Source organism: Hemibagrus wyckioides, linkage group LG24 (assembly GCF_019097595.1).
Source record: "Hemibagrus wyckioides isolate EC202008001 linkage group LG24, SWU_Hwy_1.0, whole genome shotgun sequence".
In the NCBI taxonomy this organism is placed as follows: Eukaryota; Metazoa; Chordata; class Actinopteri; order Siluriformes; family Bagridae; genus Hemibagrus; species Hemibagrus wyckioides.
Window position 1 is genome coordinate 12,620,379 of NC_080733.1, and position 71,668 is coordinate 12,692,046.

At 38.0% G+C, this 71,668-nt stretch overlaps 7 protein-coding genes across 21 annotated transcripts in view; 5 read left to right on the forward strand and 2 right to left on the reverse strand.

The window, feature by feature from the left end:
* The window catches only part of pleca (plectin a), a 110,370-nt gene extending 109,872 nt beyond the window's left edge, over positions 1-498 (forward strand). For all 12 annotated transcript variants that reach the window (XM_058378329.1, XM_058378330.1, XM_058378335.1 and 9 more), the window contains one exon: positions 1-498. This exon is cut by the window's left edge and continues 400 nt beyond it. The gene's annotated coding sequence lies outside the window, so the exon portion shown is untranslated.
* Positions 499-16,119: 15,621 nt separating this feature from the next.
* Positions 16,120-31,467, forward strand: eppk1 (epiplakin 1). Its single transcript, XM_058378342.1, has 2 exons — positions 16,120-16,252; positions 19,850-31,467. The coding sequence occupies exon 2, from the start codon at positions 19,870-19,872 to the stop codon at positions 30,751-30,753; it is 10,884 nt and encodes a 3,627-aa protein (XP_058234325.1). The 5' UTR covers positions 16,120-16,252; positions 19,850-19,869; the 3' UTR covers positions 30,754-31,467.
* fbxl6 (F-box and leucine-rich repeat protein 6) lies at positions 31,268-38,271 on the reverse strand. 2 transcript variants are annotated; one of them, XM_058378346.1, is made up of 10 exons: positions 38,133-38,271; positions 36,150-36,687; positions 35,874-36,032; positions 34,839-34,902; positions 34,607-34,738; positions 34,160-34,267; positions 33,963-34,076; positions 33,173-33,404; positions 32,165-32,405; positions 31,268-31,869 (listed from the first exon to the last, which is right to left on the reverse strand). In XM_058378346.1, the coding sequence occupies exons 2-10, from the start codon at positions 36,668-36,670 to the stop codon at positions 31,740-31,742; spliced, it is 1,701 nt and encodes a 566-aa protein (XP_058234329.1). In that variant the 5' UTR covers positions 36,671-36,687; positions 38,133-38,271; the 3' UTR covers positions 31,268-31,739. The 2 variants fall into 2 exon arrangements, with proteins under 2 accessions (XP_058234329.1, XP_058234328.1); XM_058378345.1 differs by having other exon boundaries at positions 38,119-38,257.
* On the forward strand, positions 38,198-43,498 carry LOC131345444 (uncharacterized). 2 transcript variants are annotated; one of them, XM_058378343.1, is made up of 3 exons: positions 38,198-38,486; positions 39,991-40,056; positions 40,660-43,498. In XM_058378343.1, the coding sequence occupies exons 1-3, from the start codon at positions 38,198-38,200 to the stop codon at positions 43,419-43,421; spliced, it is 3,117 nt and encodes a 1,038-aa protein (XP_058234326.1). In that variant the 3' UTR covers positions 43,422-43,498. The 2 variants fall into 2 exon arrangements, with proteins under 2 accessions (XP_058234326.1, XP_058234327.1); XM_058378344.1 differs by having other exon boundaries at positions 38,379-38,486; positions 39,932-40,056.
* Positions 42,570-47,607, forward strand: slc52a2 (solute carrier family 52 member 2). Its single transcript, XM_058378349.1, has 5 exons — positions 42,570-42,699; positions 45,160-45,303; positions 45,541-46,396; positions 46,904-47,027; positions 47,296-47,607. The coding sequence occupies exons 2-5, from the start codon at positions 45,183-45,185 to the stop codon at positions 47,503-47,505; spliced, it is 1,311 nt and encodes a 436-aa protein (XP_058234332.1). The 5' UTR covers positions 42,570-42,699; positions 45,160-45,182; the 3' UTR covers positions 47,506-47,607.
* Positions 47,608-49,447: 1,840 nt separating this feature from the next.
* On the forward strand, positions 49,448-53,479 carry si:ch73-196l6.5 (riboflavin transporter 2). The gene is made up of 4 exons (XM_058378348.1): positions 49,448-49,469; positions 50,297-51,335; positions 51,497-51,620; positions 52,859-53,479. Exons 2-4 carry the CDS (start codon positions 50,317-50,319, stop codon positions 53,063-53,065), a joined length of 1,350 nt encoding a protein of 449 aa, XP_058234331.1. The 5' UTR covers positions 49,448-49,469; positions 50,297-50,316; the 3' UTR covers positions 53,066-53,479.
* Positions 53,480-55,948: 2,469 nt separating this feature from the next.
* The window catches only part of nfatc1 (nuclear factor of activated T cells 1), a 39,312-nt gene continuing 23,592 nt past the window's right edge, over positions 55,949-71,668 (reverse strand). The window contains exons 8-10 of one of the 2 annotated variants that reach the window (XM_058378086.1): positions 70,797-70,923; positions 65,622-66,227; positions 55,949-57,255 (exon numbers count right to left, since the gene is read on the reverse strand). In XM_058378086.1, coding sequence (XP_058234069.1) covers positions 57,200-57,255; positions 65,622-66,227; positions 70,797-70,923 — 789 coding nt within the window. In that variant the 3' untranslated portion in view covers positions 55,949-57,199. Of the gene's footprint in view, positions 57,256-65,621; positions 66,228-70,790; positions 70,924-71,668 lie in introns of both variants that reach the window. The other variant, XM_058378085.1, reaches the window with a different exon arrangement.

The following is a 71,668-nucleotide window of genomic DNA, read 5'->3' on the forward strand; positions in this document are numbered from 1 at the left end:
TCCAAAAAGAAGCTTCACGTCTACAATCCTGCTATTTCTGTATTATATGGAACAAACTAGAAAATATTAAAACCCTAAATTATCCATGTCATCAGCATACTCTATCACCATGGTAACAATCATAACATTCACAGACTATTTAAATATGTATATTTTTGTTGTTTTGCATTTGTGTTGCTTTTCTGTCCAGTGATTTCATTTGCCATTATGAATGTTATCTCTGCTCCATACAAAAACAGATCACTGTAATTACACGACATTAATATCACATATGCTCCTATATTATAGTTTTGCTTTGCATGGTTTTCCTTTGCTAACATTGATCAAAGAATTCTGTATAAAGAACTGAATTCAAAAAAGCCAGTTGTGAGGAAAAAAACTTTGAAGTGATGTAAGGATTTAGTTGAACTAAGCATGCCATGTTTTGGGGCAAGTTTAAGAAGGTTGTATTTATAGAATGGGATTGTATTCTAATGTAAATAAACTATATCAACTGTATTCAAACTGTATCATTTCATTTATTTCATAGTTTGAGAGTTTTGGTGATGCCACAAAGCTCAAAGACATATTTTTAAAAGCAGAAGTCAATATATATTATCCTCAATATATATTCATCAGGCCAGGCCACGTTCTTCCATTGTACCATGGTCCAGTTCTGATGCTCACATGCCGATTGTTTGCGCTTTCGGTGGTGCACAGGGTTCAGCATGGGCATCCTGACTGGTCTGCGGCTATGCAGCCCTATACACAGGAAACTGCAATGCACTGTGTATTCTGACACCTTTCTGTCAGAACCAGCATTAACTTCTTCAGCAGTTTGAGCAACAGTAGCTCGTCTGTTGGCTCGGACTAGCCTTTGTTCCCCACATGCATAAATGAGCTTTTGCCCGCCCATGACCCTGTCGCCGGTTCACCACTGTTCATTCCTTGGACCACTTTCGATAGATACTGACCACTGTTGACCGGGAACACTGCACAAGAGCTACAGTTTTGGAGATGCTGTGATCAAATTGTCTAGCCATCACAATTTGGCCCTTGTCAGACTCGCTCTAATCCTTATGCTTGCATATTTTTCCTTCTTCTAACACAACAAACAATTCACTTGCTGCCTAATATATCCCACCCACTAACAGGTGCCATGATGAGGAGATAATCAGTGTTATTCACTTCACCTGCCACTGCTCATAATGTTATGCCTAATCGCTATATATAATCCACATAACAGCACCTGAACGGGCAAAATCTGCCAAATTATGGGTGAATCAAATGCAAATTAAGTGAGGCGTAAACCAAACGGTTTGACGGGAAAACAGACGGTATTACTAATATGCTACTTATTTTCTATGCTTATATTATTAATTCCAGCCGCATTGGCACTGGTGGCTCAGTGGTAGGTTTCTCACCTGCCATGCGGAAGACCCAGGTTCGATTGCCAGCCTGTGCCCAAACCCAAGCCGCTGGATGCAGTGCTGATCCCAAGCCCGGATAAAGCAGGAGGGTTGCATCAGGAAGGGCATCTGGTATAAAACCTGTGCCAAGTTGTTGTGCGTCCAGTTGGTCCACTGTGGTGACCCCTCACACACGTAGGGAGCAGCTGAAAGATCAACAACAACAATATTAAGTCCAGCCGCGTAACTCCCGCGCGAGCCAGCAGAGGGTGATGCAGAGCCTTAGATGATAACAGTGCCATGTCTATGAGTGAGTTAATGGCTCTTAAGTAGATTTGCGGAGTCGCATAAAAATACACCCGTCCCTATTTAAAGCGTCCAGACCGGTTGGTAGACTAATCTAGCCGCCTCGCTCTCCTTTTCTTTCTGTTGCTAATACTAGCTTAGCGTGTTAGTGCACGCGCCAGTTTTAATTAGTGCACGCGCAAGTTAAATTAGCGACCGAAAATTTGATTAAATGTTATTTTTTAATGCCTAAAAAATGTGCTTGTAGAACAGAAGTATACAGTCTTATCCAGAAAGAGCTGGTGTGGTGTGGGTGCAGGTTTTCATTCCAGCCAAGCAGAAGCCACACCTTTATATATACTGAAAACAAAGATCAGTTGATTAAGCAGGTGGAATCCTATGCGGCTCCTGATTGATCGGAATGAAAACCTGTATCCCCATCGTCCCTTTGCAGATAAGATAAGACACTCCTGAAGATAAACCAGGTTTATGCCAGATGTTTTTAAACACATCATTTAAAGTGATTGCTCTTATGATCAGTGTGGAAGAAGTTATTTAATCAGTTATTTAAGACTAGTGGTAGTATATTGTTTTGTGGTAGGGCTGATATGCACGCGCACACACACACATATCTGTGTGTGTGTGTGTGTGTGTGTGTGAGTGTGCGCGTGCATATCAGCCCTACCACAAAACAATATACTACCACTAGTCTTGAATATATATATATATATATATATATATATATATATCTGTGTTAGTGTGTGTGTGAGTGTGCGCGTGCATATCAGCCCTACCACAAAACAATACACACACACACACACACACACACACACACATATATATATATATATATATATATATATATATATATATTAGATTCACATATATATATTATATTAGATTATACTTGGTCACACACCACACAACTTTAATTGAAGGAAACCTAGTATGACAGGTTTGTTGTACGCTGTCGGAAGGTCAAAAAAGTTTACACTTTAGCACACATAATCTTGGAGGTTTTTATTTTATTTTTATTTTTATGTTGTTGTTTTTTTTTAAGAAATAGTGAGAGTAACTGTTGTCAATACTGCCACGACAGCTACTAAATGATGAGGGTGGGGACAAGACCTCCTTCCTTATTTACTCTTCTGTAAGTGCTTTATCCGGAGAGTCTGTCCTGGGGGATACTGGTCACATGGACACATAAACTCTGGATGATCCCTCCATTGCAATTCAGTTGAATTCAATTCTAATCTCAGATTGCTATCTGTATTAGGGGTGTAATACAATGCCACTATCTATCTGCAGAGAGCTTTAAATATACAGATCTGTAGTTGCAGATATATAGTGTGTGGTTTGTGTGGGCTACCCAGAGCAGCATATATAGCGGCATATATATAGTTCTTAAACTTCTTCACCCTTCTGTGCTCACGAGTTTCCTCTGGGTTCTCTAAATTCCTCTCAGCTACTATAAATTGTACCTAGGTGTGAATGAGTCTATGTGCATGGGTCCTGCCAATGATTTGGCCTCCCATCCAGGGTGTATTCCCACACCTTCCACAGTGTGCATAGGATCAGTCCTGGATCTGCCTCAACACTGACCAGGATAAGTTAGTTACCAAACATGGCTCAGCAAATTCTTCATTTGTCTGCTCCTAAGACAAAGGGTAAATGTCTGACCTGAAGGCCTGGTTTGACATGTTTTAATGGGCTAGATATATGTGTGTGTTTCTAAACAGTCACTTTTCTAAATATAACATGCATGGAATTGACAACACCAGAAAGGGTGGGTGAAAAATATTAGGCAGCAAGTGAACATTTTGTCCTCAAAGCTGATGTGTTAGAAGCAGGAAAAATGGGCAAGTGTAAGGATTTGAGCGAGTTTGATGAAGGGCCAAATTGTGATGGCTAGATGACTGGATCAGAGCATCTCCAAAACTGCAGCTCTTGTGGGGTGTTCCCGGTCTGCAGTGGTCAGTATCTATCAAAAGTGGTCCAAGGAAGGAACAGTGGTGAACTGGCGACAGGGTCATGATTGGCCAAGGCTCATTGATGCACGTGGGGAGCAAAGGCTGGCCCGTGTGATCCGATCTAACAGACAAGATACTGTTGCTCAAATTGCTGAAGAAGTTAATGCTGGTTCTGATAGAAAGGTGTCATAATACACAGTGCTTAATGGGTCAGGGATGTTTTGGCAGCAAAAGGGTGACCAACACAATGTTAGGCAGGTGGTCATAATGTTATGCCTGATCAATGTATATAGTGCACTAATACACTAAATGAAGGCTAAATGAAATGCTTTATAAGTGTGCATTGTCTCAGTATCACAAACACTGCTATTCCATATGATATATTCAATTTCTGTCAATTATTTTCTATATGATGTACTATCACACATGAACATGCTCTATTGAGACATAAAGGTCAAAGGTGTGTCTTTTGCCAATGCTGAAGATTTATCCGCCTCAACTCTGCTTATGGTATGGTATGTTTTCCCAGTCTAGAAAATAGCAGGTAGGACCACATTTCTGAAAACATAGTTTATCTGTCTGATCCTATCCTTTCAAGAGAAGTACATACATAATGTCTCAACCTACAAAGAGATAACAGAACATGTCTACAAATGCAGTTTTTCAATACAGATGTTGGCACTGTATTTTAAATGAACCTGTTCACCCTTCAGCTTTATTTTGCTCATAGTTTTGAATTCTTGGCATGAGGCAATGACCAGCCAAATTTTTTAAATGGCAATATATCACCAAGAAACACATCAGTCTGTAATGTCAAAATCAACACTGTCAAGCTGTTATTGATGGGTCCTTCAACAGCTCAGTTATCTCTCATTTATAATTACCTCTCTCAATTACAAGTAGATTTAGCTAGAATAAATATGAAAATGCAAATGTATAAATCAAACCTTTCCTTTGTATTAGTAACATTTGATTCATAGTCAAGTATGAGGGTGGAAAATTCCTTTGAATTTGTTTTGAATCACACAAGGTGTGTTTCAGAAAGTCTTCATGTAGATGAACTACATTGACATCAGAAACAGTGAAAGTAATAGTGTTCACGTGCCAGATTCCCTCCAGGTTTTACCAGATAAAATTCTTTTGCTGAACGTCTGTAGCAGCTCACACATTGACACTTGAGGGCAGGTCTTCTGTATGAATGATGTTACACAACTACCTGATTTTATTTACTGCTACTACATGCCTGAGCGTGTAGATTTAATATATAAATGATTAACAGTGTTGTAATAATGTTACAGAAGAAGTGCTTAAGAAGTGTCTTAAGGATATACAGGAAACAATCATATTGAAATCTAAAATGTCAAAAGGAAAATGATTCCAGAGGGATTATTTAAATACAGTTAAACAAGCACACATTATTGAAGCTACAGGAATATAACAGAAGTCCATCTGATTAGCCACTAATATAATTAGGAAACGGTGGTGAAATCTCAACTACAGTGATTGGCATTATGATTACAATGATTACTTTTGGCATTATATTGTGTGATTTGTTACAAATTGTTTTTAATATGGCATGCTACGAATTATGTTGTGGCCATAAGATGCAAATTGTGTAACTTGAGTCTTAATACACTATATGGCCAAAAGCACCTGACCATTACATCCATATGTGGGCCTTAAACAAATTGTTGTGAAAAAGCTAGAAATACACAATTATATAGGTCATGTCTTTGTATGCCAGGGGTGTCCAATCTTATCTGCAAAGAGCCGGTGTGGGTGCAGGTTTTCATTCTAACTGAGCAGAAGCCACACCTGAGTCTACTGAAAGCCAAGATCAGTTGATTAGCTAGTTGGAATCACGTGTAGCTTCTGCTTGGTTGGAATGAAAACCTGCACCCACACCGGCCCTTTCTGGATAAGATTGGACACCTCTGTTGTATGCTATACAAATTACAATTTTCCTTCACTAGAACTAATGGGCCAAACCTGTTACAGCATGACAATGCCCCAGTGGACAAACCGAAGTCTTCAAAGAACTGACTGCGCCCCAGGCCTTCTCACCCAACATCAGTGCCTGATTTCACTAATGATTTTTTTTACTAAATGGGCAAACTTCCAGAAGAATGTTTTATAATCTAGTGGAAAGCCTTACCAAAAAGTAGAGCTTATTATAACAGCAAATGGGGGATAACAGTTAAATCTGGACTGGGATATTCAGCATGTACACATGTTTGTGATGGTCAGGCCATATAGTGTATGTTGCGGAGAAGTCCTAATTAATACATGGTGTCCAGTTATCATTTGGCAAGGGCAGGTTCAGAAATATTTTCACGTTAGGTAATGCATGTTAATGGTATATCCATGTCAAAACTCCACTGATTCCAGAAGGTGTTTATGCATCATTTCAAGGATAGTGTAATATTATCAATCATCCCTGTAGCTCAAATGATCTAATGTAATTTCTGCAATTTACTCATTTAAAATACTATAGTTGGCATGATTATGATGAAGTGTTTTGTGAACCCAAAATGAGATCTTCTTAATCTTAAAACGTGGCCACATATAATCACCACATCACCTCAATAGCTTTTAAGTCAGTGAAAATGTAAAATGATTTCATTTTAGCTCAATGGTGGAATCATAGTGTAAAATACAAAGTCCAAATTTGCTTTGGACCCCCTTTTCTATAAGGAATGCAACGATTCTGCATTATGACTGATTCCAAAATCAAAACAGATCCCCCTTTTACTTATCTCACTTGTGTTGAAAAAAAGTTTATGTTTGCCTGGTATCTATTAGAAAATCTACAATACTGTCATACACTTTAGTATAACTCAGGCATGCAGAGCCACATGGACTGTCAAGTAGGCAAACAACAGGTTTGTATTAGATAATTACCAGGGGTTGTATAACAAGTTGTTTAGCTCATTCCAGTCTGTAAATAAATGAACTCTTATATTTCAATTTCTTCTTTCAACTGTAGAAGACAGAGGTGTGAAGAACTCTTCCCACCCATGATGAAACTAGATGATGCATCATGAGAAGGTGGACACTGCCATAAAGTTCCTCAGAGAAGTTAAGACTTGATATGGTAGCCTTGTAGTTTCTGTGTAGCAGATCCTTGTTTGTGCTCGCTTGGCACTTAACGTATACTTACTTTTGTTTAATCTTTCTCTCTCTGCTGTTTGCAGTAAGCCTAGTTATAATGACTGCTTGTTTAAACTTTGAAGTGAGGTGTGATCAGTGTGTCAGCATTGGCTATGTTACTGCAGCATGCTTACTCAGACATCTTTAAGCAAAGACTCTTATGGCACTTCTGGTACACTCATTAGCTGTTGTTCTGACTTCACTGAACTTTGTCAGGAACTTCCTGGGTTTCCCATTGTTGTTACAGTTTCCTTTTCCTTTCCTGGACCTTTAACTTGCTGCCCATTTGGATATTCTTTGTTTCAGTAGACTCAAACTCTCACAAAGACTCAGAAAACGATCTGTAACACTGCTTAGTTACAGACTGATAAACCTCGTGACGTTTTCACTCATTTCACTCAACTCACTTTTAGTAACAGTGTAATTAGAATTAGAAAGGGCAGCATATATACTCTTTAGTGTCAGCAGCAGATGGTGAAAGCTGTGTAATGGTGTTGTTCTGGACCAACCAGTTATCCTCCTCTCCTTACAATGCTAATATGACTCTGTCTTGTGGGTTTTTCCTTTAAAGCATTAGGAGGATTTAGCCATTTCTTTCCATAGAAAGCATCAGAGCTTTGTCATCTTGAGAGAATGCAGCTACACAATCTCTGTTTCCTCCACTGCCTTCCTATAGTTGCCCAGATCTGATTTAAAACACAGATGCACACCAACAATACTAAAAATGGACTGGCATCTACCTAAAGCTATTGAGCAGAGTTCTGGCATTCTTGCACTACTCCAACAAGGTGGAGATAGATCTTGACTGATTTGAAATGTAACATAATTAAGGTTTCTGTGTTAATAATTGTAGCTAGTTTTGTGGGACATTTAAGCAAGTGTGTTTTTGAAGACAATTTAGATTTACAAAAAAAAAAGTGAAAACAGGAAAGCCAAAGCTTGCATCTAGCTACAGTGCTAGCATTAATGCATAAACAAGTGCAGCCTGACACCAAAAAACAGCAAAAGGTCAGTTGAGGATTCAGACCGAGGGGTGGTATACAGCAGTGGTCAAAAGGGAGCTATGGGCTTATTGCACAATCACTACTGCATTCTTAAGTACTACTCCTCTGTTTACAGTTCACTACTCTTGAAATAGTGGATATTTTGAAATCTTAAAAATCTACAGTCAGTATCTGCAAGAACTCCCAAAAATTAATGCCAAGAATGCTTACAAAGGCCAAGCTCCTTTAGCTGAGGAAAGGCTTAAAACGGTATGATCCCTAGTGAGTGTTTATTTACAAAACATCTTCAACATGATTTCCATTTCCACAGAGCCCACTCGTAACATAATTAACATATATCTATATATATATATATATATATATATATATATATATATATATATATATATATATATATTCACAGTAAGTCAATGAGTATATATAAGTCAATGAGTTCACACAGAAAACAATGTGCAGATGAAAATGTGCGAGAGTGATAAGAGAGAGCTATTCAGGTTATTCAACTGAATTATCCATCTGGTAGAATGCGTGCAAAACAGGTGTGTCTATTCATGTCTATTCTCAGTTGCAAGATGACAGATGATGCTGTCCTGCCCTTGTTTATACCTGTTCATCTCATCTTATGAGCCCTATGATTTCAGGCCAAGTAATGTGGACTCAGATACTCCTGATTTTTAAATCCTGAAATAATAATAAAATGTACAGTCCCCATCTGAAACTATGGGAATGGCAAGGCCAATTCTGTACACTGAAGGCTTGAGCTCAAACGATGAATATTAGACGAACTGCATTCATTTCATTCAACAATCATTTCCTAATATTTACATTTAGACATTTTAAACAACTTAGAACAAGAAATCTTTGGTGGCAGACCACCTAATCTCTAGGTGTGCAAAAGTATTAGATAGAATTAACATAACTAACACTTGATGTTCAGTGTCCTATCCCTTGACTGCAATAACAGCATCCAGCGAATGACCCAGTAACATCACTAAACTGTTGCTTTTTTCTTTTGTGATGCTTTATTTTGGGGGTTCCTCTTTAGGAGGTGAAATGCATAGTCATTTGGTTTAAGGTCTGGCAATGGCTGCTTAAATCGTGTGTTCCATCATTGATTAAGATTATTGCACTTGCTCCAGGAGCAGTAATGCAAGGTTAAACCATTACACTACCTCCACCATGCTCGATTGAAGAGCTTGTATGTTTTGAATCATGATCAGATTTTTTTCAGTTTTTTTTCCTCCATACTTTGGCCTTTACATCACTTTAGTAGAGGTTCATCTTGTTAGCTGAACTTCTCTGGCTATTCATTGTGAATTTCAATCCGTCGTTCTGATTCTTACTCCTGCTGAGTGTTTTGCATCTTGTGGTTTGGCCTCTGTTTCTGCTCTCAACAACTCCCTTGAACCCTGGATTGTGGAAAAACCCAGACCTCAACCAGGTGTAGACATCCGGAGCAATTAATTTCAATCAAACGTGTCAAGTCATGCAACATCTATATTGCCATATTGATCACTTGAAAAATGCATCAAATAAAGGTGCTGTATTCTAAGTTGTTTACCAGGAAAAGAAAATATATTTTTTATAACTGGTGCATCTCTGATTTTCATACAAATTTGTCAACACATGTTGCTTGAGTAATAATAGAGGATTGTAATAATGGAGGATAACAGAAGATTTAAATAACAGCAAATACAAATAATAGAGGTTTTACAAGACCTACAAAAAGCATTTGCAGTACAATTCTTTTTGGGCCAGCATGACAAAGATCTTATAACATAAATACTAAGACATTAAGAAAATCCTACGTTTCTAAACCTTGTCTTTTTGATAATTATTCTTGCATTTAGTGTTCAACACTTTAACAGTATTTTGGATATTACATTACAGCCGACTCCCATTCCTTTTGACTTTACTTCTGTTGGCAACTCAATCACTATCTGAAGGAAATATTATGAACATGTAAGCCATTGTATAACTAAAACTAAACTTACAGCCTGCTTTGCTGATTTGCAGAAGCTTTTTTGCTGAATAGATGTTGAATTATTGGAGTGTCACATGACCATAGGTCTATATCATAAAGCATGATATTTGCAAAACAGGCCAATGAGAGTGCAGTCTAGTATATTGCTGCTATTGGTACATGTTTACTATATTTATACTTCATGAGGTTTTTAATTTGCAAATTAGTAACCACATATTTCTCTGGTAATGTGTTATTGCAGCACATGGCAATGATGATGTGTCAAAACAAAACAATTCTTGCCTTGTGCAAGACTGAAATGCAATTTGCATAAAGCAAAAAGGCAGACACTCCTATTACTTAGAACATCTTTCTTCTGTTGCCAACTCCATCACATTCTGGAAATCACCTCATGCCTCAAGTCAATCACTGTATATTGCAGAATTAAAACCATAATTACTTGTCTTGGACTAAAACTATATTCAACTATAATGCTTACCAAAGGGAAATGCACTTCTGTAGGTTTATAAATTCCTCATGAGAACAAATAAAGGAACTGGACAGGAAAAAGTGCAGCTGGCAAAATTGTGTGTTGAAACCTATTGGCTTTGGACAGTAATTCTATACCTACACTCAAAAAAGGGTTCTTTTGTTGTCCTTATTGGGGAACAATTAACGGGTCTATGTAGAATAACTGGTACAGCTCTGATTCTCATACCTTGACAAATGAGTCTAGACATGTTGCTTGTTTATGCTTGACAGATGTTGAATTAGGGAGGTGTCACATAACAAAGATCTTATAGCATAGTTCTAATAAAATTTACATGAAAACGTGACAGTTAGAATGTACTCTAACACTAACATGTTTACTGTATTTATACTTTACGAGATGTTTAATTGCCAAAAAGAAAACCACTTACTTCTCCGGTCAGTCACATATGCAAAGGATACACGGATAGCAATGGCATACTTGAATTAAGACAAAATGATTCAGTGTGTAAGACTCTAATTGCAATTACAGTAAAGCAGATACTCCCGTTCCTTAGAACAGTTTATTTGAATTCCTTTTTAAAAACCTTGAGTTTTTAAACCCATTGCACTAATCATGATGGCAGTGGAGAATTGGCGGGTGAAAGACAGACAGAGCCTGTCAGTGTTTTTAATGCATTCTAGCAGTACACACATGGAATGCAAACTGACATAATGTACATTTTCAATCAGTATAAAGAAATGAATAATTTTAACATCAGAACTCTGTTATAATGTTACTCAGGACATTGTTGGGTTCCTGTGTATAGAGTATCATGACATGTGTTTAGCTGCTTGTGAGCAGGGGTGATGGAAAAGGAGAGTGGTGTGAGCCTGCTGGGCAAACAGTTCATACCTTTCTACTATAACACTGGTACAGATATATAAAACGGACAGCACATCTAAAGCTTTTTTGAGAGTAAAACACTTACAAATGCCACAATAAAATTGTACCATCTAAGTCTAGTAAGCTAGATAAAAAGAAATACTTATGAAAAGCTGCAAATTCCTAAAGCCCTGAGTGTTCATAAGAGAGTTAATGATTAGTGGGTAGTGTGACATCACAGCTACATTCAATGCTGAAAACATACACCCTCCGGTACAGGAGGAAATTTTTGGTAAAGAGGTAACATTACTGTGCATGAATTCGCTAAACATTTTACAGTTCGACTTCATGGACAGGGATATTTCACCACCGGCATGCCATCTATTGGATGGTGCTTTCAAATCGTCCAGCTGTGCATAATATACGCAGTGAGTGTGTGAGCAATGCAACACACTGCAATGAATTACCACAGTCTCGGTATGAACTAGGCTGCCTCACATCAGGCCATAACATGCCAACTTGGCATGAATTATTTTCCTATAACAAGACAGGCCTTTCTTCTCTGGTAAGAAGAGAATAATATTGAACACTGCACAAAACTGTTTACATCTGCCATATAATTTGATACCTACTTGCAGAGGGTGATGAGCCTGTTTGATCTGATAAGATAAGGATACATATGAAGGCAAACACATTTTACAACCTCTTTAGCACCATTCCACCAACTCGGTATACTGAGGTCAGATGAGAAACTAGAAAGATTTGAATTTATTATACAATAATTTTTTTCCTAAATAAAGCAAAAAATCTGCTAAATTTATGGCTTAAATACACACATACAATTTAAGCCAGATTTCTGTGGCTGATGGGAGGAAACTATCTATGAAATCCACACAGACCCAGGAACATGCAAAACTCCAAACTAAATTAAATTACATTTTATTTGTATGGCACTTTTAACAATGTACAAAAAAACAATGTTTTCTGTACCTCTCAGTCCCTGCTTGTAATTTATTATACATGTTGGTATAATGTTCCCTATCACCATTAAATCTGTCCAAATAGAATAGAGTGTTAGTAGTAACAAAACTGATTTAAACAAAGAAATCCCCACAAAGAAATCACACCCATCTACCTTATCTAGCTCACCCCCAGCCCTCTCTTTAATGCTCCTAAATGGCACTAGTGAATTTTTTTCTGCATTTAGTTGTCATTTAACAGCTAGGTGTGACTTAGATTTACATAACTGTACAAATAAATGGGCACAGTTTTGATTGATATATTTTTTTTATTGCAACTGATGTGTTAAATTCCGCCCTGTGTTGATGTAGAGAAATTTCATTAGAATGATGGCAGATTCTTGAGAAGAGTTTTGTGAATTTCTCATAACAACTGAACCTTCTGCTATCTCAAGATCTGCAAACTCAGTTTTGTTTTACAGCACCTAAAACCATTACTAAATCTAGAATAAAGCTTTATTTTCTGCATATAATATACATACATACATACATACATACATGCAAATCATGCTTCAGTATGACATAATAATTACAGAAATTTAGTTTTTTTTTTTTTTTTTACTGTCAAGAATATTCTACCAAGAATAGTAGTTAATAGTTAATAATAGATTCTAAATTTTATTTATTTCTCAAATAGAGGTCCTCTAGATGTTTTCGATCTGATTTAGACAATGCAAGAGAATGCAAACATGACTGGTATCATGTCTGGACTGGACTGACTGACTGGAGGGTTTGCTGAGATATTGTCATCTATCAGAGAAAAGTAAACAACTGTGGATTTCCATGGGATTCTGATTTTATCATCAACTGGGCCACCATTAACCCAAACACCTGCAATTACCTCTCCTACTCATCTGGTAGCTATTTTTATAGAATATTCACATATAGAAGCAGAATCAGAACAAATACATAACACTAAGCGATGTGTCATGACAAGTACAAGTATTTCTGGTGGGTGTTGAATAATAGAAATGTCAGTTACCAGACCTACTAGATGCATTTTTGGATTTTTGGCAATCCCTTAAATTAAAGATTAAAGACATAAAAAGATGAAGGGTTAAAGAAAATCAGTTAAAGCATACCATCCGTGGGAGTGACCACCTATAAAGAATAAACTGCTACTGCTAATACTACTAATAATACTCATAATAATACCCTTCAAGCTAGGCATACCTGTAAAACCACTAATTCATCTAATGGCTTAATGTAACAAAGCATATACAGTCATTTATAATTTTCTTTTAACTTCCCCTCAGCCCATTCTGCTCAGCTGGTGTATACATAACCATTATCCGTAATAACGTCATTTGTTTTTGTTTTAACTCAACTGAAGTGTAAAGAAGTAGCCAAATATTACCTTGCAATGTATGGCTTCAAATATGCAACATTTCTACTTTTTAGCACGTAGACCAGGTTTATCATATGTCACTGTGATCTCAAAATGTCATCTCTGTCTCCATCAGGCTGATCAGAATCACAGTGTGTCAATAGGTCTTGTTATCAACCGCTTGAGACTGACATGACCTGAGTAAAATAGTTTCTGTCTGGGTAAGAGAAGATTTTATCCTGGACATTCTAGAGTGTATATGATTGTGTGACAGGACTTTTTTTTATTTATTACGTAACCGAGTCTATATTCATTTAAAGAGATGAATTATTGAATAAAGGGAGTTGTACAAGAGATCTTTACTTTCTTTAAAACCTACATGAACTTTATTTACTTTGAAATTTCTATGTCCATTAAGTGGGTCTTTTTACTGGACACTGTGTCCAGCAGGATCTGAATTGGTCATTCATGCAGAGATGTTACCAGTTAAATACCAGTTTTTACACATTTGTACTGATCATGCATGACATTAAAACCACTGACAGGTGAAGTGAATATCACTGATTATTGTGAATGGGGAGCGAAAGCTAGACTGCCTTGTCTCATCCCACAAAATAGCACAAATTATTGAAATGGTTAATGATAGAAAATTGACAGGAAGTACAGTGCATTGCAGGTTTCTGTGTGTGGAGCAACATAGCTGTAGACCAGTCTGAGTGCCCATGTTGACCCCTATCCACTGTCGTAAGCCTCTACAAGTGGGCATCAGAAAAGCACCATGAAGCAATGAATGAAGGTGGCCTGGTCTGATTAATCACTTTTACAGCTTGTAGATGACTGGGTGCATGTGCATCACTTCCCTGAGGAAGAGCTGGCACCAGGATGCACTATGGCATCCTGCAAGCTGGCCGAGACAGTGCGAGGATCTGTGCAATGTTCTGTGGATTCATGTGGAGGTTACTTTGACATGTACCACCTACCTAAACATTGTTGCAGACCAAATACACCCCTTAATGGCAATTGTATTCCCTTAAGGCAGTGGCCTCTTTCAGCAGGATAATCCCTTCCGACACACAGTAATGCTTGTTCAGGAATGCTTTGAGGTGTTGACACTCCTCCAACTTCTCCCGATCCCAATCTGATCAGGCATCTGGGAAGTGCTAGCCCACCAAACCAGTCTTATCCATGAACGCCCCATTTACAAGAAATAAAAGATCTGCTGTTAAAGTATTGGTTCCAGTTACAGCTGTTATTAAGTTAAGTAGCCTTAATTTGCCACATATGCAATACTGTACAGTGAAGTTCTTTCTTCACATATCTCATCCTTAGAGGGTTGGAGTCAGAGTGCAGGGTCAGCCATAATGCAGCTCCTCTGGACCGCGTGGGTAATTTGCTTTGCTGTTTTAATACGTCTAGAAAGGACTGTACAGAGTTTTATATATAAGTGTTTTTAAATGAGTATACTAACACTAATTAAAATGTTATGACAAAAATATCATCACATATCAAGTTTCTGTATGACACACAAAGCTTTTCCACAGAATATGCCATTTGTTTTGGCATCACTTTGCCTTTACACAGCATGTGGGCGAAAATATTTATTTCAACAGCCAGTACTCTGTGAGAACATGTTCTACTAAAATGGAGACATAAAAAGTAAAAGTTTACACAGGTGTGTTTTAGCCCAGGCTATGGACTCATGATCCTCCACACACCAACATTGCTTATGGTACATTTCCCCTGACCAGAAAGAAGCAGGTAGGACCAGTTGTAAGGTAACTATTTCTTACGAAACAATTTCTTGTTAAAAAGGAAACTCTCATTCACACATAGATAAGAGGACACACCTACATAGCATTACAATAGAAGTGTAGTCATTATTGGCACTATTGCAAATTAGTATTTTTTTCACTAATTCATTTTAACAGTAATTTTCACTTGATAGACATAAAACTGTAACACACAATTTTTCTACATGTAGAACTCAGTGAGACTTTTGTCCATACATTAGCCAGTATCACTGCATCAGAAAGGATTAGGCATGCTGTAATAGAACAATATGACTTATAAATCATTTTTGTTTATTTTTCTGTAACAGCAATCCCCTGAAGTGTTGCATTCCTCTAACACTGCAGCAGTTTGTCAACCATAATACTTTTTTATGAATGCATAACATCATACATTTTATTAATTTATAGTTGCATTTAATGTTGTTACTATAAACAGTCGTTTTTTCACCCGAGTCCCCTTTCTCTCACATTCTTGAAGCTCATAAAAAAAAAAAGATACTTGTCATTTTGCCAGAAATGCCAGAACCAGGAATGTGAAATGTGCTTCCCTGTTTTCACGCATAATGATTACACACACTTTTTTCCATACCATAGAAATGATGAGTTATTAGAACGGACACATTAATAAAAGCTGTGGTATAACAGAATATATGAGGTAAACACATGACCACTCATTATGAAACTGTTAGAATTATAGCAAGAAAATAAAAGGAAATTCACTAAAATCACACCTTGCCACCTTTTTCTTCTCAAACAAAAAAAAAAACAATAGTTAAACATTGTAGTATTGATGACTTTAGCTTTTATTTAAGTGTGTAGGGGCAACATTCTTTCACTTGTTTTTTGTCTCAAACAAAGGGGTGTTTCTGGGGTGGAGTCTCCTTCATGTAGATAAACTCTCACTGTAGAACACTGAAACCACTGCTCTGATCCTGTAGCAGTGAACATTTTCCAAACCTAACACTTTGCAACATTGAGCATTCTGTTCCTGACAGACCTAGGGTAAGTGCCACACTGCAATTTTTTTACACTACTACCACTACTTCTACTTTTGCGACTACTACTACTACTACTACTACTACTACCGAGCTCAAACAGACTTGAACAAAGGTAGCTGTAAGGAAGCAGCTAAACAAGCATAGTTGTGTGAATGAATAACAGTGTAAGTCAGAGCTGAGTCAGTGTGAATTTTACAGTTACTCTGTGTAATAAAAGACACTTCAAACACAGCTCATTATAAAGAGTCTCAAATGAATGAGAAAGATTCCAGCACTGATCATAGTTTAACATAATTTTAGACTCTTCTTTGCTCCTAAGGCAGAGACAAAACATTTTTATTTTGTAGCACAATGACTATATCAATTGTTGATACAGTATGTTCGTTACCAAGTATGCCAGGTTTTTATGTAAAGAGTCAGGTTTGATTATCTCAGTTTATCCTCTTGCATATATACCCTATTATTTAGCACATCGCTTATTATATTGGTGTATATGAAGTTAAGTGGAAGGTATCTGTGTCTAAACAGCATTGCCTTCACTAGATAAAATTTAGTTTTAATTGTCATGCAAGGTAAATGTGCCTAGCATTTCTGTCCCTATTCAGGTAAGGTGTTAAGTAACATATATACATCATCAGGAAAGAATGTGATGCCTCACTAAGTTAGCAAACATAACTGAAACCTGTTTTTACTTGGACAACGTTCAATGTTAAAAAAACATTTCTGACAGAAGTAGTTACATGTTCTCCCCTTTGGAGAAAGTGTTTTTCATCTCTGAATAAAGAGAGTATTGTTAAACTGTGTTTAGATCTCTGTTTCTAAAGAATTTCTATTTTTGTTCTGTTGGGGGGAAATATATGTGTTGTATGGTTGCAGATCCTAGCTTGGGTGCAATATACTGTTGATTTTTGCAAAATGCATGTTGCACTATGTTTACTATTTATATTCTATTGCAAACAGCAGATTTCAGTATTAGCATTACAGAGGCCCATTGTGTAAAATTTAGATCCACAGACAAGTTAGCAGACTGCTAGCTAAGTGAACACAAAACTTCAAAATGGACCTAAGTAAGTCTAATCTATGGACATATGGAGGTTGCACTATATTAGTCTGAATTGTTTGGCACCCATCACACCATCTATTATACTATAATAATATTATATTATAATACAATAATACTATTATACTATATAATATTATAGTCTCACTTTCTATTGTAGGATATATTGTTCTCATAGCTACAGGCTTTCTGGGAATTGAAATACATTTGCTCAATCACAGTAAAGTTGCAACAGTTTAGAATCCAATTACATCCAAAAGTGAAGATTCAGAATCCAAAAAGATTCCTATTCTGACTAATTTTAAAACTTGTGCACACTGATTGATTGCACTTTCTGAAAAGCCTGCTGTTATCAGAACTATATACTATAATGACTTACAGATTTAAATAATATGTTTTATACATAAAATGCTCAGGCACTCCTTTTTTTGCTATTCAGTTAAACTCTCTTTTTTCACTACTGAATGCATAATGATATGTATTTGTAAATGAAAAATGCTGCAATTATTTCACATTTGCACAATTGATAAATAAAACCAGTGCCAAATATTTAGATGCTTGAAACTAAATAACGAAGGCGAATTCCCTGTATTCCCCGAATTAAATGTAACATTCCAACATTATCGCTGGGTTTCTCCATGCAAGGGTTTGTGTGGGAAGTGTCACCAAGTGAATTCTTAGTGAAAACATAGCTAGTTGCAACACAGACTGTAATATACTGTAATATACTGTAATATACTGTATACTCTAAGATTTAAATGTTAAGCCATCTCATCCTGAAGTGGCCAATGACATAGCATTATTTTATGGAATACCTACAATTATACTGTAGCTACTATGGTAGCCTCAGATTCTTGTTCTTGGCTGATAGGAGTAGAACCTGATGTGATCTGCTGTTGTAGCTCATCTACTTCAAGGTTTGATGTGTTTTGCATCCGCTGATGCTTTTCTGCCTACCACAGTTGTAAATAGTGCTTATTTAATTTACTATAGACTTCCTGCCTTGGTCCTTCTCGTCAGATGTCCATCATCGGCACAGTGTTTCACCTTTCACCCTGTGTGTTTAACATATAAGAAATTTGCTTTTACATATAGCCATGGTGAAACGTACTAACCAGCATACTAACTTAACATCTAAACAGGGTTCAAGTTGTGTGATATATGAGGTGATGTAGCTGCCCTAGTAACTGAGAGTTTAAACAATTAATAAATTAAAGCATGTGAACTGTGTTGGCAATGTGCATTGCACTTTGCAGTTGATCATCATACACAGCCAAGTATGAATAAAATCAGTGCTTCTAGAACTGTTGCTTTAATTTGGTTTGGCTTACAAAAATATTTAAACACAACTTTGACAGTAACATGTAATTTTCATCTATTATGAATTGCATTCACTGTCCACTTCATAGGGAACACTCATACACCTGAACATTCATCTAATTATCTGATCAGCTAATTATGTAACCGCAGCACAATGTAAAAAAAAAAATGCATTTACTGGTCAGAGATTCAGTTAATCTTCACATCAAACATCAGAATGAAAAAAGTGTGATTTCCTTGATTTTGATTGTGGCATGGAGGTTAGTACCAGAAGGGCTGTTTTGAATACTTCAGAAACTGATGATCTTCATGGGATTTACACACACAACAGTCTCTAGAGTTGACACATAATGGTGCGAAAGATAAAAAACATTCAGAGTGCAGAAGATGTGCAAGCTGAAACACCTTGTTGATAAGAGAGATCTGAGTGAAATGTCCAGAATGGTATCAACTGACATGTCCATAGTAACTCAAATAAGCACTCATAACAACTGTGGTGAGCAGAAAAGCATCTCAGAACAAATTAAACCTTGATGTAGCTGGGCTACAAGACCAGAAGACCACATTGGGTTTCACTCATATCAGTCAAAAGCAAGATTCTGAGGGTATCATGGTACAGTAGAAGACTATAAAATGTCTTTTTTAAAAAGTGTTCCAGCACTTAATTAGTTTGGATTCCTGAAGAATTTAGTGATTCTGTTGTGAATTATGTCACACTACTGTTCTGATCTTTGTATGTAGAGATATTACATGTCCACTGATAAGAACATCTTCCACCAATAATTAGTGTGCATATAAATGCACCCATGAGGTCTTTATTAAGGTCTTATTGGGGTCTTTATCTTTATTAAGCTGGAAGTGAAAGAATTTTGAACATGAAAATCAAATGAGAAATCTCAAGAGTTTGTGAAGTCATGAATAAAACTCACAAATGAAACGTCAAATAAATTATGTAACTGGCATGAAGTTTATGTGCAGATTATACTGTGAAGTATAAATTACGCAGACATATTGAATGAAAAAAAAAGATTAATTAGTATGACACATAAGCAACAATTTCCTTTTTCCTGTCACAGTTATTTGTTATTATTATTCAAAAAAAAGGAAAGAAAAATCTACAAATAAATGATTCAACAGCATGTTCACTACTGCAGTAGTATATTATTTTCATGTGTTATTAAAGATAAGCAGACAACTCAATGATTTTTTTTAAATTTACAGGTCATAGAAAGATCTTCAAAATGTCACTTCAAGAAAAAGGCCTAACACGAAGAAGTACCTTCCGAGGTATTAAAAAGCAAGTAACAGCTGAAAACTTGCTGAAATCTAAAATTATTGATCAGAAAATTTTTGACGACCTTAGCACTGGAAACATCACAGTAGACCAAGTAAGCAATATGGATTCAGTACGGAAGTACCTGCAGGGAACCGACTGTATTGCAGGGGTGTTTGTGCAGTCCACCAAACAGACCATGAGCATCTATGAAGCCAAATCCAAAGGACTTCTCACACCTGGAACGGCGCTGGTTTTACTGGAAGCTCAAGCTGCTACTGGATTCATGATTGATCCAGTGAATAACAAAAAACTTTCGGTGGAGGAGGCAGTGGCTGAGGGGGTTGTTGGAACTGAGTGCAAAAACAAGCTGATTTCTGCAGAGAGGGCAGTCACTGGTTACACCGACCCTCACACAGGAAACACCATTTCCTTGTTCCAGGCCTTGAAGAAAGACTTAATTGTCAAAGATCATGGCATTCGTCTTCTGGAGGCACAGATCGCTACCGGGGGCATCATTGATCCAGTGTACAGCCACCGTGTGCCTGTGGAGGTGGCTTACCAGAGAGGATATTTTGATGAAGAAATGAACCAGATTCTGTTGGACCCGAGCGATGACACCAAAGGCTTGTTTGACCCCAACACAAAGGAAAACCTCACCTATTTGCAACTACTTGACAGGTGTATAAAAGACCCACACACTGGCCTTAGACTGCTTGTTGTTGTGAAAAGGGGAGAGTTTTACTTCTACATTGATGAACATACAAAGACAATCCTCCAGTCCACTACCACAAACAAGGCAGGGGGTAAATTCCAAGGAAAGGAAGTTTCCCTCTGGGATCTCCTCCATTCTGAATACATCGAAGAGGAAAAGAAAAGAGATCTGGTTCAGCAATTTAAGTCTGGCACTATAACAAGTGAATACTTCTTGAAGCAAGTGCTAACTATTATTCGCCAGAAAACCTCCAGTGTGAGTGTTACTACTACTACCACCACCACCACAACAGATCGCCCTACTTTCCGGGGAATAAAAAAGCAAGTAACAGCTCTGAACTTGCTGGAATCTAAAATCATTGATCAGAAAATTTTTGAAGACCTTAGCGTTGGAAAAGTCACAGTAGATCAAGTAAGCAATATGGATTCGGTACGGAAGTACCTGCAAGGTACCGACTGTATTGCAGGGGTGTTTGTGCAGTCCACCAAACAGACCATGAGCATCTCTGAAGCCAAATCCAAAGGACTTCTAACACCTGGAACGTCGCTTGTTTTACTGGAAGCTCAAGCTGCTACTGGATTCATGGTCGATCCACTGAACAACAAAAAACTTTCGGTGGAGGAGGCAGTGGCTGAGGGGGTTGTTGGAACTGAATGGAAAAACAAGCTACTTTCTGCAGAGAAGGCAGTGACTGGCTACACCGACCCTCACACAGGAAACACCATTTCCTTGTTCCAGGCCTTGAAAAAAGACTTAATTGTCAAAGATCATGGCATTCGTCTTCTGGAGGCACAGATCGCTACCGGGGGCATCATTGATCCAGTGTACAGCCATCGTGTGCCTGTGGAGGTGGCTTACCAGAGAGGATATTTTGATGAAGAAATGAACCAGATACTTTTGGACCCAGGGGATGATACCAAAGGCTTCTTTGACCCCAACACACAGGAAAATCTCACCTACTTGCAACTACTTGACAGGTGTATAAAAGACCCATACACTGGCCTTAGACTGCTTGTTGTCGTGAAAAAGGGAGAGTTTTACTTCTACATTGATGAACGTACAAAGACAATCCTCCAGTCCACTACCACAAACAAGGCAGGGGGTAAATTCCAAGGAAAGGAAGTTTCCCTCTGGGATCTCATCCATTCTGAATACATCGAAGAGGAAAAGAAAAGAGATCTGGTTCAGCAATTTAAGTCTGGCACTATAACAAGTGAATACTTCTTGGAGCATGTGCTAACTATTATTCGCCAGAAAACCTCCAGTGTGACTGTTACTACTACTACCACCACCACCACAACAGATCGCCCTACTTTCCGGGGAATAAAAAAGCAAGTAACAGCTCTGAACTTGCTGGAATCTAAAATCATTGATCAGAAAATTTTTGAAGACCTTAGCGTTGGAAAAGTCACAGTAGATCAAGTGAGCAATATGGATTCGGTACGGAAGTACCTGCAAGGTACCGACTGTATTGCAGGGGTGTTTGTGCAGTCCACCAAACAGACCATGAGCATCTCTGAAGCCAAATCCAAAGGACTTCTCACACCTGGAACGTCGCTGGTTTTACTAGAAGCTCAAGCTGCTACTGGATTCATGGTCGATCCACTGAACAACAAAAAACTTTCGGTGGAGGAGGCAGTGGCTGAGGGGGTTGTGGGAACTGAATGGAAAATCAAGCTACTTTCTGCAGAGAGGGCAGTGACTGGCTACACCGACCCTCACACAGGAAACACCATTTCCTTGTTGCAGGCCTTGAAGAAAGACTTAATTGTCAAAGATCATGGCATTCGTCTTCTGGAGGCACAGATCGCTACCGGGGGCATCATTGATCCAGTGTACAGCCACCGAGTGCCTGTGGAGGTGGCATACCAGAGAGGATATTTTGATGAAGAAATGAACCAGATACTTTCGGACCCGGGCGATGATACCAAAGGCTTCTTTGACCCTAACACACAGGAAAACCTCACCTACTTGCAACTACTTGACAGGTGTATAAAAGACCCTCACACTGGCCTTAGACTGCTTGTTGTCGTGAAAAAGGGAGAGTTTTACTTCTACATTGATGAACGTACAAAGACAATCCTCCAGTCCACTACCACAAACAAGGCAGGGGGTAAATTCCAAGGAAAGGAAGTTTCCCTCTGGGATCTCATCCACTCTGAATACATCGAAGAGGAAAAGAAAAGAGATCTGGTTCAGCAATTTAAGTCTGGCACTATAACAAGTGAATACTTCTTGGAGCAAGTGCTAACTATTATTCTCCAGAAAACCTCCAGTGTGACTGTTACTACTACCACCACCACCACCACAACAGATCGCCCTACTTTCCGGGGAATAAAAAAGCAAGTAACAGCTCTGAACTTGCTGGAATCTAAAATCATTGATCAGAAAATTTTTGAAGACCTTAGCGTTGGAAAAGTCACAGTAGATCAAGTAAGCAATATGGACTCGGTACGGAAGTACCTGCAAGGTACCGACTGTATTGCAGGGGTGTTTGTGCAGTCCACCAAACAGACCATGAGCATCTCTGAAGCCAAATCCAAAGGACTTCTAACACCTGGAACGTCGCTTGTTTTACTGGAAGCTCAAGCTGCTACTGGATTCATGGTCGATCCACTGAACAACAAAAAACTTTCGGTGGAGGAGGCAGTGGCTGAGGGGGTTGTTGGAACTGAATGGAAAAACAAGCTACTTTCTGCAGAGAAGGCAGTGACTGGCTACACCGACCCTCACACAGGAAACACCATTTCCTTGTTCCAGGCCTTGAAAAAAGACTTAATTGTCAAAGATCATGGCATTCGTCTTCTGGAGGCACAGATCGCTACCGGGGGCATCATTGATCCAGTGTACAGCCATCGTGTGCCTGTGGAGGTGGCTTACCAGAGAGGATATTTTGATGAAGAAATGAACCAGATACTTTTGGACCCAGGGGATGATACCAAAGGCTTCTTTGACCCCAACACACAGGAAAATCTCACCTACTTGCAACTACTTGACAGGTGTATAAAAGACCCATACACTGGCCTTAGACTGCTTGTTGTCGTGAAAAAGGGAGAGTTTTACTTCTACATTGATGAACGTACAAAGACAATCCTCCAGTCCACTACCACAAACAAGGCAGGGGGTAAATTCCAAGGAAAGGAAGTTTCCCTCTGGGATCTCATCCATTCTGAATACATCGAAGAGGAAAAGAAAAGAGATCTGGTTCAGCAATTTAAGTCTGGCACTATAACAAGTGAATACTTCTTGGAGCATGTGCTAACTATTATTCGCCAGAAAACCTCCAGTGTGAGTGTTACTACTACTACCACCACCACCACCACAACAGATCGCCCTACTTTCCGGGGAATAAAAAAGCAAGTAACAGCTCTGAACTTGCTGGAATCTAAAATCATTGATCAGAAAATTTTTGAAGACCTTAGCGTTGGAAAAGTCACAGTAGATCAAGTGAGCAATATGGATTCGGTACGGAAGTACCTGCAAGGTACCGACTGTATTGCAGGGGTGTTTGTGCAGTCCACCAAACAGACCATGAGCATCTCTGAAGCCAAATCCAAAGGACTTCTCACACCTGGAACGTCGCTGGTTTTACTAGAAGCTCAAGCTGCTACTGGATTCATGGTCGATCCACTGAACAACAAAAAACTTTCGGTGGAGGAGGCAGTGGCTGAGGGGGTTGTGGGAACTGAATGGAAAAACAAGCTACTTTCTGCAGAGAGGGCAGTGACTGGCTACACCGACCCTCACACAGGAAACACCATTTCCTTGTTCCAGGCCTTGAAGAAAGACTTAATTGTCAAAGATCATGGCATTCGTCTTCTGGAGGCACAGATCGCTACCGGGGGCATCATTGATCCAGTGTACAGCCACCGAGTGCCTGTGGAGGTGGCATACCAGAGAGGATATTTTGATGAAGAAATGAACCAGATACTTTCGGACCCGGGCGATGATACCAAAGGCTTCTTTGACCCTAACACACAGGAAAACCTCACCTACTTGCAACTACTTGACAGGTGTATAAAAGACCCTCACACTGGCCTTAGACTGCTTGTTGTCGTGAAAAAGGGAGAGTTTTACTTCTACATTGATGAACGTACAAAGACAATCCTCCAGTCCACTACCACAAACAAGGCAGGGGGTAAATTCCAAGGAAAGGAAGTTTCCCTCTGGGATCTCATCCACTCTGAATACATCGAAGAGGAAAAGAAAAGAAATCTGGTTCAGCAATTTAAGTCTGGCACTATAACAAGTGAATACTTCTTGGAGCAAGTGCTAACTATTATTCTCCAGAAAACCTCCAGTGTGACTGTTACTACTACCACCACCACCACCACAACAGATCGCCCTACTTTCCGGGGAATAAAAAAGCAAGTAACAGCTCTGAACTTGCTGGAATCTAAAATCATTGATCAGAAAATTTTTGAAGACCTTAGCGTTGGAAAAGTCACAGTAGATCAAGTAAGCAATATGGATTCGGTACGGAAGTACCTGCAAGGTACCGACTGTATTGCAGGGGTGTTTGTGCAGTCCACCAAACAGACCATGAGCATCTCTGAAGCCAAATCCAAAGGACTTCTAACACCTGGAACGTCGCTTGTTTTACTGGAAGCTCAAGCTGCTACTGGATTCATGGTCGATCCACTGAACAACAAAAAACTTTCGGTGGAGGAGGCAGTGGCTGAGGGGGTTGTTGGAACTGAATGGAAAAACAAGCTACTTTCTGCAGAGAAGGCAGTGACTGGCTACACCGACCCTCACACAGGAAACACCATTTCCTTGTTCCAGGCCTTGAAAAAAGACTTAATTGTCAAAGATCATGGCATTCGTCTTCTGGAGGCACAGATCGCTACCGGGGGCATCATTGATCCAGTGTACAGCCACCGTGTGCCTGTGGAGGTGGCTTACCAGAGAGGATATTTTGATGAAGAAATGAACCAGATACTTTTGGACCCAGGGGATGATACCAAAGGCTTCTTTGACCCCAACACACAGGAAAATCTCACCTACTTGCAACTACTTGACAGGTGTATAAAAGACCCATACACTGGCCTTAGACTGCTTGTTGTCGTGAAAAAGGGAGAGTTTTACTTCTACATTGATGAACGTACAAAGACAATCCTCCAGTCCACTACCACAAACAAGGCAGGGGGTAAATTCCAAGGAAAGGAAGTTTCCCTCTGGGATCTCATCCATTCTGAATACATCGAAGAGGAAAAGAAAAGAGATCTGGTTCAGCAATTTAAGTCTGGCACTATAACAAGTGAATACTTCTTGGAGCATGTGCTAACTATTATTCGCCAGAAAACCTCCAGTGTGACTGTTACTACTACCACCACCACCACCACAACAGATCGTCCTACTTTCCGGGGAATAAAAAAGCAAGTAACAGCTCTGAACTTGCTAGAATCTAAAATCATTGATCAGAAAATTTTTGAAGACCTTAGCGTTGGAAAAGTCACAGTAGATCAAGTGAGCAATATGGATTCGGTACGGAAGTACCTGCAAGGTACCGACTGTATTGCAGGGGTGTTTGTGCAGTCCACCAAACAGACCATGAGCATCTCTGAAGCCAAATCCAAAGGACTTCTCACACCTGGAACGTCGCTGGTTTTACTGGAAGCTCAAGCTGCTACTGGATTCATGGTCGATCCACTGAACAACAAAAAACTTTCGGTGGAGGAGGCAGTGGCTGAGGGGGTTGTGGGAACTGAATGGAAAAACAAGCTACTTTCTGCAGAGAGGGCAGTGACTGGCTACACCGACCCTCACACAGGAAACACCATTTCCTTGTTCCAGGCCTTGAAGAAAGACTTAATTGTCAAAGATCATGGCATTCGTCTTCTGGAGGCACAGATCGCTACCGGGGGCATCATTGATCCAGTGTACAGCCACCGTGTGCCTGTGGAGGTGGCATACCAGAGAGGATATTTTGATGAAGAAATGAACCAGATACTTTCGGACCCGGGCGATGATACCAAAGGCTTCTTTGACCCTAACACACAGGAAAACCTCACCTACTTGCAACTACTTGACAGGTGTATAAAAGACCCTCACACTGGCCTTAGACTGCTTGTTGTCGTGAAAAAGGGAGAGTTTTACTTCTACATTGATGAACGTACAAAGACAATCCTCCAGACCACTACCACAAACAAGGCAGGGGGTAAATTCCAAGGAAAGGAAGTTTCCCTCTGGGATCTCATCCATTCTGAATACATCGAAGAGGAAAAGAAAAGAGATCTGGTTCAGCAATTTAAGTCTGGCACTATAACAAGTGAATACTTCTTGGAGCAAGTGCTAACTATTATTCTCCAGAAAACCTCCAGTGTGACTGTTACTACTACCACCACCACCACCACAACAGATCGCCCTACTTTCCGGGGAATAAAAAAGCAAGTAACAGCTCTGAACTTGCTAGAATCTAAAATCATTGATCAGAAAATTTTTGAAGACCTTAGCGTTGGAAAAGTCACAGTAGATCAAGTAAGCAATATGGATTCGGTACGGAAGTACCTGCAAGGTACCGACTGTATTGCAGGGGTGTTTGTGCAGTCCACCAAACAGACCATGAGCATCTCTGAAGCCAAATCCAAAGGACTTCTCACACCCGGAACGTCGCTGGTTTTACTGGAAGCTCAAGCTGCTACTGGATTCATGGTTGATCCACTGAACAACAAAAAACTTTCGGTGGAGGAGGCAGTGGCTGAGGGAGTTGTGGGAACTGAATGGAAAAACAAGCTACTTTCTGCAGAGAGGGCAGTGACTGGCTACACCGACCCTCACACAGGAAACACCATTTCCTTGTTCCAGGCCTTGAAAAAAGACTTAATTGTCAAAGATCATGGCATTCGTCTTCTGGAGGCACAGATCGCTACCGGGGGCATCATTGATCCAGTGTACAGCCACCGTGTGCCTGTGGAGGTGGCATACCAGAGAGGATATTTTGATGAAGAAATGAACCAGATACTTTCGGACCCGGGCGATGATACCAAAGGCTTCTTTGACCCTAACACACAGGAAAACCTCACCTACTTGCAACTACTTGACAGGTGTATAAAAGACCCTCACACTGGCCTTAGACTGCTTGTTGTCGTGAAAAAGGGAGAGTTTTACTTCTACATTGATGAACGTACAAAGACAATCCTCCAGTCCACTACCACAAACAAGGCAGGGGGTAAATTCCAAGGAAAGGAAGTTTCCCTCTGGGATCTCATCCACTCTGAATACATCGAAGAGGAAAAGAAAAGAGATCTGGTTCAGCAATTTAAGTCTGGCACTATAACAAGTGAATACTTCTTGGAGCAAGTGCTAACTATTATTCTCCAGAAAACCTCCAGTGTGACTGTTACTACTACCACCACCACCACCACCACCACAACAGATCGCCCTACTTTCCGGGGAATAAAAAAGCAAGTAACAGCTCTGAACTTGCTAGAATCTAAAATCATTGATCAGAAAATTTTTGAAGACCTTAGCGTTGGAAAAGTCACAGTAGATCAAGTAAGCAATATGGATTCGGTACGGAAGTACCTGCAAGGTACCGACTGTATTGCAGGGGTGTTTGTGCAGTCCACCAAACAGACCATGAGCATCTCTGAAGCCAAATCCAAAGGACTTCTCACACCTGGAACGTCGCTGGTTTTACTGGAAGCTCAAGCTGCTACTGGATTCATGGTTGATCCACTGAACAACAAAAAACTTTCGGTGGAGGAGGCAGTGGCTGAGGGAGTTGTGGGAACTGAATGGAAAAACAAGCTACTTTCTGCAGAGAGGGCAGTGACTGGCTACACCGACCCTCACACAGGAAACACCATTTCCTTGTTCCAGGCCTTGAAGAAAGACTTAATTGTCAAAGATCATGGCATTCGTCTTCTGGAGGCACAGATCGCTACCGGGGGCATCATTGATCCAGTGTACAGCCACCGTGTGCCTGTGGAGGTGGCTTACCAGAGAGGATATTTTGATGAAGAAATGAACCAGATTCTTTCGGACCCGGGCGATGATACCAAAGGCTTCTTTGACCCTAACACACAGGAAAACCTCACCTACTTGCAACTACTTGACAGGTGTATAAAAGACCCACACACTGGCCTTAGACTGCTTGTTGTCGTGAAAAAGGGAGAGTTTTACTTCTACATTGATGAACGTACAAAGACAATCCTCCAGTCCACTACCACAAATGAGGCAGGGGGTAAATTCCAAGGAAAGGAAGTTTCCCTCTGGGATCTCATCCATTCTGAATACATTGAAGAGAAAAAGAAAAGAGATCTGGTTCAACAATTTAAGTCTGGCACTATAACAAGTGAATACTTCCTGGAGCAAGTGCTAACTATTATTCGCCAGAAAACCTCCAGTGTGACTGTTACTACTACCACCACCACCACCACAACAGATCGCCCTACTTTCTGGGGAATAAAAAAGCAAGTAACAGCTCTGAACTTGCTGGAATCTAAAATCATTGATCAGAAAATTTTTGAAGACCTTAGCGTTGGAAACGTCACAGTTGATCAAGTAAGCAATATGGATTCGGTACGGAAGTACCTGCAAGGTACTGATTGTATTGCAGGGGTGTTTGTGCAGTCCACCAAACAGACCATGAGCATCTATGAAGCCAAATCCAAAGGACTTCTCACACCTGGAACGTCGCTGGTTTTACTGGAAGCTCAAGCTGCTACTGGATTCATGGTCGATCCACTGAACAACAAAAAACTTTCCGTGGAGGAGGCAGTGGCTGAAGGGGTTGTTGGAAATGAATGGAAAAACAAGCTACTTTCTGCAGAGAAGGCAGTGACTGGCTACACCGACCCTCACACAGGAAACACCATTTCCTTGTTCCAGGCCTTGAAGAAAGACTTAATTGTCAAAGATCATGGCATTCGTCTTCTGGAGGCACAGATCGCTACCGGGGGCATCATTGATCCAGTGTACAGCCACCGTGTGCCTGTGGAGGTGGCTTACCAGAGAGGATATTTTGATGAAGAAATGAACCAGATTCTTTTGGACCCGGGCGATGATACCAAAGGCTTCTTTGACCCCAACACACAGGAAAATCTCACCTACTTGCAACTACTTGACAGGTGTATAAAAGACCCACACACTGGCCTTAGACTGCTTGTTGTCGTGAAAAAGGGAGAGTTTTACTTCTACATTGATGAACGTACAAAGACAATCCTCCAGTCCACTACCACAAACAAGGCAGGGGGTAAATTCCAAGGAAAGGAAGTTTCCCTCTGGGATCTCATCCATTCTGAATACATCGAAGAGGAAAAGAAAAGAGATCTGGTTCAGCAATTTAAATCTGGCACTATAACAAGTGAATACTTCTTGGAGCAAGTGCTAACTATTATTCGCCAGAAAACCTCCAGTGTGACTGTTACTACTACTATCACCACCACCACAACAAAAAGTCCTACTTTCTGTGGAATAAAAAAGCAAGTAACAGCTCTGAACTTGCTGGAATCTAAAATTATTGATAAGAAAATTTTTGATGACCTTAGTACTGGAAAAGTTACCGTAGATCAAGTAAGCAATATGGAGTCAGTACGCAAGTACCTGCAGGGAACCGACTGTATTGCAGGGGTGTTTGTGCAGTCCACCAAACAGACCATGAGCATCTATGAAGCCAAATCCAAAGGACTTCTCACACCTGGAACGTCGCTGGTTTTACTGGAAGCTCAAGCTGCTACTGGATTCATGGTCGATCCACTGAACAACAAAAAACTTTCCGTGGAGGAGGCAGTGGCTGAAGGGGTTGTTGGAAATGAATGGAAAAACAAGCTACTTTCTGCAGAGAAGGCAGTGACTGGCTACACCGACCCTCACACAGGAAACACCATTTCCTTGTTCCAGGCCTTGAAAAAAGACTTAATTGTCAAAGATCATGGCATTCGTCTTCTGGAGGCACAGATTGCTACAGGGGGCATCATTGATCCAGTGTACAGCCACCGTGTGCCTGTGGAGGTGGCTTACCAGAGAGGATATTTTGATGAAGAAATGAACCAGATTCTTTCTGACCCGGGTGATGACACCAAAGGCTTCTTTGACCCTAACACACAGGAAAACCTCACCTATTTGCAGTTGCTCAACAGATGTGTCAAAGATCCACACAATGGATTGACTTTACTGATTTTAAGAAAATGAGAAATATATCTTAAGGTTTTGTTAGCTTAAGAAATAACATGAATACAACAAAACATGGATTTTAACAGCAAATGCTAATCACAATTAACATTTTATTTTTTATCATCCATCAGGCATTGCCTACTTCCTCATCTTTTTACTTCAGACTTTGAGACATCATCTTATTCTTCTCCATCATCATTCTAATTTTGCCATACTAAGTTTCTGCTTCATCTCTGTATTTGTCCCTGTATTTGCATGTTTCTCATTGGAGAATTTTCCACCCAACAGCAACATTAAGCTGTTTAAACAACACAGCAATACTCCTGCCTTAGTGCACTACTAACAGTGCAACACCACAAAGTTTCTGTTTGAGAATGCTCCAGCCGCCAAATAATATCAGGTCTCTAAATACAGGAGTGGAGTGGGTATAAATAAAGTGACAAAATGTGTATGGTCATAACCATATTATATTATAACCCACAAAATGCACCTGATTAAACAATGATTGTAAATATTAGATACATACACATGATAAAGTCGGTGTTTCCTTTTTTATTGCAAACTTTATAATTCCTTATAAAATACGGCATTTGCAGAGGTTTATGTAATTATAAGTGCAAGACATTTTAAGGAATGAATGCAAAGGAATTTCTTCAAAACTGAATACTACAGAGTGGAATCTATTTTAATGCAATGCTTTCATTTAATACACTAATAAACCTTCCATTTTAACCCAGTTGTTAAATGTATTTTGATTTCCATTACATGATATTTTGACATATACTTTATCATTGCTGTTTCAATATCCAAATGAAGCTTTGTATATATTCTCATCTATTCATTTTTGGATATTAGACAGAGAGCAGGTTAGAGACCATCTTGATCAATCATAATTTATTTACAAACTTAAGCTGTTATATGTAGCCTCTTTTGAATACACATTGTAATACAAATACATAATACAAATACATGAATAAACAAAACTAACGTTACTTAACTAACTTTTAATTTAACTTGTCCAGAAGCTGTTGTATGTCTTCTTGTCCACGATAAACTCGTTTGAGTCCTCTTGGAAGGTAACGGCAAGATGACAGATTCAAGTAGTTAAGAGTTGTTGACTGACCCACTAGTAACCTGTGAAACATAAATCAAATGTTAACTCTCAGTCCTATAAGAAAATTTCATTTTTTCAAAGGATACACCAGTGGCATACATATAATTTTAAGTGAATGGTTCTTCTATTCGAGCGAAAAATAGGAAAGTATCTGCTACAAGATATTTACAAAGCTGAAAATGGTTAGAAATACATCAAGGTCATACATGGATTGTTCTGCCTTGATACTTTTTTCAGAGGCTGCTCATTTGTACTTCCACTTGATATATAAGTGACAAAAATCCATTTGTTCATTCATTACTATTGTAATGGTACCTGACTGCATCTGATGTGATCTTGGTCCCACTGAGATTCAGAGAATGAAACAAATCCGCTCCAGTCCCATGAGCAAGATTCCCCATTGCAATCTCCATGTCCTCCTCTGAGAAAGGCTGGTTGGTGAGATCCAGCTCCCGAAGGCTATGGCTCCATTTCTGTGTCAGCATGTGGATGCCTTTGTTTGATGCCACCATGGCATTGCTATTGAAATATAGCCCCCAGTATAAACACTCCAGACCTAAAACCATTAAGACATCATGTGAATACATGGTGCATTCTTGGGCACAGTTTGTTTTAATTTATCTTATGTTTAAAAAATGTGATCCTACATAGTATTTAACCAATCAGCATGTAAAAACGTACATTTAATCAAGAGTTATAAAAGTGTAGTGCTTGCTCATTGACACACATATTATATTATATTTATATATATATTATTATATATATATTATATATTATTATATATGTAATATATATATTATATATTATTATATATGTAATATATATATTATATATTATTATATATGTAATATATATATATATATATATATATATATATATATATATATATATATATATATATATATATATATATATATATACACACACAGTTCAATGCAATTTTTATTTTTTTTTAATTTAAACTATTAAGACAAACTGTTAACTACTAAAAAATTAATAATTCCTTCTATATCAAACAGTAGATGCATTACTTACACGCATTAGAGTGTTATTACATATTAAGATATCTCTCTTTCAGTCCTCTAGCTTGCAAAGTGTTCAGTAATCAAAGTCATGTGTTAAATTGTTATGGAGGCAATAGTGGAGTTCCTTGATAATGCTGTTCTCCAACTTTACCCCTGGCCCCTGTTTTAAGTGCATACTGACACCTAGTGTACAAATGGCCTTGAACATTTAAAAATTACAAATCCAATTATCAGTGCTTTTTTAGTTAACATTTATAATGGTAAACGTGCATAATTAGCAGGGACAATAACATTTTACCTTCACAAGGCAGAGCATATAGACCAGCAGCTGTGATGCGAGAGCATCCCCGCAGGTCCAGTACCCGCAGGTGGGGGGAACCATGCAGAATATTGAGCAGGTCCTGGTCATTCATAAACGAATGAGATGAAGACGCTATACACAACTCCTCCAGAATTGGGAAGCCAGGCGTGGAACTGGGTGTATTCCGTATCATTTTGGGAACAGGGTTAATATTCATCAACCTAAAAGTCTACACAGGGCAAACAAAGGAACTTATTTAGCTTAAATCAATATTTAATTTAATAGCATATCATTTAGGTTATTATTGATATGCAATATCAGGAGTACAAGTATAAAATCAAGGATTCATGATTAGTAATTCAATTGAGTAGTCACTCGGTCATGTTACTATTCAACTTGATTCTGACTAGTTGTCTTTTCCACATTTAACACTAATCTTATTAGATTAGATTCGTTTATTAAATGCTGATACACAACAACAAAGTCATCAAGTCACAATTCGATGAAATAGCCATAAATAGATTAGGCTGAAAATAATAAACTTAGTGCAATGATGTGTAAAATAAGAACTCTTTGTATCATATGGTCATAATAAACCATTAGTGGGAATTTGTTTGATTTGGGAATGATTCATTAAGTTTCATTAACTATCACTGGTAAACCTTATAAGGACTGATGTGCAATGAATCGCAAATGTAACCCTTATATTTTGACTGAAGATTTAGTACAAATTAAAAGCAAAACAGTCAACTGTGAAATTGTTTAATTAAATAATAAAGCACTATACCTGTAGCTTGGGACATCCAAGTTGTAAAGCTTGTATACAGATAGGAAGGGGGCAATATCCACTGTCTAACTTAGTATTGATCTCCAAAAACCTGAGATCGGGACAGCAACCTCTCTGCAAACACACAGCACATGATTCCATATATCCACATTCTACACTATCAGTGTTGTCATAGCAACCAAAGAAAATTAACTTACACACAAAGCATTGAGAAGTTTGTCACTTTTTGAGCTGCGTGTAAAGGAAATCTTTCTTAGTTGACTCCCAGAGACCTCGAGAAAAGATAGCAGACCATCATCCTGAAACTAAATCGCAAATGGGCACAAATGAGTTACGATGAAATAAATACAAGCGTGTTAAATCCAAATATAGATAAATATATAAATACAAATGTTACAATGAAATAAATAATTTTTATGAAGCTTCAGAAGCCTATTACAGAAAATGTAAAATTCAACTGTGCTATAAATGTATATTTCCCCAAAAAATTTCAGTAGGAAGAAAAACAATGCACTAGACATATGAATTTTCGGACAGTTCAGCACTTGAACTAGTTTGCCATGGATTTGTTGTGGTACCAGAGCACCACAACTATTAGATAATACCTATAGGTCTGTTTCAACATGCAGTCATTTCATACATACCTCTGTATGCTGCACATTTATGTTCTCAAGAGACTGACAAGCAACTCCAAGATTTTGAAAGGCCTCTTTTGTCACACCCATGCAGTATGACAACTCTAGGGATTGGAGATTTGAGCAGGCATTTGCTATCGCCTACAATTGACAGTTGTGAAATATTTCATTACTGTACGATTATTTATATCAGGTCAATCTTTTTCAAAAGTAACATTAAGCACAGGGAAGGACAAATTACCTGAACAACGTAGTCAACATGCTTTTTCCAGTGACAAAGCTTGAAATTCCTCAGTAGTGAGAACCTTGAGGAAACAAAATCAAATAAACAATAGCTTGGATTAAAATGTACAATATATTTCCGAAGTTCTCATAAGCTATAGAGTCACATCCAGGGTTACTGGCAGCCTTGGAAAAATGGGTAAAACAGTTATGTAAAATATATTTGTGATCAATTAGATTAATCACACACTGATGACATGAAATTAGTGTTTGTTTTTTTATTATATAACATCACAACGCTATCTCTAAACATATGAGAATGTGCATTCACATTCATATTTGACTTCCTGTTTCACTAGAGTACACATATGAGGTGGCACGGAGAATTAAAAAAAAAAACAGCTACCTGTCTGAAAATGATGAAATGCTACAAATGTTCCCTGCCTTGGCAATAGATCAAATAATAAAGCAGTACTTTGGTGTCAGCAAATTTACAATTAGAAACCATTTGGAAGGTGTGTCTACAAATGTAAAGCACCTGACGTTCATGAAACACTACTGCAATTGAGCCTACAAAAAAAAACTAGTCACCACTGATAAACATGCTGTGATGATTGTGCCAAAACAGGGCACAAAGAATGATGTTAAATCAACATCTGGCTGCATCTTCCAAGAAGCTCAATTTCCAGATCTACACAAGAATGGTTCAATAGTTCATATGGTTCAAAAAACACAGAATCAAACGTTCGACAGGGCCATCACATTCCTCTCACCAAAACCCAACTAGTCAGCTGACAAAGGAACATGTACAAGAGGAAGATCTTGAATTTCTGAAGACCTTGAGGACCAGGAGACACACAGTTTTGAAGAGTGGTCTTAGATCCATTGCTCAATATTTTCATCTCATCAAGATAGGAGATTTTGAGCTAATTAATGACAAAGATATTTTTTCATTACCGTCATACTGATCAATAACTGTGTTAATAATAATATTTTGCTTCTCACTCTACAATTTTGAAGACCTGGCTTAAGATTGAATACTGATATCACTGACCTGTTCTGTGTTAGCCAGTCTACAGTGTTCTTAATCTTCTGTGCAGTTCCAGGTAACTGACTCTTACCAGGTTCAATCCAGCAGTAGCCAATGGACACACTGCGCCAAAGAGCTGGTGAAGAAGCAGCGGTATTCCACAGTCGACAAACTCGACCAACCCTTTCAGAGAATAAATGCTTCATAAAGCGCATATAAAAAGCAAACAGAAAATGACATCCAGACATTTCAACCACCTGTAACACATATTGCCATTTATGTACATAAGCCAGAGCTCACCTGCAGAGGAATGGTATGGCACCATCTTGAAGCACTACCAGTTCAAAAATCTTAACTAACACTTCCACTGGCATTCTCTGACCCCAGTCAAAGCTCAAAGCAGTGTCTGATTCCTCCAAATCGGCATCATTGCCTAAAACCTCTTTAGTGACTTTAGCAACTTTGGATTTTGTAGGTTCTTTTTTCCTCCTCACGGACGTGGTCTTTGTTTTGGCCTTTCTCTTCTTGCAACCTTTTCGCTTAGGTTTCCAAACACTATCAAACTGGCTAACGTTTGATATAATCAGAAGCATATCCTCACCATGCTGTACAGTGTAATTAGGTCTCTGAACTCGTTGGATCTTCTTCTTCTTCTTTTTCCTCTTCTCATCTTTGAGTGAAGTAGCCTTCCTTTTCAGCCTTGCTTTTCTCTTGTCAAGCGCAGTGTTTTTCTGATTTGTCTCTGTGCCTACATGTTGGGAAGATGGACCACCCTCATCTGGCACCTCGGAATTTGATAGATCTTGGTGAGATTCATCCATTCCTGGTGAAAATGAAACTGTAGGAAGGGAAAAACATACAAGGTAGATTTTTAGGGGATAGACGTATAGTAATATTTCATAATAATGCTTTATTTCGAGGGTTTGGGATATTGAAAAGTGCATCAGAAATAAAATAGATTAGTATATTTTATACCACAGTTACCACTCATTCTAATACATACAGGTACTAGGATGGCAGACCCAGGATATAATCTAAGACTAATAATAAATGTATTTTAAAACATGCTATAACATGTATAGTAATGCAATGCTTTTTAAAAGACATTTATGTAACATTTAAGGAAGGAATCTTGGTTGTAATTGTTTTGTAACAGTGGGGAGGGGGGCAGACAGAGAGAGAGAGAGAGGGGCTGCTGAAGGAATATGATTGTTTATCACAGAAGGAACAATTACTAACACATTTTTGACATTCCACATCATTAACTCTAAACTTAAAATGTTTCGTTCATTAATAAACTTTGTAATCACTGGCAACTCTCTGTGGTGTTTTGTCTTGTCTTGGTTAACTAAATAAGCGACATAGCTTTGTAATCCAGCATTTATTATACAAAACATTGAGTGTTACTATACAGTGGCCAGGCATAACATTATGACCACCTGCCTAATATTGTTATTATGACCACCTGCCTAATATTGTATACTCCTTTTGTTGGCAAAAAGCCCTGACCCATCATGCACTGTGTATTCTGGCTAATTTCTGTCAGAACCAGCATTAACTTCTTTAGCAATATGAGTAACAGGTAGCTCGTCTGTTGGATCAAATCACACGGGTCAGCCTTCACTCCCCATGTGCATCAATGAGCCTTGGCTGCCCATGACCCTGTCGCCGGTTCACCACTGTTCCTTCCTTGGACCACTTTTGATAGATACTGACCACTGCAGTTTTGGAGATGCTCTGATCCAGTGGTCTATCCATCACAATTTGTCCCTTGTCAAACTCGCTCAAATCCTTACGCTTGTCCATTTCTCCTGCTTCTAACACATCAGCTTTGAGGACGAAATGTTGACTTGCTGCCTAATATATCCCACCCACTAACAGGTGCCATGATGAGGAGATAACCAGTGTTATTCACTTCAGCTGTCCTTGGTCATAATGTTATGGCTGATCGTTGTTCATTGACGTGCCGTTATTAAATGTCGTGACATGTAACTAATAATAATGTAATAGCTGTCAAATTGATCGGTGTACTATTACTGTGGTATAATGTGTATACAGTAGGCTATTCTGCAGATGTGTATATTTTAATGGATGGGAATAACATTTTATTTGATATTAATATAGAACTATAACCTGCTTCACAAAAAAAAGTCTAAAATCCTTACATGTCAGTTTTAACAATAGACTTGTGATTAGTAAAATCTGAAAATGTGATTAGTAAAATCTGAGCAGGAAGAGTAAAGCGCGGTATTAAGCAGCTATCACATACCTGTTTCTACTAACCTCTGTGTGATCACCGATTACGGCTCTTTATCACAGACTTGACATAACACTTCTTATCACATCAAATGGACCTTGAGCTTCTTTCAGTCTTCTTTAAGAACCGAGTTCTTCTTTCGACAGATCTTCCAAATTCGCGCAAGATTCCTTTGTTGTTCCTATTTCATGCATCCCACAATGCTTTGCAAACCGCGTCTGTTTCCAGCCAATCAGGTGCGTCGCCCCCAGAATCTGGCAGTCAATCAAATGCTGGGACCTGCATACCAAATCCAGTAGATTCCATCCTCGTACTCCTCGCTAGGAAATGCAAGAGAAAAGCAAGTGCTTGTAATTTGCACGAGGGACACAAAACACGAGGTGAGAGCAAATCTATTGTTGTTTATTTCTTTATTTAAATATTACCTACGCCCCCTCCCCCACACACGTTTGTTTTCTCTAGAATGCACGTTCCTTAAAAAATTAGCAGGGCTATAGGTATTAGCTCTCTACAGAGTAAACGTAATCACCGGTTTATTTGAACGTGTGTTTTTCGCGAATCTGTAAAAACAGACATGTAAAGCAGATCGCTAACAGTCGATCCCATAAAGCTGTCTCTATGAGGAAAAAACTAGCCAGTGATCTAGGTGTGCTCCTCGCCCTAGGCACAGGCTTGCATTAGCTATAGCTAACACATACACAGGGGTGAGGGTTTTAACACACTTTGGTTACATATTTTAACTTATTCCACATATACAGACTTCTGTAAATGCTATGGTGAACTTTTCAGTACGGAAAAGTATTTTTTTTGGGGGTGTAAGGGGAGTCTCCAATCGCCAGTCTCAGAGTCCTTTTCTTAAAGCAGCATGGCACTGTTGTGTTTTGTTCCTTGCTTTTCAGTACTCCAGTGCTGTTAAATTCCAGTCTGATTGGTCAGAAAGTGGTGATTTTAAATTTCTATAAACCCTAAATACAATATATTTTTTTGGCTGTAATTCCAATCACAGGTTTATGTTGATTCATATACTATATAAATGACGTCATCGTTTTAATATAAGCATGTCATTCACGTGTATGGAGATTCACTCGCATAATCCAAGCCAGCCTGCTAATAAAATGATTTAAAAAGCAACAACAACCACCCAAGAGACTAAAAAAAAAAAAACCTTTTATGTCATAAGATGTTGCTTTAACGTTTATAAAAAAGGAGTCTCGGCTATCAGCACTTTATAGCAGTTTAGCTAGCAGTCAGTTTTCTGACACAGACTGACCTTCAGGACATAAAATGGCTTTATTCTTGTTTCTCTGCAACATAACAAGCTTCTTTTGTGTCGTCGAGAGAGTGGGGTTTTCTTTAGAAATATAGGTAGAGTATGGAAGTAGTTTATCTGTTACAAGTGTGTGAGACAGCTGACCTTTTGCACACTTTCATCACACGCTGTGTTGAACTGCTGCATTGCTGTTCTGTCTTTGTTGAGTGTACTTTTGACACTTTTGGACTTTATAAATTATACCAACCTCTTTATAATATCCTCTCTTGCATGTTGAGCTCTTGCATGCCATCTCATAGTCAGTAATAACAACAATGCATTAAAGAATAGAGTGGAATGTATTGTTGGTGTTTACACACTGCAGGGCTGGTTTTAGGGTGATCCATTGTGATCCGTTTTTGGGACAGTGATCATTTAAAAAATATATATATTATTGTTATTGTTGTGTGATATCCCTTCTAGGAGGATATCTTAGAGCCGGCCCTTCAGTTAAAAACCCAACTACGTGTTTCTGGCTGTTTGTGCTGAAACACTTATCTGACCTTTATTTGGAAGATTGTTCACCTCCAGATGATTAAATTTTACTACCCAATCCACCACGCTTCTTTGTGCAGCTATGGAGGACCTTCAAGACTCCAGTCTCAGTGTTCCTAGTGCCATGAGTATCGCTGATGAATTGAGTGAGTAATTTTCTTTTTTTCCTTTTTGTAATTTTCCATTTCAGCTAGCGAGTTTGGTAAAACCCATTGGATTTTGCTCTGGCTTGAACAGACAAAATCAGGGTTTCATCCAAAATTGAGTTTTTCTACCTGTTACATACTTTGACACCAAAGTTTATATGTGGAAATGTTATTAACTTTTTTTTTTTTTTTTTTTTTTATTGTAACTTTTTTGACCACATTGGTTGAAAGTTTGTATACATGTCTAATGATGTCTAATCAGATCCTTTAAAAATGTCAGACATGTTCCCATGCAATTTTAAATTCAGTTTTCTCCTGTTTCACTTTTAGACATAACTGGACCTTAAAATGCTTGAATGTGATGCATTCAGAAAATGCTGAATTCATAACTTTATATAGGCTTTTATAAAATGTAAAAACAATTAACCAAGGGTTTTCCCAGACTGTTACACACTCATAGTAAAGTTATTGCATTTTAATGCAACACTAACAGTGTTAACATTTATTTATTTCAATTTTTTTAGTGTCCTTTATCATGATTTAATTTAGAGACATTTTGGTTTTAAATCATTAATTTATTCACTTGTATATGTTCTATTACAGAGGATGATTTCTACTTCAACCTTCTGGATGACTTCCTTGGATCTCAGAACGGTGAATCATTAGAGTTGGATCAAAAGCCCTGCACGAACCGACTTCTGGTGCAAGTCGGTCTATTGAAGGAGGATAATAATGTTTCATGGGTGAATATAACAAAATGGCTTCAGAAGATTTTTCCAGTGTTCCAGTCTGCAGATTTCCGAGGCTTGATTGAAAGGAATACAGAGACAGCTATGAGCTTAACCGGAGACTCCAGAGAAAGCTTTCTCGAGTCAAATGTTAACTTTGAATTTGTGGGACCAATATGTGATAGCATTGGCATCAGCAGAACTGATTTGCTTGAAATGTCTGATTTTTCTGACCGTGCAAAGTTAACAGACGTTACTAATGGTCTGATACTAGAACTGACCAGCTTTATTGAAAGAGAAAAACTTGACCCAGTTGTTCTGGTGTCATGGCTTTATAATTTCGACCATGCATTCTGCAGTGACGGTAAAATCCATAAAGCCAATAAACTCCTTCAGTCGAGTCTGGAAAGGTTCAGGATGCAGTGTCGAAAAAATCAAACAAGAAGAAACCGGAGCAATGGACTGTACGATGAATTTCTTCGGAGTCCATTTCGTCTTACCCCTGATGACTCTGATGATGATGACGACCCTGAATACAGGAGGGTGTCGATAATCAAAGGGCATTTGAAGAGAAAGCGTCTTTTATTTCAAAGGAACCAAAATTTACAGAGGGCCAAGATCAAAGAAGAAAGAGAACCGTTTGATATCTCAAACTCCCACTCAGAATACAATCAAAAGCCACATGACTATAGACAAAACAGACCAAAGCTGGAATGTGACAATGACTCTGACCAGACGTTTCAACTAAGAAAAGTAAAGAAGGAAGACGATAATCATTGTCAGCCTGTTGAGCCCATGTATGACTCGGAAGTCAAGGCACGGGTTGATACCGGCGATTGTTTATCCATCCTCGATATCTCTGTGCTGTCTTTGCAAAAACTTACAGAAATGTACGGAGGGAGAACTGATGGGGCCAATCTGGTGTCTATGGATCTCCTCAAGAATCAGTTTGCTCTAATGCTGAAAGAAGATCTCAAGATGCAGTCCCTGAATGAACAGGTCTTGGCCTATAACTCGGCTGGAAAGGAACCCCTGGTGCCACTGCCTTTGAATTTCCTTCACTGCAACACTCATTTCCTTCTCAACTTTATTGATGCTGTTGAGAAGCAAATGATGTCATTTGAAAGAGAAATTGTGAACACTACAGGGGATAAGCTTGGACGAGACAAAAACCCAAAATTTAAAGGTTTTTTAAACTTCGAAGAGAGTGCTGTCACTCGGTACATCAACATGGCTTGTGAAATCTTGTGTCCAAGAGGAGAAAGCAACAATAATTACAGAAGGCACTGGCTTGCTTTTTGCATTGAGAGGAATAACCCTTCTAGGTTACCTGTCAATCAATCTAATAGGTTCATTAACTATTTTGAGGCAGCAGCCGCACTTGTTCACCATTACAGCGATGTTGCACTGTTTGTGTCTGACCTACAGCTACTAAAAGATGATGCAAATATTTTTCTAGAGAGCATTAATTCTGATGCCAGCGATGAAGCCATACAGGCTCTTGTCTGTGTGGTGGCTGTAGTGTACTGTAAAGTCTTGGGTCCCTTTTGGCAGCTCCTGAAGAGTGATGCCCAGTATGTGTTGTTCAGCAAGTACCTTTTCTGCCTTTATGAAAAGCTTCTAGAGTGGTCCCAGGATGCATCTGTTCTCTTGCAACCCGAGGCTGTAACTAATGTGTTTCTCCAGGTTCCAATGCAGGAGAACAACTTTCCTGGTGTATTTTCCTTCTGCCATGGAAATGCAAACAATCAGTATGGGGCACTAATGAAGGAATGCTTACAGAGGATGATGAAGGTCATTGCAGCTGTAATGGAGGAAAATCTCAAAGACTTCTTACCTGGAGGCATGTACTGCAAAGATCCTTCTGGGGAACTTGTGGAACAGTTTGCTAGCTGCACGTTGTCCCAGTTGATGGGTGAGTACCCGTTTGGTCATGCATACTCCTACAACAAAAACAGGCCAGATAAAGCCCAAGTGCAGGCCGAGGATAATGCGTCAGACTATTCAGATGATTATGATGCTATCTCTATTCCTCGATCTCCTGCTGTCAAGAAACGTTCAATTTCAAAGCCGTACGTCATGTTTGACAGGGCAAATCTGCGACCATTGAGCAAAATAAAAAAGAAAAGAAAATTGAAGAAGTTGGTCAATAAAAGGCCACAAAATTTAAAAACGCAAGACCCAAATTACAGGACAACTATAATTGCTTCAGTCACAAAGAACGGAGGCCCATGCAAAAGCATTCAAGATGTTGATCAGTTGCTTTTGAGAATGGAAGGAGCACACTATTCTCAAAAGCGAGAGGCTGTTCGCTCAGAGTTAAACTACCAAAAGTTCGTCATTGGTTGCCGAGACAAACGGCTACACCGCTTAGGCTTCTCTCTGTCAGACCTGGTCAGCAAACTGAAAGGCATCTTGCCTGGCGAGAACCAGTCCACAAGCTTAATAACCGAGCCGACTGAAAATGTCGCTGGGTGTGAGGCGAGTCCAAGTGTTTCACAATCTACACCACAAGAACAAACCATGAATCAACCACCTCAGCCTTTCAACAATAACATTGATTTAAAGAACAAAGGCAACTGTTCAATCTTTCAGAGTTACAAAGAGAAAGTCTTTGAGTTTTCACCTGATTCATAGTTCATGATTTTCCATCATTATTTTTTTATTAAAAAAAAATAAATAAACGCCTCTGTTTTCTTTTCTTTTTTTTGGGGGGGGGGGGGGGGGGGGGGTAAAACTGTAACCTTTTTGTAATAGGTCTCTGAGTTGTCCTTGTCAAGTATGTGTATAATATGCATTTATTTTTATAGCTTGTTTTTGGCAGTATTGGTTTTAAATAAACAATTATATCCCTGAGATTTAAGGTAGTTTCTGTGTATTATTTCTTATGTACAACATAAATGTGCATTCATCAGATTATTTCTATGCACTTAGTATTATTCCAAGATGTGAAGAGACAATATATTATTAAGAAATATAAATAGGTATTAGGTATAACTTAAGTGTGTGTATGTGTGTGTGTGTGTATGTATGTATGTATGTATGTATGTATATGTATATATATATATAGATATATATATATATATATATATATATATATATAATATATATTCTTTATTGTGTCTCACTTATCTTTATACACCCTTTTATTACCAGGTGTAAAAACATTTGAGCTTGCCAATTAATCTAACTGCCTTCAAAACATATAAATATGATATTTAGGCCACGATGTAAAGTGATTTTGTAAAACATTAAATGAAAATTTAATAAAAGTGTGAGGTTTTTTTCCCTTTAACCAGCCGCATGGGAGATAAATGCATTTATATTAATATTAAACTGTCCGTTTATAATAAAGACTCGTGCTCCAACCCCTGCCATCCTTTGCCGATTCCTAGTCTAATGTACTGAAGGAATGAGCTACCTACCCTCGTCTGCATAGTTCAGCTTTCCTCACCAGTCCCTCTGTTTCCTCTCAAAGTTAAAAAGACAAAAATACAATGCTGCTTTACCTCTGACCAGTACAAAGCACTGACTCTGGGGCGTTAATAAATGTTTCGGTGGATTTCCGAAAACTTTGCTAGCAGTTGTGCACATTTGGTAACATTTATGTGAAGCATCCACCATATAGTTCCCTGTGAATGAGTTGGTACTACACAAACAAAAACACACACAGTGTGTTACTCAGTGATGGTGAAAGATAATACTCCACATATAGCAATAAGAGTTGGAATTTGAACTGAAGTGGCTTGGGTTCAACCCTCTGTGATAGAATATCTTCTAATTCAAAGATCATCATTTGGAATTTCTCATTGTTTAATGACTTCTATAAATCTATACACTGGGAACATTGATCACAATGCTGAAGCTATAAAATGTCTGACTTCATTAAATGATGTCTGTTCCTTTAACCCCATAATATTACCTAAAAATGCTGTGAGATTGTTTTACACAATTGGAAAAATCCAGAAATGAGACAACAATGGAAATTCGCTCTTGAACTGACTGCTGCTGTGATTGATGAAACTTAACTAATTACGATATTGGCACAAAAAAATTGGACTAATTGCATTTGATATTATCTTAGTGGATAATTTGTTATTGTATGTGTGTCCTAGTTATTCTGACAGTTTGGTTTAGTGCTGGGAATGAGTAAATAATTACTTAACAGTTTTATAATAATAATAATAATAATAATAATAATCACAATTCAGCAATATATTAATGTTATGACTGTTAATATTAATATATTATTGGAAACCTGTGTTTCTTCTTGCAGTCAGCAGTATTGTCAGAGACATGTTATAGAAAATTAATCACTGGTCAGCACTGTGATATAAGGAAATGTATTGACCTTTTTTTTTCTTTCTTTAATCAGAGGAATACAGCTAGAAGACAGATATGTGGTGGAATAATGCTGCGGTCACACATGTTTTGGTGGCCTTGTTCGGAATGGGATCATGGATAGCTGTAAACTCGTTTTGGGTTGAACTGCCGGTGGTAGTAAACACTTTGCCAGAAGGTAAATCAATTCTCTGCATTAGAAATAATTAAAATAATGTGCAATGAGTAAAAACAATGAGTAACTTATATAACAAGTAACTTGTCCCCCCATAAACTGACTCTATATTATGCATGCCTTTAAAGAACTGCTTTATTTTTATATTTATGAGTAAATTTCTTTAGTAATTTTATAATAAAAATTTAGACACATAATTATGCATGCATGGTGAAAACTCTTCATATTTTCTGTTTGTAGAATGGAATTTGCCAGCCTATCTTTCAGTGCTTATTGCCTTTGGTAATGTGGGTCCATTGGCTGTCACTATAACCCACCACTTTGCTCCCGGGTGTCTGAATGAGCGTGTGCTTATTCATGCCATACAAGTCCTGGCAGTGGTTGCTTCAGCCTTTCTCGCCCTCTTCTGGTCGGAAGTAGCTACAGTTGCCGGTGAACCAAGATCCGTGGCCTTCCTGCTGCTTTCTGTAGTGCTGTCAACCGTGTGCTGCACCTCGAATGTTACCTTTTTGCCCTTTATGTTCCGTTATCCTCCACAGTACATCAGGACGTTTTTCGTTGGCCAGGGGCTCAGTGCGCTCTTCCCCTGTATCGTGGCACTAGGGCAGGGTGTAGGAAAGGTCGAGTGTGTCGAGACAGAAAATGGCACTCAGCCTCATTATCTTAAAGAGAACTTCCCAGCCCAGGACTTCTTCTGGTTCCTGTTTGTGATGCTGGCTATCTCTTCACTCTCCTTCCTGGCTCTGACATACACATTTTCAACATCTACTGAAGCGGAGGTCCGTCAGGTCCCAGAGCAAGAGACTGAGAAATATCAAGGACCAGAGGCACACCCGTTACAAAATGAAGAATCTCCAGTGTCTGAGGAACAAGTTGAAGTGGAGAAAATGAACCCTGATGTGTCCTTCTGGACTTTATGCAATATCTACCTGCTCATGCTGCTTGGAATCTCCACTGCTTTGACTAATGGGGTGTTGCCATCAGTGCAGAGCTTCTCCTGCCTGCCATATGGCACCATGGCTTTTCACCTCTCTGTTGTCTTGGGAAACCTCGCAAACCCTCTGGCATGCTTTGTGGCCATGGCTGTTCTGCTAAGGTGGGTTCATGAAAATGTTTGAATTCGTTTGCTAACAAAATGGTCAAATACTGTATGCAAAGCTAATTTTATACCACAGAACTATTATACATTTTTGATATTAATGCACTCATTCTAATAAATGATCACTTGTATAATAGCAACCCCTACACAGGGACTTGTTACAGTGAACATGCCACATAATTAAAGCTGAATTATGGAAAGGAAAAAAAGCGTGTAATGGTTGATACGGTGATGTTATCTATAAGGAGACATTTATAACATTTACAGAAGAAGTCTCACTGCTTGGCAACAGGCAGTAGAATTTCTGCCAAGGTAAAATCTTCACGAGAGACTATTTTATCCTTAGTTCTTTCTCTGTTACATGAAACCACCTTTTTATTTTATTTAACAGTTTTGTTTGTTTGTTTGAGTCAGTTTGTTTCACAGATGTTCCAGTGTGAGTATACCTATGGAAAAATTTTGTTTAATTTTGTTTAAGTAATGTTTATCCATTTAATGTTATAGGTCTAGTGTTGGCCTTAGTTTTATGTCTCTTGGAGGAGGGCTGTTTGCTGTCTATCTGCTGTCTCTGGCTGCTCTTAGTCCATGTCCACCCCTATTGGGAACACACACAGGAGTGGCTTTGGTGGTATGTATTGGTAATTTTATATAACATCTCTGTTGAATAGTTCAAGTTTCACTTCTAGTGTAATGTAGAGTTTAACTGCTGCTCATAATAAATATTAGATGGTATGTTTTCCAAAGCCTTCTATATGTGTTCATGATTTAATAGTGAGAACCTTTTAAACCTTGTTTCAGTGTAAACTCAGTGCATTGGATGTTTAATAGAATGTTACAAAGAAACGCACGCAATTTGATGATGTTAAATGGATGCCTGAAGGTTGTTCTCTCCACAGGTGATCTCATGGATCATCTTCACAGGCTTGTTCTCGTATGTGAAGGTGGTGGTTAGCACTCTTCTTCATGAGGCAGGACATACTGCTTTGCTCTGGTGTGGAGTTTTCATCCAGGCTGGCTCTCTCATCGGAGCACTTTCCATTTTCCCGCTAGTGAGTGTGTACCAGGTATTTCAGCGAGCTCAAGACTGTGTGAACACCTGCAGCTAGCACCAGTGTCAACCTTTAATCACATTCACTTATAGTGCCTATATGAAGTGAGTGGAATTACATGTGGAACGTATCAGCCGGAGTGCAGAGCCTTTGCAAATAAATACACATGCACGTTAGAACGAATCAAAGGTTTTGCAACATGACATACATACAAGTATGAATTCATTCCTGAGGTAATAGGGGTATTGACATAACATTTGAATGTGCTGGATATAATATAGTCCAGGGGACATAGTACAAATAATACAAAACAAATAGTTTTGTCCTTCCAAGTTTTGAGAAGTCTGTTAAACATTTTTTAGCTCAAAATCAAATACATGTCTATAGACTAAAACGAATATGCCTATTCCTTACGGTTAGATTTACAGGCCCTAAGCAGTGGACTGCGATCATACATATCTCTGGCTTGCTTAAAATAATAGATATATTTCTACCCTTAAATGAAATCAGAAAATTTTCAGCTGAACATATACTGTCTTTAATCCATTAGATTAAATTTGATTGTTTTATCAGTTAAAGCAATTGGTCATAATTCATCAATCTACACTGCCGCGTTAGATTCATCTCATTTACTACACATTAAACTTGAATATTGACCATTTTGCCTTGTGGTAACTTTTGATTGTAACTGTTTGATCAGATAGCTTAGTTTCAAGTCATGTTTATGAACTGTACTATTGCCATATTTTTTTTTTAACTTAATTTTTGACAGAATTTTTTGCTTATTTAGTTTTTATGAGAGCATTTATTTTAACATGTTCTAACCTAACCACAGGACTGTTATGCAACTCTAATTATAACTGAATTTATGGGTAATTATAAGAATAATTCACTGCAATGTTGAGCACTTTAATTTGTTGAAAAATGACATTAAGATGCAACTAATACATGAAAATTTATACTAATGTACTAATTAAAAAAAAAGTTTAATAAACTAATTATATTTGCATAGTCATTATTGTTTTATTTTCGAGACCAATGACTGAAGTTCAACTGATTAGAAGTTTTATCATTCATAAAAATTGCTCTTTCAACGTGTTATTTGACATGCATTATGACAAGTGGTTACAAAAATGATAGTTAAAAATTGTTTAAAATATTTTCTCTAATATTTAGAGTAAATTTAGAGTATAACACCTTTATTTGTGTATCTGACATAAAGGTTTATTTGTACAAACTATACTCTGATGTCTTCTGATTGTAGTGATTGAATTATCCTTCACACATAATTATTCATGAAACTGGATTACTGTGTACAGTATTAAAGTATGCCATGACAGCTGACGTTTCTTCGCATGAATATTGTAATTTTATTATGGTTTCTTGCAACATTTTCTCTTATCAGAATGTTTAATACACATTTGGAGTGTGTGCATTGTAAAATATAAAGGATGTCTAAGGAAGTAAAGGAAGGGTGGCTGAAAACATAAGGTTACATAATGCAGGCACAATTTAAGGGCTCACTGGTAAAGGGTTAATCTAGTTAAAATTTACTAAAGGTTATTTAAGGTTTCACAATGTTTTGTTGTGCAGGTTGAATTTTTGACAAACCAACACATCCTTACCCCATATATAAGCTATAATATTTTCTTGCAATTGTTGTGTATTATATTTGCATTATGTACTATCAAGCTTAAAGGGTCATTGCATGTAGGGTTTCAGTAAGGTTATCTTTGTAGTAATATGCTGATAGCAATATGTAAGTTCAGAAAAGCACTTATTGTAATCTTTTAGCTTTTCTGAATTGCTTCCTACTCAAACATTTGTGTTTTTGGAGATTCTGTGAATCTGCAAATCCTTTATATTGGTTTTAATCTCGAGTGGAAGTATAATCAAGTGCATGTTTGATAATACATCAACAGGCAGGTCATCATGATTGGTCAGCAGATGTACACCTACAATCTCAAGCAAAAATTTAACAAACACTTCTCAGTCACCAGATGAAACTGACTGACTAACGAGTGAGTATCTAACCTTTAACATTATATATTCAAGCACAATTATTCAGCATTTAAATTTATTTTTAATAGACAAATGTTTACACTGCTATAATTACACTCAAATAATATATATTCTGCTAATGTGTTTCATGGGTCAGTATTGTTCAGGAAACATTTAAAAGGTTTGTTTGTATTGATTACAATGGCTTTTGCAGCTGGGCCGTGTATATATATTTGTTGAGCTGATTGCAGGACTACTGAAACTGTACCGATTGTCTGCAGGCATACTTAAATAAACACGCCTTCCTGGCATTGTTACAGTGTGATCAGGCAAGGACATCCGTAAGAGTGGATTTAAGAATGCTCCATGTTCTAATAAATAGTCTACATTTCTATCCAGTCAACTCTGCATGAGTGTAGATTACAATCTATTTTTGTTTTGTTTTGTTTTGTTTTTTTTTAGATTTATTAGGCATATAAATAATGCAACTAGAATCTAATGTGATAAAAAAAACGGTTCCATAAGTGGAATAAATATATTTTTTGTAAACATTTAATTTAATCTTTTGACTACATTGTAACATAAATGTGTCACTGATGTAATTTATTAAACTGGGTTTCCCGGCTGTAATAGTTTTTTTTTAAGAAGTCCTGAGTTAACCCATAGGGAAATGGACTAATAATTCACCAAGTTTCCTAATAATTTACCAAGTCTATGACTCAGGGCAATTCTATTTGTGTACCTTAATAATTTTAATCTATAATTTGTTCAAGATGGAGGCTTTTTGCTTCTTGCTTTTGGCGTACATATAAACCTTACTTGTTTTTTACTGCTATATTTGTTAGAGACTCCAAACAAACAAAGGACATGTCCCTCCTCACTCGTATCTTAGCCTGCCTGTTTGGAATGGGCTCCTGGGTGACCATTTGTGGGCTCTGGGTTGAGTTGCCCCTCATCGTCCCTCAGGTGCCTGAAGGCTGGTACCTTCCCTCCTATCTGTCCATCCTGACCCAGATTGCTAATGTTGGTCCTCTGTTTGTCACTTTGATGCACCATTTCCAACCGGGAAAGCTCAACGAAACCACTGTGATCTACGTCATTGTCAGTTTTGGGACAATTGCAAGCCTACTCTTAGCTTTCTTCTGGAAGGAGACTGTTATTGTACAAGGAGTCGAGCGCAGCGTTTATCTCCTGATCCTGACCTTTTTTATTTCCACGGTGGACTGCACCTCGTCAGTGACTTTCCTACCGTTCATGATGCAGCTCAAGTCAAAGTATCTCACCACCTATTATATAGGTGAAGGTTTGAGTGGACTGATCCCAGCTGTAGTGGCCCTGATTCAAGGAGTAGGTGCCATGCAGTGTGTCAACGGCACTCAAAACTTCAATCTCAGTGAAACAATCAATGGGTCTATGGACTCGACTGATTACCTAAAACCGCACTACTTACCAGCCAACTTTTCAGCTAAGGCTTTCTTTTTCTTTCTGGCAGCAATGATGTTTGTCTGCTTGGTAGCTTTCTTTCTTTTGAACAACCTTCCAGTAGTGGCTCGAGAGCGCTCAAGCAATCTCAAATACAAAGGTGCTATTAGAAATTCAGACTTTGCGAAGAAAAAGAAAAGTCCTGAACAGAAGCCCATGATGAATTCTCAAAATGGCTTCCAGAGGTTCAGGGGGATGTTTGGAAAGGGAACTTACAGCTGGGCACAAATTTTCTACATCTTCATCATCCTGGCCTGGGTGAATGCTCTGACGAATTCTGTGTTACTATCTGTTCAGTCTTACTCATGTCTGCCTTATGGGAACCATGCATATCATTGGTCTGCTACCTTGGCCTCCTTAGCAAACCCACTGGCCTGCTTCATTGCCATGTTTTATGCTCAGAGGTGAGTGACCAGTTTTAGATGTTAAATGACAGTTATAATGCTTGTTGGTGACAGAAATAATTTGAGACTTAAGAGGATTTTATGAGCCTCCAGAAATAACTACCTACCATACCAGATTCAAACACAGAAACATTAAACCTAGGTTCTTTCCATGTTTAAAGGTCATTGGTGCTGATGGGATTTCTGACTGGTTTTGGCTCTATTCTTGGTGTTTATATCATGGCAATGGCAGTGCTGAGTCCCTGTCCACTGCTGGTCAACCATATTTCTGGAGCTGTACTAATAGTATGTTACATGAAGTATATTTGAAATTAAACCTGCTAGTGAGGCTTATTTTGTTTGTGGTGACCTGGGAAAATCTATCATATAGAGAATATCTTATAGAGTACATCATATATATCTAAGTCATAAAATGCACTATTTTAAAATCTGTCTGGCCCCAAAAGTGAAAAGGGAGAAAAATGACAATAAAAATAATCAGCTAGTGGGTAAACATTATTTTCAAATAAAAAAAATTTGTTCACACTAGGGAATTATTAATTTGATTTTCAAGATCATCCACCTCACTGTATCATCGCTTGAGGTAAAGGTCAATTACAGCTTATGAACATGAGCCTCATTGTCATCTCTTCACTCTTTACTGATCTCTGCTCATGCTAACATCAGTGAGGAAATAATCGCTGATTAATTCAGTCAGTCCTGTTGAAGACATTTCTTGTTAATGACTTAAGTCTCACTTGTGTCTTTCACTATGGTACATAGCTTTTCATCACATTTACTGTGTGAGAAAATCACACTTGGCTAGCAAGGTCTGGACAGACTGACTGGATGCATTACTGTATTTGTTCAACTGGTTTCTTTGCAGACAAGGTTAGAATGTAATCTAAAATAAAAACTTAATTGCTTAGATTAAATTTATATATACACCGATCAGGCATAACATTATGACCTAATATTGTGTTGGTCCCTCTTTTGCTGCCAAAACAGCCCTGACCTGTCAAGGCATGGGCTCCACTGAAGGTGTGCTTTGGTATCTGGCACCAAGATGTTAGCAGCAGATCCTTTAAGTCCTGTAAGTTGGGGCCTCCATGAATCAGACTTGAGATCTGGGGAATTTGGAGGTCAAGTCAACACCTCAAACTCGTTGTTGTGCTCATCAAACCATTCCTGAACCATTTTGGCTTTGTGGCACGGTGTATTATCCTGCTGAAAGAGGCCACAGGGAATACCGTTTCCATGAAAGGGTGTACATGGTCTTTAACAACGCTTAGGTAGGTGGAACGTGTCAAAGTAACATCCACATGGATGACACGACCAAAGGTGTATATATGCTCAAAATAGAAATGCTTAAATATATTTCTGAGAGAAAAAAATACATTTTGGTGAAACCAGAACTCAATGGATGTTCCCAGGCTGTCACACATACATTATTTGTTTAATATAAATACATGATCAGTTTTATATTTATAATGCTCACTGTTTAATGTTCTAAAAAGAAGTTAATTCATTTATTTTTATAACAGGTGGCAGCGTGGACATTTTTTGTTCTCACACTATCCTACGTGAAGGTGATGATTGCAGTGATCTTGCGTGATGAAGGCCACAGCGCCCTCGTGTGGTGCGGTGCAGTAGTGCAGTTGGGCTCCCTGCTGGGAGCTGTGATCATGTTCCCTTTAGTTAATGTGTACGACCTTTTCTCTTCAGGAGACCCATGTAACACCAGGTGCTAATGTCAGAATACACTATACTAGGAATATGGCTCTGTTTTTGCTGAGGAAATTTCAATGATATATAGCACCACATGTTGTAGTATTTTAGTGTTATTGATTTCTGTGGCTGTTTTTTAAATGTTTAATATAGTAATACATTTTAATGCATATTTAATATATTTTTCAACATGTTTATATATAGTAAGTACAACACTATATATATATCATAGTATTTATATAGATTGATTCTATGCCTGTTTCTGGTTATGTTTTTAATTTTTGTAATTTTTACTGCAGGAAACACACACTAGGTAGAAGATTTCTTTAACTAATAATTTATAAATATATATATATAATTTAACTTGTGTATATATAACTGAATACAAATGCAATAAAATGAAAAGGGAAGGAAGTGCTTTAGTTAATGAGTCTGCTTTTTGCTGTGAAATGTGTTAGTGTGACCACTTGGTGGCAATGTCTTCTGTATTTTAAATTTCCTTTAGCATGAACCTTTATGATTCTTTGACCACTGAAATAGATCCAAGAAGAAATAAGAAATTCTGTACCATATGACTGTGTGGTTTCATTATTTAGATAGATAGATAGATAGATAGATAGATAGATAGATAGATAGATAGATAGATAGATAGATAGATAGATAGATAAAGTGGGAAGGGTGTCCACTGCTAAAATGAAATATCAAAACTACCAAAATATATTCACTTTTCCAGTCTGATACCTTCTTTATATACATTCAAGAGTATTGCTTTGGAATATATAATAATAATAATAATAATAATAATAATAATAATAATTAATAATAACCAGCCTAAAATTATACAGAACAGAAGAAGGCCTAACTCAGGAACCTGCTTAAAGCTACTAATAGTGCTGTTATTTCTGGGGCAAGGCTCTGATGATAACACACTCAGGGCGGGTTCTGTCACCATGGCTATGTCAGTGGGGATTCATACCCATGGAAAATATGCCTGCTGTCCTGGCAGGTGTCACAGGGGTCTTGGCACAGGGCCTGAGCTCAACAGCTGTTTTTCTGATGCTGCTCCTGATCTCTCCTTCCTGGTTCTTTAGGGACCAGATATTTCTCGCCACTCCACAATAATAGATAATAGATTTAGTTTGACATGAGATGACACAGTAGTGGTAAAGAGATCTGGCACATAGGCATGGGAGCTGGATATTTTTTCTCCCCACATGTTTGTTGTTGTAACAGTTATTGTGTTATGCATGTGTGTTTGTGTATGTTTGTACCAGCAGCTGTATGTGTGAGAGAAAATTCACTCACAGGTCAACAAAGAGTGCAGATCTTTCTTTAAAAAAGTGTTATGTAGCAAATTAATTGCAAAGCTTCCCAATAGAACCTGTTCACAAACCTTTTTTTAAAGAGTTAATGTAAACTATGTGATATTTTCAACATTCCTATCCATTTCACTTTATGTAATATAATGGCACTGTATTTTGAGCAGCATTATATTTGTATTATATTTGTAATGGCTGGGGTGGATAATAGAGGCTTAAGTGAGCTGCTTTGCAGTTCAATAAGCTAAAATGACTTAGAGGACATTTGGAGAAAAATATATTTATATTTATTTTTATAAATATCATTTGATGCATCAAGCTAATGTATAAATTTAAGAACATGTCTGTTCAGCAAAACAAAGAATGCTTACTTTTAATTGTGTATCATGACTCAAGTAAGAGAAAATACAGTAAGTATAAGTTCTTTTTAGTCAAGCAATGCAATGTAAAATAACAAGAAACGTATGGAATATTTGTACTATCACAGCATTCCGCAGTGCTGTTGGATTCTTGAATCTGATTGGTCAGTAGGTGTTATAGTATAATTTTCTATAACTGCAGCTTAGACAGTATGTCCAGCTCAGGTTCATATTTATATGCTAGTTCTAATATTCTATTGTTTTTATAGTAAGAACTTACGCACAGGCTGATAATGCAGAAATTCTGCATAAATGCATAATAAAAATTCTAAGTGCAGCTATGGTGAAATATTCAGTGCGTTGATGTTTGTTTAACATTGTAGGAGCCTCCAGTTTCAGCGCTTTGTTAGTGTCACAGGTAAAGCTGAAACTTTAAGTTTTCTGACATGGAAAGTCTTCACAGCAGAGGGATTTGTGATTTCACAATAAAATGATAAGCTACAATAAGCTACATTTTATTATTATTATTATTTTATTTATTTATTTCATTTTTTTGCCATATTAACCTTTAGAGAGTAATTTCAGAGAGGCTGCAATAAAATGATAGCAGTAACTAATTTGTTTAGTTTTGTTTACAATACAATAGAGGTATTTGTGATGTATACTATATTGCCAAAGGTTTTGGGACACTCCTCCAAATCATTGAATTCAGGTGTTGTTTTTCAGGGGTTGGGCTTGGCCCCTTAGTTCCAGTGAAAGGAACTCTTAATGCTTCAGCTTACCAAGACATTTTGGACAATTTCATGCTTCCAACTTTGTTGGAACAGTTTGGGGATGACCCCTTCCTGTTCCAACATGAGTGCACACCAGTGCACAAAGCAAGGTCCATAAAGACATGGATGAGCGAGTTTGGTGTGGAGGAACTTGACTGGTTGAGTCCTGAACTCAACCCGATAGCGCACCTTTGGGATGAATTAGAGCGGAGACAAACCAGGCCTTCTTGTCCTCACTTTTAGAGGAATGGTCAACAATTCTAAATTCAACAATCCTAAACCTTGTGGAAAGCTTTCCCAGAAGAGTTGAAGCTGTTATAACTGCAAAGGGTGGGCAAACTACATAATACATTCATGTGCATGTAAAGGCAGATGTCCTAAAACTTTTGGTAATATAGTGTATGTGACACACAATAACGGATTAATGCAGTTTAGAGAAAGTAGATTAAGGATTTATTAGGTTTTTAAGGCACAACAAATATGTCTTTGTGTTTCCTAAACACCACTGAGACTGTATAATGTATTATAAAGGAATGACGTCATAAGCTCTTTGTTAAATGCATTTATTGTGCATATTTTGCTATTGCTAATGCAAAAAAATGTACTAATAATTGTAAATTGAGATACAAGATGCTGGCAAGAAAGACAGTATCCTGGTGTGTTGCTTTCATGAATTCACTGTTTGTCAGGAAAAAAAAAAAAGAAATACAAAAAAATCATTTTTCCTCAAAAATGTCATTAAGGAGAAGTACAAAGTAAAGTGCATACATTAGCTAATAACCTACAAAACAATGGCATCAATGCTATCACAATATTGAGTTTCAGAAAACAAACAAACAAAAGAGATGCGGCAAAAAAGAAAACATTTTCCTGTCATCCGCTAGATAAAACGATTATAAAAAATTCTTCAGCAAAAATCTGACAACATGCAACTAAGCAGAAAAGGAAATCTATGGTCATATTAATGCACATAAGGCACAAAATGCTCACAGAGGCACAGAGAATATACAGGTAGTGCAGAGGCAGTTCGGAAACAGATCACGGCCTAACCTGAATAAAACACTTTGGTTTTGAAATTTTTTGAACTCTTTACTGCTCCTTCTGTTTAGTGTTTCATACGCTAAACGCTATTAATTTTCCTGTGTACATTTCATTCCAGCTCAGATCGAGACAATAAATAGGATTCTTTTGCACTGTATATAAAAAGAAAATGCAATTCCAGTTATATGTTTCATTACAGCTGGACAAAATCCCAATGTAAAGCAAAGGAATGGCTATTCAAACATGATTCATTACCATATTAGACATTCTGTCTAATAACAATAATGTGACCACTGATTTTAAGGTGTATTGACATATATGCATACATTAAACATATAGACATTAAAATCAGAATGGAAAACAAATTGCACTTGGGTAATAATTTAAAGAGCTACACGAGTGCACAAGAGGAAATGTAGAGGGCAAAAACACGGGGCTTGGTCCATCAGTTCACACACATTGTTTTGGTAGTATATTGTTATTCCATACACTTTCTGTCTGCTTTTTTCAGTCTGTCTTTTAGATCTGGCTGCTTTACAATTGCATTCGACTCTGCAGTGCTGATGTTGTTATTGCAATCAGGCTAAATGAAGGCATGTTTTTCTTCTGGTATGAAAGTATCAAAAAATGTCCATTTCTTCTGTGTGAATCACGTCCCGTTGTCGCTATGCGTGGGTATGAACGGAGATGCTGGACAGGTCATTCCTTATGATCTCATTGACTGTAAAAGAACAGGAAAATTGGTGTTACTTGTGTAGCGCCAGAATTCAATGTGACACTGAAACATATCTTATGCCAAAGCAAATCAATTCTCCATTTATGGTTTATATCAAATATTTTCTAAAGATGAACTCATGAAAAAACACATCACACACATGTTATGTGTACAGTGTGTGTGTGAGAAAGTGAGACAAGGAGGATACTGTGCCATGCCCTCTGATCAGAGGATCCAAGTGCTCTGGTGTCTACTGCCTTCCTGCCTGCTGTGTATCTCACGGCATTCCCACAGTTGAGGCTTCTTTCAGACTCGATCGCCTATGTATTTTGGCCCTGACATGGGAAGTGATAGCACATGGCTCTAACCTAAAACAACTCCAGGCCTTCCTAGACCGAATGATAGCGAGGACAAGCGGATAGGCCCGGCTTGTGTAGTCAGTGTGTTAGCATGTTAGCAGCAAACATATAATCTTCCTGTATTCCCACAGGGAGCATTTTGTGACATGGTTTCACTGATATCAGTGTTAAAAGGGGTGATAGACAACTGAACTCAATCACCATATCTAAAACACAGTATCAGTTAGTGCAACTGTTCTAAAACAACACATTCCTTTTCTGTTATGGACAGAGAGAAAGGTCAGCAGCGGCTGCATTCCTCAGATTGCACACCTGCAGACATCTCACACATCTGGTGCTTTCTTTCCTCACTGACAATGAGAAGAATTGTAGCTTGATTTGAAGTGTCTCAACTCTTCTGAAATATACCAAATAAATTAGAAAACTAAGCATGGCTTTGTAAGAAACTTGTAAATTAACTTAGGGGAAAATGAAATTCAAGGAAAAATCAAGCATTGCTCGAAGGATTAGAGCTGGAATCTTTTCTAAAAAAGTAGTGATACACCAAAATCTTTATGGACTTAAAGTGGACTAAATAAACTGCACAACGTTTGGGTTCTTTGTACAGAAAATGAGTTTAACTTTCTAAATGGGCTCTACTAGGAACGATTTGTGAAAAGGAAGCTATTTTTTTATAGGGTGCTTGAAAAACAAGGGATTTCCCCACAGAGAGAGAAAAAAAACATTTATGGTGTCAAGTATCATCATTACAAAATATTTGACTCATGTCAGGGCTTGATTTTTCTTAAATATTTATTTATTTATTTTTTGAATGTAAAAATCCTCTATTTTCTCCCTCTGAAGGATAAACAGGTATATTTTCAGGTTCTAAATGGTTTCATAAGACTTCATTCTGTAGTGAACGGTTCAAACCAAAGAAGGTGCTAAATTTATCTGTTCTATGTAGAAAAATACCCTGTATTACATTACTCACGCTACAGGCTTAGACAAAACAATCTCTTAAGGCTTCATTTTGTGCTGAATGCTTCCATCTTTCTCAAACGGATTCTACATAAAACCTTGCAGAATTTCCATATAGGAACAAACCAAGCATCCAAATAAATCATGTTGCCAAATTTAACTTGCACCAAAAAATGCAGCTTTATGTTTTAAAGCTCAGACTGCAGTAAATGTGTTGTTTTGCACGAAGTGGAGAAAAGGATAACTGGAGCCAGAGAGAGAGAGAGAGAGAGAGAGAGAGAGAGAGAGAGAGAGAGAGAGAGAGAGAGAGAAGCCACGTGAGCTGGAAGCTGTGGGTTTCCTCCCAGCCAAGATCGGGAAGCCTGCTGAGGAATTCCCTCCGAATGACCCGTGGCCTTGGCGCTCCCACCACAAAGCAGCCTCGGGGACCAAGAGGCAGTCCAGATTGCTGACATTCTCCATGAAACAATAGAGCCCAGGCTTCCTTTCATCTCCTGATGTGGTGTTAAGGAGACGCCCTACCTGACCGAGACCTGACCAACGGCTCAGTGCGTCCTAGCGCAAATTTCTTGTCCACTTGCAAACGGATAGGGTGTGTACGACTACAGAACTCCAGGAAGGGTCACAAAAGTGTTTACCTTTAACCAGAAATTAGAGCTTAATTTCAGAAATTGGCATCACAACTGACCACATTAATATAAAACTAACAGAACCTTATGTACTGTATTAAGATAACTAAAAGACACCATTAATCATGAGTAAGGAAAGAAGCATACTGTGTGTTACCACAGATCTGTAAATCAAAAAAATCCTTTCAGAGAATCAAGAGGAGGAGTTTTCTCATGGCGACGGAGTCATAAATATTAAAACCTCACATTTCTTTCGCTCTCCGTCCACGAGCTACTGGATTTAATCGGCTGTTACTAATATTCGTGCAGGAAAAGAATTAGCGTGATGGCTGAATTATGGAGAGCAAATCACATGTGTTCATCTTTGAAACAGCAGACCATGCTGAAACAATTAGACGCCTTTGACAGTTTGGAGTAATTTGCAAGGATATGTCCTTATGACGAATTCTGGCAAACAGTGAGATTCTTCATGGGAGTGGAATCAATATTCAGATCACTTGAAATGCTCCCATCTGTTAAAACACAGGAGGTGTTCAGGAAGAAATACCTGTCTGGGTGTCACTGTGCACTAAACTTTCATTCAGAGAATTTATTACGAGCTGCAGTTCTCCAAAGACATCACTTAGATATTAGTAACGGATGAATGGCCTGCAGGTGTAGGCGCTTGAATCGAAGTAAAGCAGATGTGACAGCGGTCATGGAAGTTTTAATAATGCGTTCAGACCCTACTATTTTAACTATTCATGATGCATCAGCAGGGAAGTGAAGACAAATTAATCTCTATAGGCAAATACAGCAGATTATTTTGATTCTATAATAATGACAAAATATTCATTATTCCATTATTACTGATTATTCTGAAATCTGACCAGTGATTTAGCCGTCTAGCTCTGTGCAGAGGTTCAATGTGACCCCACTTTTCTTTATTTAACGTCTGCCACGTGTGTCCATTGAGCATTAGAATCAGTGAAGCTCGGTCTGCTCGCAACGACGTCTGGCTTTCAACTCACTTGGAGCTGCTTGTGATCAGACGGTCATCCAAATCTCTTGGTGAAAATAATCCATTTCTACTCAAGTTACTCTGTGCATGCACTCATCAGCGTCTGCTCTATGCTTTTGGCTCTATGCTTTTGCAAAGCAGATTTGTGTTATGACCATTCCCCTTCCTTTAACATCTGCCATGTGTGTCCACTGAGTACTAGCAATAGGTTCAGTTCACTCTGCTTGCAACTCGGTGTGGCTTTCCTCCAGCTTTTCATCACAATCAATAGTATCAGCTAGTGTCAATACACAGAACCCAACTGGCTATACATTTAAATGTTGCTTAATCAAGCCAGACATTTGGTCTCAATCTTGTTGTAAAGTTGTGTGCAAATATTTTCATTGGCCAATCCAAATTGGCCTAAACATTGACACCTGATCTTCAAAAGTTTTGGTAATGCTGATTTCCTTCATACTCATTGTTGTATATTGATAAAAAACAAAAAAAGTGACATCATGATATAGCTTGTTTATATTTATATAGCTCCATAAAAGGCTCAGAGAGGTGAGTTAAATGGCAAATTGACAACTAAATAGTGAAAAAGTGCCTTCTGAGTGACATGTGCCCTAAATATTTCTGCAATGCAGCACAAACACAGACTTCCATACAAAGGATAGCTGTTTTTCCAAATTTATCGATTCATTAATTCATGTCATTAATTTGAAACCACAAATGTTTCATTAAATCCATGAGTGCAATTGAAATAAATAAAATTAAATTTCTAAAAGAAATTGCCTCAATTCGTATGATTTAAAGCCTGCCAATTAAAGTTCACATTAGTGAGTCTGCTTGTAGGTAAACTGTTAAGTGGTAGGATAATATTGACTGAAAACTGTTGTGCAACACATTTGTTGTGCAAATAATCTTGCAAAGGATTCACAACTACATTTGTTTGTATGTTGTTTTATAATTGAGGCCAATAAATGACTCCTCTGGTTGGGTTAGAACCCAACATTTCTCCAAAGTTATGGTAATGATTCAATGACTTCCCCTCATCCTGACTGCTCATGCTCAGAGAATGCTGTGTTTTGGGTCAAGAATAATGATATCTGAGTCAGAACTATCCATTGGGTACAATCTTTGGGCACCATACCCAGTGCCTAATAATAAAACTATGTTGTTGGCAGTTACCATGACATATATCTTATTTTGCTGTGAGATTTCATATAAGGGGTCTAATGAAAAGCCTTCAGTGGTAGATTGGTAATCGAAGCCAGATTAAGAAACTGTAACATAGGACAGAGGAAAAACAAAATGAACAAGCTGTATTTCAGGTCAAACTATTAATTAATTTATTCTCTTTGGCCATATTTAATGGTCAAAGATCAGCTTCTGTGTCCACTCACAGAGCAACTAGATGAGAATAACTGAAATTCCACAATTCAGTATCAGGTGTCTGTCTTTACTATCATCTAGAAACAACCACAAGAACCTTATAGATGATGCTTTTCAGCGATAAAGTACTTTGCAACACTAAAAAGATGACTCATCCCATCTGGTATTCATTTTCCCAATTTGGGGTTCAGATAATGTGGAAAAAAAGACAACAAATAAAGACATAAAGTGGGACTAAAAAGCCTTATAGCTAAACATCCTCACAATATCTTCACTGAAGGAACAACAATTTCCTTTCTTATAGTGGAAATAAAAGACAACAGTTTCATTATTTGTTAGTATTAAACTATGTGAGAATGGCACCATATTAGTGATAGGACTGTTGTTACTCAGAGATGGAAGTCAATAACTGGATGTGAGGTAATCCAGGAACCTGTTTCCTGTATGTGGATAAGCAACAGCTGGGGCAGTGTGATAGAGTGCGGACAGCCTGCCTCGTCTCAGCCCCTAGGAAATGGTGAGAGAGAGTGAGGAACTCCCAAACAATCAGCTCGGCACTGCTGCTGGTCTCATTAAACAACCAAGACCATCAATGCTCACCATCTCTGCATCTCCCCAAATCCATGGGTTGGATAAACAACATTCAACTTTCTTCTCAGGAGCTTGTTAAAGACCACAATCAGTGCCACAACAAAAAGCCCATGACACCAACACCATCATCCCATGACAATGTCTCTGTTTCTAAGTTTAATTAAACCACATCTAATACATGGCTTTCAAATTTTGCCTTATTGGACTGAATGGAGGCCTGATGTGCACAGTTATGTTTATTTTATTTTTACTACTATTTGTAGTTCTATTATTCTATTATTTCTTACTGCAAAATACTATTCTTATTGCACAGATTTCACTTTGGGATTAATGAAGTGATCTATCTATCTATCTATCTATCTATCTATCTATCTATCTATCTATCTATCTATCTATAAGGAAATAAAATAGACAGTTTTATTCTTCACATCCTGCAGGATATATTTTTTAATTAATTACAGAAGAGCATGTTGTATTTTCTACTCATTTATAATACAAATTTTCCTTTATTAAGACAACACATTTTTAAATCTGTTTATTATTAGTCTTGTATTATATGTAGTGTCCACCATACAAGCCCTTGCTAATTAATTATTACTATAAAAATGATAAAGATAATTATAACGATCTCTGACAGCTTTGTACGATTTTAAAGGTAAGCTCCCATAAACACTGTCTATATTGCCTACATCACCTACAATAGACGTTTGCTACAGAAATCCGCCTCAGTCCTTCCTTTGGTCTCCTCTTATCGCAGGACATACAGATTTGTAACCAGTAGAAAGAGTTGTATCTATGGCAAGCGTTTGGCCCACAGACCTGCAGCAAGCAGCCAACTCAGTGTGCTGTATAGCAGAGAGCCATCTCAATTTCAGAAACTGGAGAAGACATGCAGCCAGTGCTAGAAAGTTTTTTTTTTTCTCCAGAAAAGATCACTGCAACCTCCAGCCAGCCCAAAGGAACCCCAATGGATCTTATCAGAGAGAAGCTGAAGGCGGACAATGATGATAAATATCATAAAGCATTTTTTTTAAAAGTCAGGGGTATTGCAATAACATACTGTCCATAAAATTTAAGGTATATGACAAACATGATTTAAGGTCAGAACATAATTCATACAAGCTAGAAGCATGCACACCATTGATGTGTGAGAGGATTACTGCCTGATAAGAACTTACATTAAATACAGACTCTCAGAGTGACCAGTGAGTCCAAAACATACATTACCAAAATCTCAAGCTAACATGCTTCTGTTTTTCTAGATGTGATATAATGTGTGTGGATGACAAGATCTTAAAGAAACACTACACCTGGAATGGTTCAAGGAATCAGAAACCTTGCCAAAACTTTTAACAAGCACTAGCTGCATAAAGCCTAATAAGTAGTATTAAATCTAAACGCTTAGAAAAATGTCAGGTAATAACTTGACGAGCCAACGCATAAAAGATCCCACTCAACGTGGCTGCATTATGGCTTGACCACACTTTCTCATCTTGTCTTAGCCACATGCTCAGAACAGCACGGATTAGATTTCAACTGCTTTACTAGCGGTTCCAGTCTGATCATCTGACAAGGCTGAGATGGAGTCCAGGACTGATTAGATGACTTGATCTACTCTGTGAGGCAGGTGGAGCACTGGTTAATATGAATACAAATTCTGCTCAAATAAAGAGTAAAAACTTTAAGTGGGAGTCATACGTCCCAGTTTGTTGAAAAACCAGATGATATAATATGTATCCTCTTTATTGCTAGTCTCCTTTGGACTAAATGGAGTGTTGAAATAAGACCCACTGCCAACAAATTAGTGCCTGATTGCTACAACAGATTGCTCTCTGGCCATTGACAGGAACTTTGGTTTCTGACCTAAAGTTATAATTTCTATCTTTCCACTGAATAACCTTTATATATTTATGAGCTAAACAACAATAGCTCTAATAGTTCAAACTACAAGAGAAAGCACATGCTTATGTTAATGTTCTTTAAAAACTGTGTGTAATTTTTGATATGTTGATTACTGGAAAGTCTTAAAGATGGAGGGATTTGTTCAATAACAGGACAGGTTGATTTTTTTGTTCTAGCAAGACGCTGATGAAGGGATGCTGGTGAGGGGACAACTGCTTATAGCAGCTATAATGTAAGTGTCAAGAGGAACTAAAATGTTTAGCAGACATTGCACATAAATAAATGTAACTATAAATAGATAAAAAAGTGCCACACATCCCTTTGGGTTTAATTCTTAATTATTTACAACACACTTTTTTAGCCACAATCCTTGAGACTGGTTTAGATGTACTAAATAGTACCACTAATATATTAGTGCTAATATTGCAATATCCTGTGGATGCCCAGCTGTAGAAACACACTATGAGATGAAAATTAGGGATATTTATGAAGAAATAAGTAAAGCAAAGATCATTTGCCCCCATGATCTTGTACACAAAATTAAAAATAATAATAATTATTATGTACTGTAATGCAACTGATCTGTTTTGAAAGTAAAAGAGAAACTCAAGTGAAGAGTTACTTGGAAAACAGTTTTTTACTCCATTACCTCACACCTCTGGGTTAAACAGATCAGTGCTTAAATTTTTATCCCCTTGGCATCCTCCAAAAATTTCATCGTAAAAGCTTGTGACAAATGTTTGGTGAAAATTCAAGTGTGAGGCAAATGAAACATGTACATATGGGCAAATTTTTTTTACAAGCAAGTAGGACAAAAGCTGCAAATATTATGATCAAACTTTAACTCTCTGAGCACTCACATGATGCGGTGCATTTTGGCACCAAGTCATAGTGAATTAAACTGCTTGTGTATATTATAGCCTTTGCAGTGAAGTAATGCATGTTAAGCATTTTTTCCAAGACTTAGGTTAACCCATAATAATGTGTTTATTTGTGTCTGTATAATATCTTGACTTTTTATGAACTGCTAAAATTGAACCATATGAAAATGTATTGAATGCTGTTCACAGTGTGTATTACAGACTTTATAGTTTCTGACAGCTCGGTAATTAGAAGCAGATTTGTACTTTCTTCAATGAAGAGGATGGGGCAGTCAACAAAGGTCCTTTGTCTTTGCTTACAAGCATTGCCCTGGTCACAGGTGTCTCTTCTAGCATTACATGATTCAAAATTCACCACAAAATGAACAAAAACTGGCAGAAAAGTGGTAAAATAAATATAATTATACTGAAATATAAACAGATTTAAAACAGATAAATAATGTCAGTTGAAGTGTGTGTGCATTGATTGGAGCACATGCAAAGATTCTGCATGGAGGAAAAATTTTGATTTTGTTTTTTTTTCTGTCTGAATGTATATTTATTTATTTTGTTAATTTATATCCATATATTTTAATATTAGCTTATTTTCTGTCTTTTGTAAGTGGTACAGACTAACCCCTGCATTCGATAGAAATTCACTGACATTGTGCTAGTACACTGCTTTGTGACTTACCATCATCTAGATACATTTGATCCAGTTCTTGTGGTTCCTGTTTGATGCTGATGGCCAGCGTAGCAGATGCTCCCTCTTCTTGTAAAAGAGGAGATGGCCCACTCCTCAGTGGAACTTTAGGCATCTCTGGGGCATCACCTGTGACCGGAGACTGGGTCAAACTGTGACTGGGAGTGAAGATGAGTTCAGGTGCTGAACTCGGAGTGGAGGGATGGGAGCCAGGAGAAGAGGATGCACTGCCTGATGGGTAGAGAACAGACTGCTGGTAGCGGCCAGGCGTGGGCTGGATGGCCGAGACGTGAGGGATGGCAATCGGCTGAAGCCCAGGGTTCGAGCCTGGAGAGAGGCACTGAGGAGAGAAATGTGTGGGCGAGAGATCCTGCAGTTTAGGGCTGGTGCTGGGAGAGGAGGAGGAGCACGACAGGGACGAAGGCTTTGCTGTGAGTCTCTGAGGGCCATAAGCAGCTGTCACACAGGCTCTGTGTTCTGAAGGCATCATGGGAGCTTGTAGAGCGTAATACGGCTTGGCAAGGCCAGGGGAGTGCTGCTGTGCACATAGGCGAGGGAGCTCATAGTCATCATGAGGCTCTGTCTTGATGGTGGGAACTGTGAAAGAAAGACAGAGTGGTCTCAAATGAGAAAAAAAACAAGAAGAAGAATAAACAAACACTGTTGGTTCATTAGGTGTCACGTGAGCTGGTGCGATCGAGTGGGCTCGTGGCTAGGATACCCAGAGCCAAACAAACATTCTCATCAATGAGACTGTGTGTCTGAGGCGTCGCACTCCCGCCCAGCTGAAAATATTTAAAGAAAGACGGGGGAAAAAAGGGATGAATCATCACCACAAGAGACTTCCAGCTGTTTCTATAATAAAAGAGACTATTTTCATTGGAGCTTTCCCTAGCAGTAATACACTTAGAGTGTGTATTATGAGAAACTTCAGGCAGGAAGCTTCATTTCCAAAAGAGTTTAATTAATTAGCAGTCAAGAAAATATTTAATAAGTTATAGATAGAGGTTTTGGTGCCTATTTAAAATCTGAACTATTTCACCTATTTATCAAAATAAAAAAGCCAGATTGCCCTATAAAATCTACAGTATATTATAATTATTCAACTATTTAACTTTTTTTTTTTCACAGCTGTAGTAAAGATTTCAGACCTCATCAGACTGATTGCTTTAGACTCCATCAACATGGCTTTCCCTCTCCAAAATTTATCTGAATGCCCATTACGATTACCAGGGAGCCATTATTTATATGCTTTAACGCTAGTTCCTGTTTATAGTATTCTAATAACTCTCTTTTATGAACATGGGCTTTGCACTGACAACATGCAGCCCACCTTCATAATAAATCTGATATTTATAGCTCTATATAATTTATAATATTTCTTCACAGCTACTGTACTTTGTATTGTGTTCAGTCCTGGGGTGCTATAAACATTGCCCTGTTGTGCAATCATTACCACAGCTGTACAAGAGAATCTCTCTGTATGTGGAAATATAATGCATGATGTACTTAAAAACTACAGCTGTCTTAAGCTTCGTGTTAAGAACAAGTATAATACGTCCTATATTCTACCGTTTGTGTTGAGGGAACTGTTTATAGTTAGTTAAGTGTTAGCAGGAACTAACTTATTTTTAGCGGATGTTCCACAATAATAAAGCAATAAAGCTATATTTAGAAAAAAGTACAATGTGCTGTTCTTTAATAAACAAAACATTGTTAGCTTTGGTGTAAGAGGAATACAATTTTCTGGTATTAATTATTTTCCTTTGTTTTGAAATTAAACAGTGCTGACATTCAATCTTTATGAATGGATGAATGAATGAATGAAATTTTTATATGGAAAAAAAATTCCAATATAAATGGCAGGACACTGTTCCTCTCAGATAAACTAAAAAGTTTTGAAAGTAACATGAGACACTGGGAATGATCTGTGCGATTATCAGTAGAATGTGGGACGTCAGAATAAGGCACGTTGCCCATTGCTGTGTGTTATGCTGTAAGTTCTCACTTCCCTATTGTCCAACACCCACACATCTAAAGATCACAGTGCTGCAACATGATGTCTTTCTCTGAGATTTGGCCATGATTCATCACCCCAGTGCCTTAGCTAGGAACCTATCAGCATTGTGCATTAGAGGAACTGTTGCAGCAGGTCTGACTGCTCAAGGTTTAAAATAAAACCCAGACACCTACGCTACACTAGACCCAGCAGGAAAAAATGAGCCATCAATCACATGACAATGTCTAAGTGATGCCTCAGATGTCTATCCTTATGCTTTAGCCTCTGCATAGATCGCATGCCCTGATTGCTGTTGATAATTTAAGGCAAGAGACTTGAGACATAACTATTTGGTAGTGATGTATTAGCTTAATCTACATTTAATATCCCTGCTTAAGACTCCAGCTAAGTCTGACAGCTCAGGCAGTTTCCAACCATCAATACAGGCCTTCTTGTCCATATTTGCAAGCTGGTACAAGTTTCTAAAGTATGTTTCGGATGCGTTTTTAAGATAACACAACAGTAAGGCAATTACAAAATCGCAAACATTTGTTTGTGGCTTATGTTTTGAAGAATGATCACCGACTACCTAAGTTAGCAGATGACGTATGATCCCATAATCAGTACTTTCAGTTACCATTACAAAATATAAGATCTTAGAAAGTGAAAATATCTACAATTTCCTATAATACTATATAACTGATTGAATATTAGATAATAAATAGTCCTGGTCTATTAGGAAAGATTTCTTATTATGAGATTATTATAAAGCAAATATAAGATTATTCAGATTATTGGATGCTTTTGTACATTTTGAACATTATTTTTATTGTATTAGCAGATCATTTTGATTCTTTCTAGAAATAAATGCTTATAATTAGATCTAAAATCAGATTAAATTGTTTTTAAGGTAGAAATTTCAAGGTCACAATACCTAGAAATAAGTTGATATATTTGGTTTATTCTAATTTCATCACAGGAAACTCCTGATCACTCTGACTATATAGATATTTACATGCGCTTATGTGCCATTATTTGCAGTGAATCAAAATTCTATTTAGGAGCTTCTTTAAAAGGACATTCTTATACATCATTTACCAAATCTACACAATTTCATAATACTATAATGTTTTTTCCCTAATGACTTGTTCCTGTTATAAGATAACACACCTTCATCTAATTTCAAGTTATGATGTATTCTGTGACACACAGAAGGAAAGAATTGTTATGATAAAATGATGTTATACTGGATAACCTAATAGAGTATGATACATTGTATTTCTGTTATTCAGCTTGTCGGTTGCTGTGGATGTACCCCTGGCCTGTGTGGTGAATCCAGTGTGTCAGCTGAGAGGACAGTGTAACACTGTCAGGGGGACAGAGAGGCTTTACAGTGGCCAAGCTGAATGAGACAGGGCAGGGTTGGGTTCGGCAGTCTATGAATCATTACTTTGAACCACCCACTGGTTAGGCACCCTAATCCTGGGGCAATTAGTGGTGGTTTGGCCCTTTTTTAAACTTTTTCTTCTGGCAATCAGTTGGCATCTGAATAATAACATTCACATAGTCAACTCCACCCAAGCGTCGCCCTTCCAGACCTTGTATAATCTAACAGGTATGGAAAAGAACATGTTTATTGAGATGCTTTTAGCAATGAGAAGAACTCTTAAGTTTGACCACTTTCACTAAATAAGACAGTAAAATGTCTGGAGTTCAAATGTTGGGAATCTTCAAATGAAGATGAACAGCAGCATCATTAGTTTGAGCTCTATAACATCATTATTTTGAGCTCTATAACATCATTATTTTGAGCTCTATAACACCGGAGAGCAAGTGATTTTTAAATTAGCTTGTATTTATAGCAGCACAATAGATGTGTAGCTTAATTTCTTTAGCAATGTGACCATGCCAGTGTAGAACTGATGCAGTAAATCCTTCCTCCACTCACTGTTTACAACACACAGGCTTAACTTTATTAAATAAAATGAGCTGGCATTATGGTAACCAAATAAAAAAAAACAAAAACACCAGTAGCTTAAGTAAACTTCCAGTTTTGAGCCTGTTTATCCAGTAGGGCTTATGCGATTGAGGGCAACAACATTTCTTTGTTGATGCAATATCAGAGTAAAGAAATATGAGGGCTGCTGATATTTGCAAGGAAAACTTAGCTGGTTAAATATCAAGCTTGTTAACTAGGTTGTTATTTCAGCTAGATTGTATTTTATGTAGCTTTTCACTGAAATAAGTATTTAACTGTTCAAATACTTTTTTGACCTACTGTATCTCAGGCAACAGTGAAAGTTTTCCTGCTAAGTTTCTTTGCTAAGGCTGCATTTCACTCTTAATGAGTAACACCATTGCAAGGTTTCCGGCATATAATTTGCAAATTCTCAATTTCTGTATAAATAACACTTGTGCAAATGGCTTGAGAATTGAAAATTTAAAGAATATTTCACTAATTTAACTAAAAAATATCATTTTTAATGAATGATTTACTAATCACTGTATATTTTGAGTGAAAAATATATAAAATCTTTTTGAATCAATATCATATCCTAACATTTTTGGAGAATTTTTTTTTTCCCATGATAGAAAATGCAGAAAATGCAGATGATGCAAATTCCTATGGAGAATGTGACTTGTGGAATATTCCAAATATGTCATATTGAGTAAATATTGTGGGACACTAAATGGAAAACTAATGGAATATATGTTTCAAGTATGAGATGAATGGATTCAAACATTAATGCAAAACTATTTTTATTACTATTTCTTCTATTACTTTTTATTATAGTCATAGTTTCTTTTTACAATTTGAAATACATTATTATAATTCAAAATAAAGTGTAGTTACAGTGAGCTGGGACAGGCATAAATAATGTAAGCTTTTTTTTTTTAGATAGATTTTTATTAGTTTTAATTTCATTTTCTGATATATACACAGATATTTCTATAAAGAACATTTTACCTGATGTCTCTGACCCTTTACATATTTATAAATGTAATGTGAGAATCATCACCAAATTTGAACAAGTGAGGCCTATGTGCCTGGATTTCATTAATTTTCATGAAGAAATTATACAAACACTAGCCACATTCCTGTCCTTATTTGCAAGTGTAAGGTTGTGTTGAGACAAGTATCAGAGAAGGTAATGTTTTACCATTACATGGCAGGTAGGTGAATCGCTGGTATTGGCTCCTCTTCCGTTTGCCGTTGCATATGTAGAAGTTTACCAGAACAGGGCTGGATATTCTTTGGTTTCGGTAAGTTGGAATCTCCACAAGCAAAGCCGTCTGTTGTGATAAAAGATCATATAAAAAAGAGTATATGTAAGGAAATCAAAAAGTCCAATCAAAAGAAATATTTTACACTCCAGTGACCTTAAGCACCGCATTTCAAAAGATCAGGTATGGAATTTAAAATGTGAAAACATGTGGCTTTCACAAATATAAACATGGCTTACTGGCCACCAGTGAACACTGACTGCACTGTGTCTGTGATACAAATTCACACCATCACTGGGGTCCAAAAACCACAGGCACCCTGTTGCTGTGGCTCAGTGAAATGGGGCTAGATGAGGTTGAGAGAGACTGTGTAGCAGACTGTTATTTTCATACCTTTCACCCTCGAGAAGAGGGTTCTTCCAGGAACTCATGACAACCCAGAACTCCTTTTTGTCTCCAGATGCTGCTGAACTTTTGACCGCTGCACTGTCTCTTGCCACTAAAAGTCCTGCTCTAAAAGGGTCTTCACCCGCCCATCCCTCCCTACCCTGAGATGAACCCCATGTGGCTGGGAGCAGACTGATGGAGGTGCTGAACAGTAGCCAGAGAGGAAGTCATCAGTCTTCTTGCAGGCATGTGCAGGTGAGCTTACTGCCACTATTTATATTAGCACATCAGCATGGCTGCCGAGCGAAGCCAGATGAAGAGCATACTGCTAGAACAAAATTCATACCCAGTTTCATACCTAATGCTTTTTCTACTCTTTTCTTCTCTGTAGCCTATTTAAATAATCGGAATCAGTAGTCCAATTTAT

Coding starts and splice junctions, on each gene's coding strand:
- LOC131345444 (XM_058378343.1), top strand. CDS start 38,198: ATGGACCTTGAGCTTCTTTCAGTCTTCTTTAAGAACCGAGTTCTTCTT. Junction 38,487..39,990: donor CGAGGGACACAAAACACGAG/GTGAGAGCAAAT, acceptor TTCTTTGTGCAG/CTATGGAGGACCTTCAAGAC. Junction 40,057..40,659: donor GAGTATCGCTGATGAATTGA/GTGAGTAATTTT, acceptor GTTCTATTACAG/AGGATGATTTCTACTTCAAC.
- slc52a2 (XM_058378349.1), top strand. CDS start 45,183: ATGTGGTGGAATAATGCTGCGGTCACACATGTTTTGGTGGCCTTGTTC. Junction 46,397..46,903: donor GCCATGGCTGTTCTGCTAAG/GTGGGTTCATGA, acceptor TTAATGTTATAG/GTCTAGTGTTGGCCTTAGTT. Junction 47,028..47,295: donor ACACAGGAGTGGCTTTGGTG/GTATGTATTGGT, acceptor TTCTCTCCACAG/GTGATCTCATGGATCATCTT.
- eppk1 (XM_058378342.1), top strand. CDS start 19,870: ATGTCACTTCAAGAAAAAGGCCTAACACGAAGAAGTACCTTCCGAGGT.
- si:ch73-196l6.5 (XM_058378348.1), top strand. CDS start 50,317: ATGTCCCTCCTCACTCGTATCTTAGCCTGCCTGTTTGGAATGGGCTCC. Junction 51,336..51,496: donor GCCATGTTTTATGCTCAGAG/GTGAGTGACCAG, acceptor CCATGTTTAAAG/GTCATTGGTGCTGATGGGAT. Junction 51,621..52,858: donor TTTCTGGAGCTGTACTAATA/GTATGTTACATG, acceptor TTTTTATAACAG/GTGGCAGCGTGGACATTTTT.
- fbxl6 (XM_058378346.1), bottom strand. CDS start 36,670: ATGGATGAATCTCACCAAGATCTATCAAATTCCGAGGTGCCAGATGAG. Junction 33,405..33,962: donor TTGGATGTCCCAAGCTACAG/GTATAGTGCTTT, acceptor TGCCCTGTGTAG/ACTTTTAGGTTGATGAATAT. Junction 31,870..32,164: donor ATCACATCAGATGCAGTCAG/GTACCATTACAA, acceptor TATGTTTCACAG/GTTACTAGTGGGTCAGTCAA.